The sequence below is a fragment of the Melopsittacus undulatus genome, chromosome 15 (assembly GCF_012275295.1).
Source record: "Melopsittacus undulatus isolate bMelUnd1 chromosome 15, bMelUnd1.mat.Z, whole genome shotgun sequence".
Taxonomy (NCBI): domain Eukaryota; kingdom Metazoa; phylum Chordata; class Aves; order Psittaciformes; family Psittaculidae; genus Melopsittacus; species Melopsittacus undulatus.
Window position 1 is genome coordinate 5,215,843 of NC_047541.1, and position 70,709 is coordinate 5,286,551.

Below are 70,709 nucleotides of genomic sequence, written 5' to 3' on the forward strand. Positions count from 1 at the left end.
GGGGCTGTGCTTTCTTCCCATAGACAAGCTGCCCGTGCACATTCCCAAACAAAGCATTACACTATGTGAAAAGAAGGCCCAAGCCCTGCAAAGCCCATCCCACTGGCTAAGGCAGGAAATATCTCCCATCATCTCAGCTAATCCTCCACCAATACAATGAGAAATGATGTCCACCGGCCGCCAAGAAGATTATGAAGTGAAGAACACAAATCCTGCACCGCCCATTGCAACGGAGCCAAAGGCAATAAAAGGGGAAATGCAAACTGCAGCCAATGGTTGGGAGGAGGAGAAGCAGCAAACAGCCTCACTGGTGGAATGCAGGTGGTTGGTGATGGAGCAGCCTCAGCCCAGCTCTTCAAGAGGCACCAGCATCCTTTTTGTTGCACCATTGAGGCTGGTTTGGGGGAAACAGGTTTGTGATATGCTGGCAAATAGGAGAGGGCAAGACAAGTCTCTGATGGTAAAGTAAAGCAGATTTGAGCACGTAAAGCTGTCATACATAACTCAGGACCATGTTTTACCACCTTCACATGGGATGCCCTGTGTGCTCAATAGCTTCTCCCTTTAGGTTTGGCTGCAGGATCCACAGGCTTGAGTGGATGGTATAAACCTAATACAGGGCTAACAGAGGGCTGCAGGAGACATCACCAGCAGGGTCCTAGCTGTGCATCCCATCCCAGAAACCCTGATTTCCCCCCTTTTCTCAGCACTTTCAACTAACAGATTGGGTTGAAGCACAAAAATGCAATGAGCAGAACCATTTGCAACTGCTTTGCTAACTCCATTCAGCACGCTGGTGATGCTTAGGAGTCTCAGTACCGAGATATGAAGAGTTACCTGGGATAACAGGTAGCACATCAGCTACTTTATGGACTATGGCATTTGGATGCTGGGGACAAAGTTGACGCAGTATCTCCCTCCTCCTCCTCTCTCCAGTGGTCAGGAAGGGCTGTGAAACTAAACAAGGCACTTGGACAGACAACACTGAAGGAAACTTGGCATCTGGTTCCATACCAGCCTCCAAGAAGCATTTCCCAGGTCGAAAGGCTTGTTTTGGGCAGCAGTTTTCCTTGAGATTGCTTTGGTTTGGTTCCCAACAAGCATGTTCAAGGCAAACAGATTTAACCCTTCCATAAAAATAAACCCCTTTATCTTTATGCCTGGATTCAGTTAAATCCAAGGGTCTGAAGCTTCGTGGGCAACATGGTTTAATGTGAGGTGTCCCTGCCCATGGCACGGGGTTGGAACTGGGTGAGCTTAAGGTCCCTTCCCAACCCAAACCAGGCTGGGATTCCATGTTTTAACACTGTCAAACCCACCCTTACCATTCACATCTTCCATCTGAGCTCCTCGACACGGGTCTCATCCTGACCCCTGTGCCATAGGGAATCCTTAACAGTGCCAAGTGATGCCAAACCATGAAGTGCTTCATCTTCCATCATCTGCGTAGCTTTTAGTGACAAAGAATAGAAGAGAACCCAGTTTTTCCTCCGCTTCCAGCTTGCTGACACCCAATATTACATCAGCAATTCCCTATCTATGCTGGTTTATCCTGACAGCTTAAGCCAGGCTTAATCCCCTGCACAAACACAGGCCTGGGAAACCAGCACGGGGTGGTTTAGTTTGTTGTTTGCTCACAGTTTTGATACCAAAGCAGAGATGCTGGTACCCTGCAGAGCACAACCTCTCCTTAGTGACCTTTGCATTGCTGTCTCTCCTTTCCATGCTGGGATGTTAAGTGATCCCCTCTCTTCAGGGCAACATTCCGACTCACATCCTGCTTCCCAATGCCACCAGGCACTCATGTTCCTCCCAGATATTTGGGAACACCTCATTCTGGGCTAAGAGATGGAGGGAAGAATGGGGTTTGCAGTCAGAAGCCATTGGGGGGACCAAGGCACTGGTGTCTTGGAGCACAGTCAATGCCTGGCTCTCATTTCCAGTCAGCTCCCATTGATTCTGCTTAGAAGATGGGGCCATTTCATTACAGTGCAGCAATAGATGGGAAGATGTGGCAAAGTGTGGGACTGGGTCCCCCTCCACAGCATCACTATTAGGGTAATGATGAGAATAGAGAGAGGATGTTCCCTCCCAGAGCCTGAAGAGAGCCTAGAACAAGGGATCGGCACCAGCAGGAGCTGAGCATCCCAGTTCCCATCCCTCCCATGTGCTGGGATTCAGCACCTCTTCTCCCTATGCCTTCCCCACTAGCAGGGCCATGCAGGTTTGGAGACTGAAGGCATCTCATAGAGGGAAAGGCTCTGCTGCTACTCATGTTATCATCAAATCCTCCAGTTTCATTAGTATCTGACATGGAGCCCTGGTTTATAACAGCTCCCAGCTCAAACATCTTCCTTTCTGCACACTGGACACTGCACATTGTTCTGTAACACATCATTCAAATCCTACAGGAACACTCAAGTGATTCCAGCAGCACTGAAACAACCCAGCACCTTCCAGGAAACCTTGAAGGTGTTTTCCTTAAGCAGAATGAACAAATCCTTTGCAACAGAGTGACCTATCCCAGTGTTTGGGGACTGTATTCCCATTGTGGCCCTATTGCCAAGCTCTCCACATGAGTTATAGGGAGGAGGTGGCACAGATGGAGCTCACATCCTTGCTCGAGATCAGCCACAGGCTCCAAGCTGGTAGAGTGAGGCAGGAGAGGCCCAATTCCTACCTCTGCTGTGAAGCAGAACCATTTTCCCCTGGAAGACATAGGAAAAGGCTGGTTTCCAAGGGGAAGGTGCCACCAGGCTCATTCTCCATCACTCCCTATGCGCGCTTAAGTCTTATGTAGAGCTTAAGATGCCCATATGGCTGAGTTGGCCACCTAAGTGTGGATGTGCATGTAGAGCACAAAGATAACCCCCTTCATCCCAGCCTACACTGGCAGCTCCAACAACTGCTCCACGTCTGCTTTCCCCTGCTTACATCTCCCTGTTAGCAGCAGCACTCAGGCTGTGATTCCCAAGCTGGAGAAAGGCCCATGGCATAGCATCAACCACCTTCAAGGTGAAGACCTCTTCCCTGTCCTTAGATCTGGTTATCCAGTAGGAAAGGCAACTGAGTTACCTGCTTCAGAGTAAATCACCAGTAAGAGCCATTACTCCTTGGAATTCCTTGGTCTCTTCTATATCACAGCAAGTACTTGAGTAAATACCAAGCAAAACCCCACATCATTCAAACACCATCAATCCCCTTTTGGAGTCATCACAAGCAACACAGTTTCTCTGCCCATGGTTATGGGCAAGATGCTCAGCGAGCAGGTTGGTGTGAATTGGCCTCTATTTATGGGGAACTTGCCCCACATTTCTATCTCTGGATCTATTACAATAGGTTAAACCCTGGGACAGCACATAGGAGATGATCCCATCCAAGCCATCAACAGGAAAAGCCATCAGAAGCATGCAGGGAAGCTGTGGGCATGCTTTTATTCCCAAGCAGCTTACCTGCTGCACTATAAAGCTTTTCATCCCCACATAGGTGTCCAGAACACACCATTTACACCCAAGCTACTGTTAAACTGTCTCAAGCAGAGAGAAAAGCATCCTTATGGGAAGCTGGAAGCCACCTCTGCTTCCTATTGACACCGAGCTCCCGTTCTGCACACAGTTGCTTTTCACCTATAGAGTGCCAGAAGCAGCTCTCCTATATCCACCGCAGTGCTCTCTCTTTTACAAGGCTCCCACACCTCCTGTGATGAAGCCCAAGCAGCAGGAGTGATGCAGCAGATGTTTCCCTAGGACACCCTGCCAACACGATGCTCATCCCTAAACCACCACTTACACAGCACTCCCCCTTGCTCACCGGTTTGGCCAAGCCACCCCCCAGTTTCATATCCTCCTTCCCATTCCATGTAGGACTCATTGAGTTTTCCATGACTAGAGACCTCCACACCCACATTGCACCACTGTGCCCACTTGCTCCCACTCCCAGTCTGTGGCCGCTGATTTTCCGCATCCCACTTCCATTAGCTTTCCCAGAACACAAGCTCACTGGGATGTGCAGTGCCAGTCCCTCCACTGGTGAGCCAAGCTCTGCACAGCCATGTGGCAGTAATTAAAGGATGATTTCCATTCTGCCTCTGTTTTGCTGCTGCTTCCCTTAAATCACTGCTCCTTTGTCTGCTTCCTGTCCTACTATTTCTGTGTCAGCATCCATAGGATTCCCTCTGGGTTAAACTCTACCAGCATAAAGAGGCTGCCTGAGCCTGGCGAGGAAGGCACCCTCCATCCTCCCACCAAGACATACTCTTCACTGCACAAAAGCTTTTTGCCCCTCCTGCCTTTTCTCTCTGTCCCAAGGCTATGTCCAACCTCGGAACAGCTCCAGTGCCTAAAGGGGATACAGGAAACCTGGAGAGGGGCTTTGGACAAGGGATGTAGGGACAGGACAATGGGAATGGCTTTAACCGGCCAGAGGGGAGACTGAGATGAGCTCTTAGGTAGAAGCTCTTCCCTGTGAGGGTGCTGAGGCTTGGAGCATCCTGCTCCAGTGGAAGGTGTCCCTGCCCATGGCAGGGGTTGGGGCTGGATGAGCTTTAAGGTCCCTTCCAACCCAAACCAGTCTGGGATTGTAATTTCCACATCATTCCATCTCCTTGGGTCTCATTCCACCTCTCTGGGACAGATTCCTCATGTAACTCTAAAGGAATACCCCCCTCCCAACCTCCTTAACAACAGGACTGGCTCGATGCCATGAGTACCACCACAATTAGCCAAGCAAATAAAGGGATATATCCACAGCACCCTGCAAACAACTCTATGTTTGAGAGGAAGCCGTGGGCTTTATTTGCATCATGCCATGATGAAATCGCTCCTAATCCAACAGGAACTAAGGAGGATGCGAAGCCACAGCCAGTAAATGAGGTCTTTTGAAAGCAGCAAAGCTTTGGAGATGAGATTTAAAAGGGACCTGGCCAAAGAGTGCTCTGAATCATTAATGTGGGCTTGCAATAGGGCTTTGGAACGCTGCAAGAAAGCTCATGTGGTGCCAGAGGTTGAGGAGGATAGAAACAGGATGACCCACAGCATTCTCCACCTGCGACCCTGACTCTATCCCAGGTGGAATAATGCAACAGCTGTAAAAGAACTTCATTAAGAAAGCATTAAAGGAGGGTAATGGCAAATGCCAGCAGCTCGGGTTTACAGGAAGCAGATTGGTCACTAAGGTGGGGAATTCGGGGGGAGCTGAACGTGTTCCTGAAGCTGCATGTAAAAGGAGAACAGAGTTTACACAAGTTGAAGCCAGCTGAGGCCTTACAAAACCTCAGCCTTCCAATCCCTGCACAAGGGCTACCCAAGCGGTTACAGCATCCCTGTGCGAGCCAGGAAACCCTGGAGAAGGATGGGAGCTCCTCAGATGGCTGCGGAAAGGCACAACTGCATTGGGAACGGAGCAGCCATCTGAGGAATCTCCCCAGTGTGAAGTGCACATCATCATCATTCCCAGCCCTGGATTTCCTTGGCTCAACACCTCCACCTTGGAGGAGCCCGTTGGCTTCTAACCCCTTTTGCCTTCAGTGCAGCAGCAACAGGACATTGGGAACAGCTTCATTTAGCTGAACCCAACCCCATCAACCCAAAGGCCAAGTGTCAAGAGCAGTGATGCTTCCAGGTACGCAGCAGAGGATGTGCCTCCGATGCTCAGACATGGCAGTGAGAGAGCAGCATCCTGCTGCTAAGGGACTAGTACATCCATTCCACATCAGGCAGGTTTGGAGGCCTTGCCCAAGAGATGCTGGGGGGGGGAAAGCTGCTGTTTGGGTCATGCTGTGCTATGAAGCAATGGGGGATGAAGAGCCAAACTGCCTCATGCTGTAACACAAAGGATGAGCTCCATCTCTGCCCTCCTCCCTCATCCAGCCTGGGTGACCTTTACCAAAGAGCCACTTTTCCACCCCAGGAGCCAAACACAGCCACAACCCAGTCACCTCCCTCTTGATGCATTGATCCAGGTAGAGCAGGGGCAGGCTGGGGTGAAAAGCCATATTTCCCCTAAATTCACCAGCACACAGCACATGGGGCATCATCCCCTTCCTGCCAAACACCTGGGCATCCTTGGAGGGGCTCTGAGCAATCCCTGTATCCCCTTGGTGGTCATTGCTGAGCCCACAGGATTTCATCTCGGTTCCTGTTATGGCTTTTGGGAGTCAAGAGTAACATTCATTTTCCACATCCTGTGGTTTCTGGAGGGTGGGAATGAATTCTCTTGCTGTGAGTTGCTGAGGTATCAGTAAACCCAACCCAGCAGCGGTGAAGCCATTGAGCAATGCAGGAGACGGGGCAAAGGCTCCCCATTGTGACACATCAGGAGGTCCTAAATGTCAAGTTAGAACCACCTGGACCTGCAGATACTGCTTATGGTCATGATACATCTACACAGAGAAGTTGCCTCAGCTTGTGCAGAATGACTTCATCTCCCTTTCTACCTTTGGGTTCATACCAGGATACCAAATGCCGATGGAATTGTGCCCTTCAGGCCACCAGGAGCCAAGAAACCTCCCAAATCCTGTAGGAAACCTGCGTTTCAACAGACAAAGCCTGATTGGATGGGGGCTTGGAGCAACCTGCTCTAGTGGAAGGTGTCCCTGCTCCTGGTTGGAACTGGATGAGCTTTAAGGCCCCTTCAACTCAACTCAGTATGATCCTATGGGAAGTGATGCCCCTCCTCTGGGTCATCTCCTCCTGAAGATGCATCCCTTCCTCTGATGCAGCTCTGTTAGGCTATGTCAGAGCATCACAACACACACCTGAGCCATGAATCAAAGCTGCTTTCAGGCTCAGGTTTCATCCAGCTCATCCCCCTGGTTAGAACTCCAGCTCCATGCGTTTTCCCAACTGGGAATTCTATGGGTTGGAAGAACGAGGAAAGGCACAATAAATGGTGTGCCCGAATGCTTCCTGAAGGTGGCTCAAGCAACTTTCCTCCTTCACCTCCGAGCTTCCCTCTTGTGTTTTCAATGTGTGCTCCTCAGCTGAGCTAAACCCCCCAAACCCATAGAACCCCCCATTTTACCCTATGGCTTTCTGAATGCAGCTCCAGAGGAACACTCCCCCTCTCCCTTTGCTCCTGTAACAAGTGCAGGAAGCAGAGAAGCAGAGCCCTTGTCTCAAACCCTACAAGGGGAAATGGCAAGGAATTACCTAACCCTTTCAGAACATGTTTCTATTTGGATTTCATGTCATATTCCTTCCTGGTTTCCAGCACGTATTCCCTGGGCGTCTCCGATCCAATCTCAGGCAGGATTAAATCACTGAGCCCTCGAGCTCTCACAAAACCATCTGTACTCATTTGCTGAGCTGCTCCAGGGCTCAGCCAAGTGCTGACAGATGCACCAGAGAAGTGCAAAGCTTTTCCCTTTATTAAAGCCCAGGTTCCCTGCTCCAAGGCCTGAGCTTCTCCCATGCCAGAGGCATGGAATGACACGCGGCAGCCTTGATCCAGCGCTGGTGTGGATACAACCGCAGGGCTCTGACCTAATGCTGCTCTGCTGTTCCCAACAGCACATCCCAACTCATGCAGGCCAACAAGGTGAGGGGGCTGCAGCCCTTTGCTGCTGGGAGGATCTGACCTGGCTCCAAGGGATATGGTTATTCCAGTTCACTGACCTGGGAATGAAGCACATCTGGCTCACTTGGTGGACCTGCAATCCATTTATCCCAAGCTTTGCTGCTGGAATTCCCCATGGAGCTGCCTCGCAGTTTGGCCTTGTTGGTCCTCATAAGGAACATCACTCCAGTGCTGGAATGAACTGTGGAGACACAGAGGGATGAGTTAACACCATCTTTGGTGGCATCTCCTAAGTTTTCCACATATCCAGAGTTAAACTCAATGCCACAGGTGAAGCAAGGAGGAATTGGGTGATATGGTCTAGTGTGAGGTGTCCATAGCAGGGGGTTGGAACTGGATGATCTTAAGGTCCTTTCCAACCCAAACTATTCCATGATCCAAGATCAAGAGCAGCCTTCCCTAGAAACAGAGTCATCTTCCTAGGAAAAGCTCCTTCCATGGTCAGAAGAATCCCAAAGGAAGGCACAAGTCTCTCAAGACCTTGGTTTTCAGCTGGTGGGTTTGGAGACCTGGATGCTCCTTGTACACTCCATATGGGATGCTGAGGAGCTATTGAGGCTTCTCGTGCATTAACAGCAAGACCAACTCGCATGTGTAACCTCAGACATGGGCTTAGGCCCAGAAGACCACACCACTCATCAGCCCCATGGATCCCCACACAGCAATGACAGCCCTTTGCCAACACTGCAGTGGGCATCCCCCTTCCAGGAAACACTCCTTGGGGATGACCCAGGCAAAAAGCAGGGAAAACCCAAACTCCCAGCTCCTTCCTCCAGGATGCAGCCCAGCCAGGGGCATTGGGCAGCCCATTGACAGCCTGGGTCTGCTTTCAATCAGCTTTTATAGCCTGTCAATGTGCTGAATCCCACACAATAAAGCCTAGGTCATAAAAGAGCCTTGCAGTGCCAGTGTCTCTTGTTCTCCCCCTCTTTTTCACTTGAGGACAGCTGGGAGGGACGGATCCAGAGGCCAAGTTCGTAACAGTTGATTCCTGAGTGGTTTTTAAACCACTTGGAATTACAATGGGAATTTTCTGGGGAGAAGAGCCATTCGCAAACGTTACTTCATTCCCAGAGCTGGCTTTCCTCCCAGGAGCTGAACAAGCAAGGAAAGAACAGTTCAGAACATAAGAGAGGCTTTAAGATGGGCTTGACTGGCTTCAAGCTGAACAGGCAGGACCCAGCCTTTAAGTTCCAGGCTCATTTAAGATGCTTTAGCTTATGAAGATGCCCATAAGGGATGCTCCTGCGCCCATAAGGGATACTGCTGCACACTGCTGCCTTCAGAAGACATCTGAACCTCAAACCCCTCAGCTGCCAAACCTGCCATTTAACCCTGTGAGGCTTTGGAATGCAATCCTATAGGGGCTGAGGCCTGAAGCCTTTGGTTTGCATCCCTTCTCAGGGCTGTGCTTTAGGGCAGTCCTTCAGGACCATATTTAGCCAGCTTAAATCCCTTCCAAATCCCTGCACATAGTGAGATGGGAGCAATGGCCATTTAAGAGCAAGCCAGACACCAGTAAAGCACCAAGAGGAGACATAGGGCTGAAGGAGGCTTCAGGGCAGCTAACACTCTGTATTCCCTCCCTTCAAGATGCAGATAACACTGTTCTCTTCATGTTAGGAGGATAAATCCACTGCCAGCAGTTAACACAGCCCTCAGGATGTGCAGCCCAACTCCCAGCCCCATGGATGCTGTTTGTAATGCCTGGTTATCAGGCAGAGCTTTGATAAAGCTCCTGCAAAGAGCTCTGAGTAAGCAGGAGGCATTTCCCCTGCTCCCATTGCTTGGGCTGTCCATCAGCCCTTAGGAAAGAGCTGTAAATCCCATGTCCCAGCTATGGGAGGGAGGTTCCCGCACGTAGGGTGCGCACAGCTGGAGCTCCAGCCAGATGTTCTGCACCACGGCACAGTGAGTGATGGGGTCTCAGGCCCAGATGTCAGCTCTCACTTGTGTTTGCAGGGAGATAAGGCACTAATGGCCCCTGTTCGCATGGTTCTTGGCAGCAAGGAACACCCGGAGGTCCTATAGGAAGAGCTGCTCTATAGCTGTCAGAAAAGCAGCATCAGTTCATGTGAGTTTGGGGTTTTCATGCTCTCTGCTGTCCCTGGGGTGGGTTGAGGGGAGGAATTGGCTCCCAAGTCTTCCAGGCTTGATGTTCATGTCTAAACCATGATGGATCGCCTGCTCCAGCTCCTAACAGCACCTCTAAGTGTATCTAAGATGGGTTTTGCCAGGTCCCTTCCTAAGGAGCAGGATGGGTTCTGATGAAGGCAATGGCATACTCAACGAGGGCACTGCAATGGGGAGAGCAGGATCTGGAGGATCTGGATCTAATCCCCTCCTGTCTGACCCCAAGAAGCTCTCACATCTTCCCCTATCTGCACAGAGGTCACAGAATCCCAGATGATGGATAACCAGCCTGCCCTACACCAACTGGTGAGAATTAACTAGTGCCTGTAAAGCACGTCAAGAGCCTCAGCTGACAGGTAGTGTATAACTGCAGCCTCCATTGTATCATCCCACCATCCCCTGTGCCAAAAACCTGCCTTTGCAGAAGAGATCCAGACACCAACTACGTTCTTAAGTGAGGATGTCTGACAGTAGTTCGGCTGTGGAGGGATGTTAAATAGGAATAAGAATGAAACAATACTCATCATCTGAGGATGCTGTACATCTTCAAAGCGCTTCACTAGACCATTAACTGATTAGACCCCAAAGAAATAGCTCACAGATGTTAGAGGGCTCCAAAAGGATGGACCATCCTCCATCCTGGCTCCTACAGGGGATGCTCGCAATCAAGAGCTCAAAGGAAACAACTTGCAGGCAGTTGAGCTTTCAGTGCTCTTTGAACACCTCAAAGCAGGGTTTGGTGGTAGGAAAAGAACCAGAGGCCTCAGCTCCCTCTTCAATTACAGGGGAAAGCTGTGAGAGAGCCAAAGCCTCACTCAAAGTTCAATGTCACACTGTTAGAGCTCCAGTTTCAACTCCCCCTCAGCACAAAGAGCTGTGTGCCATCTTATGGTGTGTGCAGCCCCAACCAGGAGGACAGAGGTTGGTTCTCTTTTAGTACACACAGCGAGCTCATCCAACAGCCCCTTTGGCACTCAGCTGTCTTCATGTAAGCCTGGAGCTCACTACTGCAAGTCCATAGGATGCTGAAGAGCCAGGACCACCTTCTCCCAGTTCACATCCCTCTTTCCCACCCCTAAACCAAGCTGTTTCAGGTACATAGCAAAAGGCTTCTTGCTCTTTACTGCCTGGCCCAAAGAGCATCAGGGCACTTGCATCTAAATAAACCCACAAGTGTTATTCCCACATATTGGTTTTCCAACCCCGGAGCTGCTTCCTGGCCTGTTCCTTGTGCCTGGGAAGCCACAAATGTGGAGCTGGGATGTGCAATAACCAGCAAGGTTAAACAAACCCTTAACAAAAGGTTGCTTGTCCCAAGCTGCACACTCACTGAATGCTGCCACTGCCCCACGTTGTGGTCTGCTTTCATCCTCTTGTGGTCCCTCAGGAAGACAAGCCCAAACCCAACCACTACGTTACCACCACTTAAGGAAGCATTAGGCTTGGCTTCTTTAGTCTGTCCCATCCCAAAGCAAAGCAGTGCAGCACAAACACCTCTCCTGAGGGCACATGAGGGCAGATATACCTCAGCACAGCAGTGGAGAAGGGGTTGAGCACCCATAGAGCATCATTGGTGATAGGACCTGCAGCAACCAGCACCCAGAGGTCAAACAGAACTTCATCCCTTCGCATCATTGTGGGGGATGAAGCAAAGGAGAGCAGTGTCACTATGGGAAGAGCATCAAGAGGCAGGTCAGGAGTAACATCTGCTTTCCAGGTGAAGGTAGAGCACCCAACCCTGCATCTCCACAGGGTTCCAGCCCCTTGGAAGTCAAGGCTTGCTAGGGAAAGGGAAGAGCAGAGCTCTAGGGAAGACACATCCAGAGGGAAGCAATGCAACCCATCACCTTGCTCAGGATGAAAGCTCCCAGCATGCAGTGTCTCCCAGGAGTCTGGGTTTCAGCCTTCCCTACCATATGCATGCAGTGTCCTGGAGAGCAACCTACCACACATCATTGACATGCCCAAAGAACCCCGAGGTGACTGTGGTGAACGTGAAGCCTCCCCTACCCTCAGCTTTACAGAGGGGTAGCACTATGGGGAGCTCTTTATGCTCTGCAAGGCAGGATTCACACCTTACGCTGTGCTAGGACTTACCTGGGTCTATACAGCTGTTTAAACACACACCCTGCACACCACTTCAGCTTCATGTAGCATCTACCACAAGATCTATCAGATCTATCTATGGGCTGAAAACTCACCCCTGCCTTGTGCATGGTACCAAAAGAGCCTCATCACGTCACACCAGCTTGAGATATTAGATCTGTGCTGGGATGAAGGATGCTGCAAGAAGCACTGTGGATGTTGGTGACAAGAAATGCAGCCCTCCTTTAGGGTTCTGTCAGCAGGTCTGAAAGACAGCTCACAAACAACCCTGTGTGGGGTGTGAGAGTGGCAAGAGCCAAGACCTGCTGCAGATCAGCCCTGGAGTGCATAGGCAGAGCTGCACATGAGCTGCAGGGCAGGTATGAGCCGTGGGGCACACACAGAGGCTGATGTGAGCTGCTTGCTGCAGCCCCCCAAGTGCTGCAGAGGGGAGAGGTGGAGGGTGCAGCACACACAGCACCTGCTGAGCCCGTGCCTGGATCCTCTCAGCACTCTCAGCCTCTCCCTTGGAAGTCAAAAGCCACCACAAATGGAGCTTCTCCCATCCAAGCCTCAATCCTTCCCCCTCTGAGCTCATCCATGGCTCCGGCACAGCTGCTGGGCTGCCAAGTCCATCCCCCCCCAGCTCCCTGCAGCACAGAGCAATAGGATGGGGTTGATGCTGGGCCAGATGTTAGACATCACTGCAGGGCTCCAGCAGCCACAGAGAGAGAAAACCAACCAGCACAAAGCCCTCTGCTCCCTCTCCTCTGCCTGCACATCGTGGGCTCGTTGTTACCAGCATCCTTAATGCTCCAAAGTGAGCCCTGGCTCAATGACAGCTCATTAGAAGCACTGCAGAAATACACTGGGTGGGACTGAAGAGCCCAGGGAGCAGCAGGGGATTTATTTCACACCTAAGTGCTTGCTTTCAGTGCAGCTCAGGTCAATACAAGTGGCCTTGGGCCAGTGCCAGTGGCCTCCAGTGTGAAATCCCCCTCTCCACCAGGCTGAAGCCCTGCAGGACCTGCTGCTACAAGAGGTTCCATGTGTTTCTATATAGGCTTTGCTCTAAGACCTGCAAGCTTAACTCGAAGGCAGAACACCCTCTCCATTAAAGGAAAGCCCTTTTCTAACTACAGAGAGTCACTCCTGCAACAAAACCCATTGGAAAACACCCATGTTGATTAAATTAGAGCACACTGAAGCAGGCAACAATGCCCCTGTGTTTATGGGAAGCATGTTGTCACCCCACAGTGAGCTACCAAACGTCCTCAGTTGACACTAACCAGCAGCAGAAGGACATGGAGAGGATGGAGAGGAGCAGGGCCCAGGAACAACACAGATATCCCTCACCAACATGGGGAGGCAGAGGCGCATCCTGATGCTCAGGGTCTATCTGAGCCCATCACCAGCGTTTGTGGCATCCAAGTCCCATCCCAACCTGATGGACAGGGATAGATCCTGAGCATCAGGATGCACAGATTAGGATTTATCCCAAGATCCTGAGCATCAAGATGCTTAAGAAACATCTCCTCACCTCCTTCCTGCTCTGTAGAAAAGCAGAGCCCAGACCCATCAGCTCCATGCAGCTTGGCAGAAGCAAGGCCAGAGGTTATGCTCCCTGGCAACCAGGATGCAAGAATTAAAGCCCCATAGCAGAGTTCCAAGCTGTGCCTGCCATCAAACACCTCCTTGGCCATTCCCACCATCATCTCCCCAATGCACTGATTCTATGCAGTGGTACTTCAGTGCTGAACCTTCCCCATCTCCACTCTTTAGGGCAGAACTTAACCCTGCTGTGTGGCCATCCCCGACACCCTGCCCTGCCTGGCTTCCAGTTAAGCACTGGGAGAGGAAGGGGATTGCACCTCTGGTGTAGAAGAGGCTCTTGGCTTCTCAGGAGCAGCTATAGTTGCACATGCATCATCTCCCACATCCTCTCAGCACGTTCAGGAACAGCTGACTTACACTTAACACTTAGCAGGGTCTGGTCCAGATGAACTCCTCCCTTCCTGTCCTCTGCCTTCCAGAAAGCTGGTCTCTCCCTTTGGAGGAGTCTCTCACCTACAGCAAAGGCTTTGGCTTTGTCAGGGCTGGGGAGAACAGGAGTCACTACAAGCTCTGTGACTCCTTTTCTCCAGCAGAAGCATCCTGCCAGCTCCCAACCATCACTACAGCCCCAGCTCTGCTTCCCAAACCCCCACTGTCTCCAGGTGGACAACACAAGCCTGCATCTCAACACTGCTCCTGGGCAACGGGCTCCTTCCTCCTCCATTCCTTCCTCCTCCGAGGCTTTGCTGCATGCAGAGGACAGATGTCCATGGGACAGATGTCCAGGCTGCAGCACTGGGGGATGTAAGCGCAGGATGAGGTAAGGCAGGAGGAAACGGGTGCTCTATGCCGCAGGGAAGGACAGCTGGGGCTGTTCCCAGGCTCTGCAGTGATAAATACCAGAGCTGGACCTGAAGGCAGGCTGGGCATTCACAGCCAAGCTGCTTGGGAAGAAGCCCTGGCCCTCGTTGCACAATCTCCACTCAAGGCACTGGCTGTACTCCGAGGGAATCAGGGCTAAGGAAGTACACCCCCTCAGTGCTACAGAGCCCAGAGCAGAGCTCAGCACAGGCTCCAGCTTCCCACAACCAACACACACACTCCCAATGGAAGCCACAGCATGACTGCAGCCTCCCTCAGAGCTCACAGCAACCTCAGGGAAGAGCCACAGCAACGAGAACCTGGAGCCTTCACTCCAAACCAACATGAAACACAAACCCAAGGGCTAAAAGGGAAGTGAAAAGGGCAAAGCCTTTAGTTTGGAGCTTCACATTCACCAACACCACCTCACGCTTCCTTGGACACCAGCAATTGATGAGGCACTCAAAGAGAGTCTTATTGTTCCAACCATCCCCTAAGTGCTCCTAGTTCCTACCTTACCATGCATGCAGCAATGTGGATCCAAGCAGGGCTCTCAATGCTGCATCAAGCTGGTATGGGGGAGCTAAGGATGCTTGGAGTGGTGCAGGAAAGACCTGGATACAGAGGGAAAAGGAAGGTTTAAGTCTTCAGGGAAATCCCAGCCTCTTTGTTGCTCCTCAAGTCTCTCACCTCTAAGCTTACTGCAAGCTTGTACCACAAAGAGGATCTCAAACATACCAAGAGAGCTGCTTCTCTCATCCCGTCCCTACAGGGCTCAGCCTGCCCTGAGCCTGCTTTATAGTCCTCACCCCCTGCAGGACAGGTTAATGGGAGCCACCAGGTTCCTCCTTCACCTCTGCAGGTGGGGCAGTTTGCTTTGTCAGCTCTCTTCTGCCTCGCTGCCCAAACAGGCACAGGTGGCCCAGGGAATTGCCTCTGGAGCCACTTTAAACCCTCTATGGGTGATTGGTATCGGGGGCTTGGGAAGTGCTGGGGTCTTCCAATGTGTCTGAGAAGCTTAGAGAAAGCCCATGGGGTCCTTGTGCAAGAGATACTATGTGAGTCACACCTAAACCCCATATAACACACACACGTTAGCATCCAAGCCTGGTTTGGGTTGGAAGGGACCTTAAAGCTCACCCAGTTCCAACCCCTGCCATGGGCAGGGACACCCTCCAGTATATGCAGCATCTCTGTGGCCTCCTCTGGACACATTCCAGCAGCCCCATGTTCCTATTTTCTTTTGCCTTCCCCATGTCCCAGCCCTGGATTCATCCCAAAGCCCAACTCTATCTCCTTTTCCAGCTTCTCTTCCAGCCACTTGCTGTGTGCCTGTACTAGAAGCAAAGAGCCCATTTGCAAAGAGCCCAAAGGGAAGCATCCAGTGATGTTAAACCATAAAAGCCTCAGGAACAACCTTCACTCTTAGGATTGTTACTGTTCCTCCATGGATTTGGGAATCCCTGTGAGAAGCAAGAGGCACTGACGAGGCTGGCACAGGAGAAGGGATGGGGACAAAGCTTCTCCTCACCATGTTTCCCACCTGTGCCTATTACAACCAATCTCCTGCCATGGCTCCCATCCTTTGCCTGACACATGGAGCTCTAACATGGAGCAGCCTGGAGGTCGGGGGGCTGATGTGGAGCCCCACACAGCTGTGAATCACAGCATCCCTCCGGCTCCCAGCAGCTGTGTGCTGTTTATCTTAGCCTGGATATCTCCTGGCCCAGCCTGGGGAGAGCAGGCTGTGCAGCCAAGGCAAACACAAAGGGGAGACTGCAGTTTGCACACAAGGGTGTGCACGTGTGTGCTGGGAGGCTGTGCACGTACGTGTGTGGACATGCAGGCTCTGTTCGGAGCCCACTGCTGTGGCTGGAAGGGGGAATCAGGCTGGGATCTGGTGGATGTGTTGGCACATACAGAAGGGAAGTGTAACTGCAGGCCCACAGGGGTTCTCCCCCTTTGCTGTGCTATGTGATACCCCCCCCCCCCCCCCAACCCCCTGCAGTCCTTGTCCAGCTCTGGGGCAACAGCACAAGAGGGATGTGGAGCTGATGGAGTGAGGGCAGAGGAGCCCATGGAGATGCTGCGAGGGCTGGAGCAGCTCTGCTCTGGAGCCAGGCTGAAAGCTGGGCTGGGGCAGCCTGGACAAGAGAAGGGGAGACCTGAGGGCAGCTCCAGTGCCTAAAGGGGCTGCAGGAAACCTTTGGACAAGGACCTGTAGGGACAGGCCAAGGGGAATGGCTTTAACCTGCCAGAACAGGGGAGAGAAAGGGCTTGGAGCAGCTGCTCCAGTGGAAGGTGCCCCTGCCCATGGGGTTGGAACTGGGTGAGCTTTAAGGTCCCTTCCAACCCAAACCAGTTTGTGATGCTATGAATTATCACCCCTTCATACCAAGAGAGACCAGAACACACCATGACGGCAGCTGCTCATTCCAAAGAGCACAAGGCCATTCCCAGTCGGGAAGTGGAGCCAGGCAGGACTCCTGCCTGGAAATCCATGCCAGGCAGCAGCATTTAGGACGATGCTGTGCCATGAGCGCAGAGCTGAAGCTGTTTTGACAGAGGGAAGGGGTGAGAAGTGGGCCCCCCATCAAGAACCCAGCTCAAGTAAACCAGTGCTCTTGGCATTAAACCCCACCAGCTGCAGCTCTGGTTTCTGGTGCCACATTTAAAGGGACCATGGAGTAGAGAACACGTCCCCAGCACCATCCTTTGGAGCACTTTAAGATCCAGATGTGGATGAAAGACACTGTGAGGTGGACTCATCCCTACCTAAACCCAGAGAGCTGCAAGGGTTGGTGCAAACAGAATCCTTGACTCAATGAATGGCTTGGGTTGGAGAGGACTGTAAGGATCACCTGGTTCCAAGCTCTGTGCTCCTATGGATTCCTAGCTGGCCATCAGTGTGTGTTCTCAGTGCAGAGTGAAGTCTCATTTACATGGGGTTTGCCTTCTGGGTACATCCAAGCACAGTTTCATTTCATTCTAATGGCACATCCATCACTTTAAACCCCTTTGCAGCATCCCTGGTTACTCTCCAGGCTGCAGGCAGCACCTTGAGCCTCTGCTTCTTTCTCTCCCCATGGTCTATGTTCCCCTAGATGAGCCTGAGCATCTTCCCTTACTCCACAGTAAGGCTATGAATCACGTACCAACCTTCTGCAAGCACTGGCCAAGATCTGCTGTACTTGGGCTGATGCTGGGTAGCTGAGGTCTCTCTATTGCTTCCCTTCTTGTGCTTCCTGAAACATTAAACAGACATTCACACATAGCAATAGGAGTTTTCCTCCTCCTGGGCAATGGCTGCTCTTCTCTTTCCTAGGAGAACTTGTGCTTGGGAATGGCAAAGGAAAAGGAAGGAAAGTGGTTCTTGTGCCAGAATCCCTCCTGGCATCCCTCCCATGTCTCGTTTCTCCTCCATTAGAAAGATGGAGTAAAGGGAGCAGAATCAGCTCTCTGATCCCTTGCAGCGGCACACAAAGGGGTAGTCCCATGCAGGCAGCAGTGGTGGGAAGGAGAATAGGCTCAGAGTGTTTATGAGCAGTCATAACCTTCATCAAATAACACTCAAGGATATGTAAAGAAATCTGTTCCACTGCAGCCTCCCAAGCCAAATAAAGGACTAAATGGGACTTCTATCAAGCCATGCATGTTGGGTTCTAAAGGAAAATATCCCCTTTTCTTGGGGAAGAGCCAAAGCTCCAGAGGAGCCGCCCTAGATCAAACCAGTGGCCAAATCATGCCAAGCATTCAGCCTCCTGCTGTATGCAGCTCCAGGGCAGGGCAAAAAGGGGATGCCCTGGGATGAACCCAGCCACAGTGTCTATGTATGGGTGGGAGAAGATGCTCCCGCAAGCATCAAAGACCTCCAGGTACCCATTTCATGTTGTAGGAGCTTCATTGTCTCCCTCTGCTTTGCTTTAGTTTCTAGATGATGTAGGAAAGGCAAAAACCAGAAGAGAAACAGACTCTGTGTAACAGAGGTGCATGTAAATAATCACTGCCCTAATCCCCTTTGACAATGAAAGATATCCAACCCAAAGCGTTCCCGTCTGCAACTCAACCTTGCAGCTACAGCACAAGGAAGTGGTGTCAAAAAGGGGACTGGGGCCCCCCAGGCAAGAAACCAGAGCAAACTTCCAGACATAACACAGAGAAATGCAGGCCTCACAATGGGATGTGTTAACCTCTGCTGGGACACAGTCACCAGGAATGCAGAGGGGAGGAAGACTCAGAGTCCAGATGCAGCATCTGCCCCAGCAGGCTGGGGTACATTATCCCATGGAGGTTGAAGTCACTTGAAACCAGCCTGGACAAAGCCCTGGAGAAGCCTGGTCTGGTCTCGATCCTTATGCAGCTACATGTAAGTTGATGGCTGATGGAAGAACATTGCTTGGTGCAGGAAGAGCAGACCCTAGGCAGAGAGAGGGGATTAAAGAACATGATTGTGGTTTCAGTTCTCTTCCCTCTGTTGCTTCTATCCCTGAGGATAACCAGTGTGGGAGGTCCACAGAACTGCATGGTCACCTGGGGAGTAGAGGGAACCTCCAATGGAGCAGGGATTCATGTCCATGTGAGGGCATCTGAGATTGATGCCTCCTTTGCAGTCAATGAAGATACTTGAGAAGGAAGAGAATCATAGGATGGTTTAAGCTGGAAGGGACCTTAAAGATCATCAAGTGGTGGTCCCATGGGCAGGGACACCTTCCACTAAACCATGTTGCTCCATAAGAGAGCATCAGCAATGTCAGTGCAGCAGAAAGAGCCCCACTGCTCTGTAACACTCGCATGCTGCACCCTCTGCCTGCACAGAAAGCAGCAGCATCCCAATGGAAGGGAGATACTAAGAGGAAAGAGGGAAAAGGAGCAGCAGAGCTGCTCAACTGTGGCACTTCACAGCTTCTCCTCCTGCTATGAGTGGTGCTGGATGTGTTTCGTCCTTTATCCAGGGCCTCCAGACACAGAACTCCATTGGTATTGAATTCCCACTGCGTGAGACAGGATCCCTTCCCTTCTCCGCTGGGGAGTTTCTCTGCTGCTTGGGAATGTTCTCATCGGGAAATGCTGATACCCTGAAACCAAATCCCTCGGTGGGAATGTACCCACTGCATGGGAAAAGGTTCTTCAAACCTAGGCTGGAACCTTCTGCTCCGCATCCAGCATCCCCATCACCACGGCAAAGGAAGGGACCCTTCCCCTCTGTGTCCAACCTCACCTTGAACACTGCCAGGGATGGGGCATTTCTTCCTGCCCTTGCTGTATAATCCTGAAACAGAGAAAGGGCAGAAATGTGGGAGAAGCTCCCATGTGGGAACTGGGATCTGTCCCACACATTGGTGTGGTGGCCTGGTGGGCTTCCCAGTATCCCACCAGCAGCGCTGGCTGAGACAACAGCACCACCTTGTGCCTAAGTTTGGCCTAGGGAAAAGGCGAAGGGACAACCCTAAGGCTCCCTCTCGTGGCTCCTGCAGCTCACACCGACCAGGATGGGATCGCTCCGCACATCCTTCATGTGGACGGGAAGGCAAACCTGAGCTTGCAGCTTGCCAGATCCCCAAAGCCTTTTGGAGCAGCAGGACATGGCTCGTTCATGCCAACTCCATCCCCAACAATGTTGGTCCTCATCGTGCAACGAGTTCTGTGCTGTGGATGGACAGGTCTGGATTCGACGGCTGCTGCAGAGCATGGAGCAGTACTTCAGGAGCTACCAGGATGACAGGGGGTTGGAACTGAATGGTCTTTTCCAACCCAAACCAGCCTGGGGTTTGATTCACTAAATCCACCTCCATAAAAGCCAGCCCGAGGGTCCTTTAGGAGCTGTTCAAAGCCAAAGGAAGTGTCTCCATCCAGGACCTGTTGCAACACTTAGAGACAGGAGAAGTTAAATACCCCCTTGTTGGGCAGCTGAGGGTTATTCCAGCAGGATGCTCACTGCAAACATGCTGATGGTAGCTCCAAGGCTTTCACCAGCTGCAGTTTCACAGCTGGCCCCACATTCAGTGCAGGCCTGGGGGGGATTTGCTTACATGAAGCAGTCCCTACTCTTTCCCAAGTGATTTCTTCCCCTACTCCAACCACTTCTGACTTCCACATCGTGGGCAAGTTGGGGCCGGAATGATGCAAAGGGCTCCCAGACTGCACAGCTCCTCAAGTGCTGCCTTATCTGCCAGTGCAGGGGCAGCACTCCAGGCCAAACACAGCTGCTGCCAAGCTGAAACCATGAACCTTTGCTTAAGGACAATATGAGCAACAGGACCAAGAGCTTTTCAAAGGGAACAGGTAGCTTTAGATGGAGCTTAGGTCCAGCTTTGCAACACAAGTAATGCCAGCTTCTCATGTTAATCTGCTCCTCGGATGTTTCAGGTACCTGAGGTCCATTCCTTGCCTCTCCCACATCACTTTCCCCTCAAGCCACATTAAAGTGCAGTTTTCAATCCTATTCCACTCCATCCCTCCATGCAATCCCACTCCTTCATTCCTAACCACTGCGCATCCATCCTCACCCCTTCTGCATCCTCTGCCTCCTGCAAACACTTGTTGTTCACTATGGATGAGATAATGTCTCTTCAATCTGCATCCCAGGAGAAACAGGAGAGGTTAGTGTCATTCTTGGCTTGGAAATGGGAAGCCTGGCGTGGAAAGGAATGCGATCAAGAAGAGCCATCACTGGTGTTGATTTCCAAGCCCTTGGGGTGTGATGCACTTGAACATGAGCTGTTCTAACCCAGCTTTAGGGCTTCAGGTGAACCCTACTGAAGGGGATGGAACAGGTTATTTGTATTGGGTGAAGAGCAGCCCTTCAAAAGCATCACAGCCCATCATGCCCACTTATACCCCTATTTATTCCTCAGGACAGGAAAGGAAAGCGATGGACAAGCCCTGCATCCTGCTTTTCCATACCAGTGACGACAGGAGCGGTGCCTCAAAGGATGGGGGGGGTTCAGGTGGTCCATAGGGGCTGCTTTGGAGATGTACATAAATATGGGATAAATATGAATGAATCCGAGATAAATAAAGCTCTTGAACCACACCAGGATGCGTTTGTGCTGCAGGGTGTTGAAAGGGAGTCCATGAACCAGTTTATTACAACTCACTTACATGAACAAAAGCAAGAGATAATAGAGCTTGATGGAGTGTAGGGAGTGTTCAGTAACAGCACATTGCCTCTTCAGATAGCAATGTAGAGCATTGTGAAGGCTCTTTACCAGTCAGTCCTCACCTCATCTCCACTGCTTTGTCACAGAAGGAGCAATCTCCATCCTCTCCATTGTAACACCAGTCATTTCCCTTGGGGAGCGTCTTCCTCTCCCAAGGCCACATCCAAGGCACAAGAGGTGAGGAATCAAGCACACTGGTGCTTGCTGCATATGCATCCTGCAGACAAGGGGGGAAACCCAAGGATTTATGTTGTCCTACCCACACAATAACGTTGAGCAGCACAAGAACATGTTCCTATCACACATGTTCCTCCAGTGGCCACCACTGACAGCATCAGAGCATGTGGAGAGGAGGTCACCGAGTGCTAATGCTCCAGAAGGCCTCAGAGATGAGCAAACTGCAGAATGTGATGCAGAGAGCCCATCCAGCAGTGGGGTTTGTGCAACGAACAAGTCCTGATGGCTACCAGCCATCAGATGGAGGGCACGAGCTGTCGCCTTGGTTAGCGGCAGGAGCAGAGCATCCTGCATCAACCAGACACGAAAGGATGAACAAGCAACCTGACAACCTGATCTTAAGTGATAGAAGCCTGGTTTCAACTCCTCTTTCTCATCACCCTGTCTCCTGATGGCTCTGAAGGCACCCAGGAATGGGATCACTGCAAGTCTTCACTATAAAACACTGGCACAGGGTGCACAGAGCTGTGGCTGCCCCAGTGCTCAAGGATGTGGCTTGGAGCAACCTGCTCAGTGGAAGGTGTCCCTGCCTGTGGCAAGGGGTTAGAGCTGGATGAGGCCCCTTCCAAACCATTCTATGGGGGCCATGGCTCCGAGCTGCTCTTATGGCATCATGCACATCACTGCAGCCGAGTGAAGCTATTAAATGCCAAGTACTTCCCACGAAGCTGACAGCTTTAATCCCTGTGTTGCCTTCCCTTTTCACACACTGGTGGCTGGGGCCTCTCCCCACTGCGAGGGGCTTATTGCCCCCCACCATTCCCCCAGCCTTATTGCTCCTTCCCACTCAGCTGGGAATGAAAGGACCTAATAAAGAGACCTTAAAGCAGAGGGGGGAGCGTCTGGGGAGGGAAAGCAGGCTCCTTGTTCGAGCCTGGGATTCATCTGCCTCTCCCTGTGGCGATAAAGAGGCCCTTTCACCCCAGCAACCAGAAGGTTGAAGCTGGATATGTGCTTCCCAGCCCGGCCATGGCTGGGAGCTGCCAGCCTGGGGGGCTGCCAACGGTGACATTGCTACCTCAGATTAGACACTGGGGCTCACAAACCGCATTAAGAGTTGCTGGGGAGACTGGTCCTTCATCAGGCTGCACGCTTGGGAGCGAGCTGCTGTAGCTATGAAACCAAGGCTCCAGCCCCATTCTGCAGATTAAGGTTAATAAGAGGCTCCCCAGCCCACCGTGCTGCCCCATATGGCACAACCAGGAGCCCAGCATCTCTCATATCCCCACCGGTGAGCGCGCTGTGCCGGGCTTTTTGTTCCCTGCTCCTGCCCTGTGAGTTTCATTATAGAGATCCTCTTATAATGCACATACACACACACATGGGGGGTGTTAAGCAGGCCCACACAAAGAGAAAGAAAAGGCTGCCTGCTTGAAACCCAGTAATTACAGAGCTGGGGGCTTCCCTGCTGGAGGAGGCAATGGATTCGACATGGCAACGCTTCACATGTACGGAGGGCAGCTCCCCCCTGCCCAGGTCCATTTCATTGGGCCTGGCAGGGGAACTTCAGCCCCAAAATGAGTTCCCAGAAGGGGATAGTTGCACTTTTCTGGCTTGCTTTGAAAGCGTTTCACTGCTGCCCTCGGATGGGGAGGACAAGTGCTGGAAGCTGCCTCACCATTGCCTCCCTATTACGGCCACTAAGGATGGGAACTCTTCTATGGGGTCAGCACCTATCTTAGCTGAATTTGGAGATGCTGAATGAGCCCTTCAAGCCAGGCTGTGCTCTCAAGGTGCTTGTGAAGACAAGCACAATCTTTGTCTGTCCTTTCACAAGGGAGGTACAAACATAATCCACAGATAAACGGATGCGAGTGAAGACCGAAGCACAACTCACTTGCCATGCTATTCTTCAGCTCAGACTGAAGGGGTTAGCACAGCATCCAAAGCTTTGCAGCAATGGGATGTATGCACAGCTCTGGAGCAGGGTACCAACCTGACACGATGGCCAAAATCAGATCCTGGAGAAGAGGAACCCAAACTGCCTCATCCCTGCTCAAAAAGCATATTGGCATCACCCACCTCTCCTGCTCCCTAATGCATCCTTGTATGGTGCACACCAACCTGAAAAGGGACCTGTTTGAGGCAGTCCTACACCATTTCCCTAGGGAATGCACCTTAGAGCCAGTTTTTCACCTTCTTTGGTGCTTTGCCAACAACTGAGGGACATGTGCAGCACATTCTGCAGGGGCAGGACTGATGGTAAGAGCCAGAAGACCCTGTGATGAAGATGCTTCTGCCGTCAGCACAGTTACTTTTAGCCAGCTACCCTCATCCTTTGTGCTTTTATGATGTGTACAAGACAAGGAGCATCATGTTCATCCCTTCTGCAGTCTCAGGGGGTGATGTACAATCATTTGATGTCCTATATAGTAACAAACATGCTGTCAAGGCCCCATCGTACTAAAAGTCATCCCTGAACCCAAAAGCTCACAAACTCCACATCTACCAGGGCATGTATAGGTACATGGATCCATTATTCTTGGCCCAAATGCAGAGCAGGACTGGATTTGGGGTTTCAGGTACTAAAAATGAGTCCCAAGTTTATTGTTGGCCCCTCACGAAGACAGGAGCATCCCCAATACACAGCCCCAAGCCTGGCACTTAGCTCTTGGTTTGCTTCTCCTTTTCATTCCCATCATCTTTCCTTCCATCCTCTCCTTATTTACTTGCTCATTTCCATGCTCTTCATTTCCTGCAGCCCAAGCCCTGCTGCGACCAGTCACTGCCTACATGGGATTGCCCATTACAGCAAAGGGAAAGGTCAGGGAGGGAGGTTTCGTGTGCTGAGAAGAAAGGCAGCAGCAGACAGAGAGAGAACACTCATAAAGACCTGGCTGTGAGTCCCTCTGAGAACCTGTCAGCCTGGGGAGGCTCTAATGGCTTTAATCTGCAGGACAAGGGGATTAAAAGCCTCCTTCTCCCAGGACAAAAGAGAAAGGAGCGGAAGGGGACAATGAAGCCTGCAAAGGGAGGAAGGGACCAAGAAGTTAAAGAGCATCTGGGTTTCAAGAGCTCCATCTTCCAAGGGGGGAGAATAAATGTGAAGAGGCCTGCATGGAAAAGGGGCTTTGCTTTTGCTTTGCCACACTTGAGCCTTCAGCCAGCAAGGGAAGCTTCTGTTTGCCCTGGTTGATGTGGAGGGGTAAAGGAGCAAGAGGGTTAATGAGGCTCTGCCAATGTAACTCTATGGTTTAAGCAGTGGTTTATGGTCTTTGATCCTCACCACCCCCCCCCAGCACATCCCTCAAACCCTCCTTGTCCTCAAGGGCCATGGAAGAGGGAAGGGGCCTGGGAACAGGAAGGAAATACATGGAATTACAGGATGCTGTCCTCAAGTACCGCTTGAGCAACCTTTTCAAGTGCTCAGTGAGGTTGGGACATGAAGAGGGTTGCATTGAAAAGGAAAGAAGGAGGCTTGAAATACTTGTCCAAAGGGAAGAACAGTGGGAGATAAAGGCCAGTGAGCCACCAATGCAGACAAGCTGCACTCCAAAAGGGAAACCAGGCATTCAAGTTTCAGCATCTCTTATGCATTACAGGAAATGGGGTTTCTTTAGGCTGGCTGCTAACCTCAAATCCAGGCAGGATTGAGCTGCTACATCAGCAGAGAGGTCTGGGCACAGTTACAGTGTTCTCAAATCATGAGGACTCTTCTCCCATCTGGAAGTAAGGACATAATTGAGCAGGAAGCAATGGCAACCCAGGTAAGACAAGCACCCAGGAGTCCCCAGTTTCCTCTTAACACACTCCCCAGCCTAAAGCACACTGAGAAGTGGCTCTCTAGCAGTCCACTGTGTTCAATGGGAGGGCAACACTTGAGTCCTGCACTGAGCTCTGGCATCCAGAGGCCATGGGGATGCTGTGAGGGCTGGAGCAGCTCTGCTCTGGAGCCAGGCTGAGAGAGCTGGGCTGGGGCAGCCTGGACAAGAGAAGGGGAGACCTGAGAGCAGCTCCAGTGCCTAAAGGGGCTGCAGGAAACCTGGAGAGGGGCTTGGGACAAGGGATGTAGGGACAGGACAATGGGAATGGCTTTAACCTGCCAGAGAGGAGATGGGGATGAGCTCTTAGGCAGGGGGTTGGAGTTGGATGAGCTTTAGGCTCCTTCTGATCCAACCCATTCCATGATTCTCCAATCTCGTCCATTATCCATCTTCCCAGCTCAGGAGAGATGCTCCCCAGGCCCAGTGAAATGCCTAACCCAGGTTCTCTCAAGTATTTTAGCAGCTCGGGAGTGCTGGGGCTGGCTCCTGCTCTGTGCACAGCTTGTACCCAGAGGAGGGGAATACAGGCTTTGTAACATAATAGGCAAGTTCCAGACAGGAATTAGGGGATAGAATATCCAGTGGAGACAGGGGCTGGAGTGGCATTAAGGTAGGAAGAATACAATTACCTGAACTGGCCTGTGGCCAGCAGCACAGTATGACTGCAAGACACCAGAAGGGCCAAACCCTGTGTTTTCCATTTAAATCCAGAACGATGGCAAACAGCAGCATCCCAATTCCATTCTTCCACCTTTGGGCTGGAAGGAAAGCTCTCCTGATAGGTTTTCACCCCTAACAGCTATCCCCAGGGCCACAAAGACAGAGCTCACCCCCAGCTTCCTTTGGGAAGCCCTCCCATCGCATCCCTGTATCTCAAGGCAATGCCTCCTCCTTGCAGTGCAGAGAGCAGAGCATCCCACTCCCCATCACTGAGCACTAAAGCCCTGCTCAGGCCCAAATATAGGCAGGAACAGGTTCTTTCTCTGGAGCATAGCTCCTAAATGGATCTGGTATTCATTACCCACTGCTCTGCAGAGATAAATGCTTCATCCTCTGGCTGTTGACACTGGAAATGGCCCAGTCTCCCCTGGGGTGGATATTATAAAGGGGAATTTGGCTTCAACCACGCTCCCCACATCATGTGCTGTTCAAATACTCCCTGGCTTGGAGGTAATGGGTTTCATAGGGTGGATGGGATCTTTCCATGGCAGAACTAATCCACAATAATACATGCCCCAAGTACTCGTTGTATCAGGTTTTGCTTCTTCCCCTCTATTTCTTTTCCTTCAATGTAATATTTCACTTTTCACATGGAATTGTTCATTTTCAGGCATTCTTCATTTCCTTTTCACTTCCCAGTTTTCCTCCTCCAGCCCCAATAGCAAGGGGAGCTTCCTAAGCAGCAGGGCCCAAGGGATGTGGAGATGGGGCTGCACCACACTGGGTGGCTTCCACTTCCCTGCAGGAGAAAGGCCAAACATCTCTGCTCTCACACTCACTGGAGAGCCTTAATCCAGGAGTTTGCTTGGCAAGGAGGAAAAAGCAATCCTGATGCTACCAGAAAGGGGAAAACCATCCCAATTCCTTACCTAGCTCCTAAGGAATTGGGTCTTTGCCATGTATGTGCCACTGAGTTCCAGGAGCATCCCAGCCCCATTGCCACCCACACTCCCACTCTCCCCCTCCTTACTCTTCTCTTCCCAAGGGCTTACAAGCAGTTTAGTAGCCAAGGCCCATTTTAAACCCCAACACAGAAACAAGTTTGAAAGGTGGTATTATTGTACACAGAGACATAAGTTACAAGTACTCGGGAGCATCACTTTGCTCCCCATTTCCTAATAAAACAGGCTTTCCAGACAGGGCAATTCCACAGACTTGGAAGCATTGCACCACAAATACCTGCTATAAGGGTTTGAACACAGGAAATACAACAGGGAGTCAGTGCATGGTGGCTCTTTACCCCCAAAACACCAAGCTCTGGCTCAACACAACTCCTATGTAACTTACAGTGGGGTCCTGAAGCTCTATGCACTGCAATGAGTGTTGTGCACACAGATGAGCATCCAACTGAAGTGCTTACTGCTCTATAGGTAACGTAACAGCAGCCTGCAGCCCTTCGTTGGGATCAAACCTTGTTCACTGTCACAGCATCCCAGTGAAGCACTGGCTCTGGAGCTGCACTCCTCAGAGCCTGAGAGCAGAAACCACCCCTTACATCCATCAGGGGGGGTGAACATTGGGTTATGGGCATTGTATCAGGGATGAGGGTGCACAGCAGGGATGCTGAGTGGAGGAGAAGTGCAAGCTCATCCTTCCAAAGCCACATCCACTGCCATGCTGTGAAGTCCATCTCTGAATGATGGTTTTTAACCTCCTGGTGACATCCCAAAACCCATGACTGCCATCTTGGAGCTCCAAATGCATTAAATCCATATGGAAACAATAGGCAAGCATCTAGGAAGGCACCAAGCTCAACAGGGCCACAAAGGGGCTCCTTCTCCCACTCCTCAAGAGCTGATGGAGTAAATGGAAGTAGTAAGAGCAAGAAGGGAAATAAGCCTGGCAGTGAAAGACACACTGTGCTTAAAGATATATGGGAGTCCTGCTTCCCATCCTGCTACTTGGTCATTTGGGACCTTCTCCAATGCTTTGCCTAATCTGCTCCTAAGCTACTTAACCCATACTCCCTCCTTTTCCAAGCAGGTAGCAAGTTACCATCTCACAAGCATCACTGCTGAATGATGCCAAATCCCTTTGCTTCTTTACCTTGGATCCTGCCTAGTCTTGGGATGGCCTTAGAGCTCCCTAAAAACATACATGCTGGCAGCAAGCTCATCCTTCCTTGTACTTTCACACACCAGAAGCATGAAGCAGCACACACTATGGGTGTCCATCATTAAGCAGTTGTCTCTGGGAAGCAGAATGTAGTAAGCATTGTAGTAATTCTAGCAGTAAGCACTTTGGAGTTCCATGTTGCTCTCCAAAAATGCCACTGAGTATCCGGGTCTGAGGAGCTGTGCTGATGGAATGCACTGTTTGGCATGGGAACATGGGAACTAGCTGAGATCCTGCATGCTTCCCTCTTGAAGTGTCTCTTCTGATGTGCAGAGACCACCAAGAGCAGTGCCCTATCCATGAGGAAGCTTTAGCACTGCTCAGTTCATCTTTCACCCAGGAACAAGTCCCCACACTGCTCTGTTGGTGCCTATTGTGTCCATGTGCCCTGTCCCAGACCTGCCAGGCAGGCAGCATAAGCTTGCAGAGCCACTGAGGCCTTGGATGAGCTGGGAAAGCAGCTAGCAGGCTGCCATGCCATTCATCCTGTGCTGGCTGGCACTGGGCATCATGACCTGAGCAGATTCCCCTGCACACTGCAGCAAGGCATGGGGACACAGCAATGAACAGAGCTGAGGTGATGCTCTCAAGCCCATCACTGTGCTCTGTGCCATGCCTCTGGTATTCCTATTGGGCTCAGAGGTGCTCTCTCCTCTTCCACAGCTTGCTGTGACAAGCACTTGTGTGCAGGAGGCTGCTTTACTTGAAGTGTCACACATGGGGCAGCTCCTTCTCTCCTGTGCATTCCAAGTGACAGCTTCTGGGACCCAAAACATGACTCAGCAGGCAAAACACAAGGTGACCCCTCTGGAGCCTGGGGACAGCTCTCTCCATCAGGACCACAGCCTATCTTACTTGTACCCTGCTATTCAGGCAGCAAGAGATGCCAGAGCACAACCATGGAGGAGCAGTGGCAGTGGGAAGGAGCATATCTTGGTCCCTAAAGCAGAAGAGCAGCTTGGATGTCTGCACTGCTTCCCACCTCCCAGTTCTCTGGAGAGTGGGGATAGGTCCCTAGCATTCACTTCAAGGCTGTCACCGCATTCCCAAGCTCCACATGCTTCCTTCTGATAGGAGATAATGTGGCAGAGGCAGAGGGCAGGCTGCTTAGAGAGCATGTGGTCCTCCTGGAGAAACATCCTCCACATCCCATCCCATCAAGTCTTGATGGCATGCCAGACACAAACCCTACCTGCCATCTGCCTTTACATGTTAGAAACACAGAGTGAGACAACAGGCTTTGAGAGCAGCCTGAGGACCCTCCTCAGTGTCCAGCTCAGTACAGGTCAGGCATCTTCACTGCAGGCTCTCCAACAATGGGACAGATGCTACACAGCCCCTGACACTGGGTTGAATCCCTTACCCAGCCACAAGAAGCCTGGAAGCAGCCTCATTTCGCACTGTCTGCACCATTTCAGCTCCCAGCTGTGTTCAGTGACCACTGAAAATGAAACCATCCCATGCCAGTGGCTGCTTCTCTCCTCCACTGCTGGCTACAACAGCCCTGCTCAATGGGCTTTGTCCAGGCCACTGGAGGCTGATGGTGGCACAGGTGAGGTCCCAAGCTCCTCGCTGGAGCCCTTCAGAACCAAGAACTCGAGCAGGATGTCCAAGAGGCAGAAAACCAGGTGCCTGAAAGGGAGAGAAGACAAAGCTGAGGCTGGTGAGGGCAGAGCAGCTCCACACACGCAGAAGCCAAAGCTCATGCAAGGAAGAAGTATCCTGAGTGCCAAGGATGTGGTACCCTAGAAGCAGGGTTTGAAGGGATGGGTCAGGTTCTGTCCACCCCACAAAGCAGTGGGTGTTGGGCCACAAAGGCACTTCCTGGAGTGAGGTGGCACAGATTTCATCACCCTGCTTTGCACAGTGTTGGGTATACAGCAAACACAAATACAGCTCGCTAAGCTCAGCTGAAACCAAACTAAACCAGGAGCATCCTAACTCTGACAGTCCCTTGATACCCACAAACTCATGAACAACACTGGCTCCGTGTTCTTCAGCCAGACCTAGGTCCTAAACATGCATCTTCATACTAAGCCAGCCACATGCCCTCTGACAGTCCAAATCTACCCTCATGAGCCAGATGTGTTCTGTGCCAAGCAGCATTCATGTCACAGTGAAGGCCTCAGGGGAGCTTACAACCCCTATCACAAAGACTATCAGGGTAAAGAGATCATAATCCACGTACTTATTGATGACAGGCTGGCTCAGGGACTCCAGGACCACATTCCAGCTCCTCCGACATTTACTGGTTCCAAGGATTTCCTGGACCACATCTGTCAATGACACAGGAAGTTTTAGGAATGGCACATTTCCACACAAGTAAAACTGGGTCAGTCTGAAGCTGATGGATACTAAATCAAAGCTTATGATGGTGCTTCAAGCCTGAGGCATCTCCCATCCAGCATTACCATGACAAAAACCAGCCAAGGACAGCACTGAATGCCAGGAAAGCATTCCAGGCTGGAAGGGCATCTACTGGTAGTGCTTTTTCATCCCTAAAGGATAGTAAAAGCCTCTTATGCTGGAGGAAAGAGCTCAAAGTTCAGAGCACACTCACATGGATTAGGCAGCAGCTGCTTTAAGGCCAAAGGTCCCTGTGTCAAGCTTCAAGGGAAGGGAATCCACTGCAGCAGGACTGCAACCCAATTGGAAAAGCCGCTCTTTAGAGTGAAGCCAAAGGCTTTTCCTTCTGATTCCTCTCAGCAATGGAACCCTTTGGCAGCAGATGGGAGCACAATGTGGTACTGTCATTCCTGAGCCCACCCTCAGCATGAAACTGCCCCATCAGCATTCAGCTGGGAACCACCAGGACACACGTGGGGTCTCTTTATGTTGTGTTGCTCCCTAAATGCAACTGGAAAAGTGGCTTTTGCCTGCAGGAAACCATTGCAACTCTAAGGCCATGAGCATTCCTCAGGGTTTAACCAATGCACTGGAGGGTTCCCCAGCCTGGCAAACAGCTCCTTCCTCAAGGGTAGATGACATCCCTGGGACACACTTACTAGGCAAGATGCCCATGAGGCTCTGCAGGGCCTGCTCTGCTGCTGCTTTCTTCTGTTCCTCTGTCCTGGCTGGTTTGGGCACTGCTGGTAACAGCCCTCCAGGCCAGATGGATTCCTGTAGCAACTGCAGGTACTGGACCCAGCGCTGGGTGCAGGTCAGGTTCACTACCTGCACTTCCAGCCACCTGTGGGCAGAGGGGAAGAGAAGGGTAGGGAATAGTCAGGCTTGGTACCATTGTACCTAGAGGGTCCTAGAGGGGTACAGCAGCTCACTGGGGAAGCCCCCATGCAGTTTGCAAGCCTATACACCCATATCACAAGGGCTGAGTCTCCCCATGCACCAGAAGTAGACACATGGCCCTTATCTACAGACAAGCATCTGTAAAGTTACAGGGGAAAAGCAAAAGCCACAGGGAGCTCCTTCTGTCCACAGGCAACCAAATAACAGGTCCCCAAAGGGAGCATGGCTGAAGGGTATGACTGGCCTTAACCTCCTAAGTTCTATCCATTCAGAGAGCTGCAGGCAGTAGTGTTTTAACTCTGAAACAAGCCCTATAACTGCCTGGAAGGATGTGAACATGTTCTGACAAGCACTGATTCTTTCACCAGTCCCCCCCCACTGTTATCCTGCTTCTCACATCCAGCCCTGCCCCATCCACCAGTGGCAGGCAATGGGTTCACCCCTGCTCCCACCCCAATCCTCGTGGTGCATGTCTATTAAAAGGAAAGCTCAGGACCTGCCTATGAAAGTGCTGGGTCAAGACTGGACCCTTTGAACAGGAACAATCTGCACATCCTGAGGCTGCAGGATAAGGGCTGGGAGGCATCTGCAGCCTGCAGAGGGGAGATGTGTCCACACCCCCAATCCCAAGTGCTGGCAAGGGATTGATTCTACACCCTTGGTTTAAGCTTAACCAGGGCAAGCTGAGGTTAGGTTGAAGAAGCTCTTCCCTGTGAGGGTGCTGAGGCGCTGGCACAGGGTGCCCAGAGAAGCTGTGGCTGCCCCATCCCTGGCAGTGCTCAAGGCCAGGTTGGACATAGGGGCTTGGAGCAGCTGCTCCAGTGGAAGGTGTCCCTGCCTGTGGCAGGGGACTGGAATTGGATGGGCTTTAAGATCTCTTCCAACCCAAACCAGTCTGTGACTAAATCAGTGGTGCAGACCCCCTTGCCCAGACATGAAATCACTTCCCCATGTCACAGCAAAAGCTACAGCCTTCAGTCCAACACCTGCCACTGCCTAAAATCCTTCCCCCTACAATAAGGATTTGACTCCCTGATGCCACAGAGCCCACCAGGAGGGTCCCCATCCATTTAGCAAGACCAGGACTCCGTGGTGCAGCACCGCTGGCAGCATCCTCATCATCAGCAGGAGGCTCCAGAGCAAAGAGGGAACATCAGCAAGGGGTTGGGATAGGCATACAGATAAGGCTTGTGATGTGGCCAGTACTTCAAGAGTCCCATGGGAGAGCAGTCGGGAAGCAGGGCCAGGAGCCCCGTTCCTCTTGGCAGCCTGTGTTCGTGCTTGCAATTCCCTCACCACTCCGCCCCGGCAGCTCATAGTACATCCAAGAGCATGGGCCCTGCCAAGGCAAACTTTATTTAACCTGCCCTCTGCCAGACTGTCTGCATTCTTCTGAGGCGAGGCAGCCAGGCCAAGGGCTTCCTTCCCCACACAACTGGGACACCACGAGTGGAAGAGCTGGAATAGCAGCACCTAAAGGGGCAAAGGAAGAGCAGGTAGTGATCGTTGGGACCGAGGCTGCAGGAAGATGCTCCCTTCTTCAGCATAATTGCAAGGCTTGAAGGATGCAGACCTAGGAAATGGGGTGGGAGAAACAGAGAGCATCAAAGAACCTGACAGTGAGCCTTGATGCAGCAGTTAGAGCTGTTATATCTCAAAGCAAGGTCTTACTGGTGCAAGGGTAATGCTCCCGGTCATCCCAGTAACAGCACTGGAAATGGGGTGATACATTAGTGCCCAGCTCTATGTAACCAGCAGACAGTGTCAGAGACCCAAAGCATAGTTTCTACCTGTTTTAAAGGACAAAATGTTCCATCAGTGTTGCCTGTTTAAAATCCAGTTGCTTAAAGGGTTTTTATCTCCAGCCAGCACTCGAGTTTAACACCCTGGAGCATGTGAAATCCCCAACCAAATTCAAATGTTAAAGTGAGCCTCCTCCAGGGGCAAGAGCTTTCATTATCAGGCTTTTTCATTAACATGATTTCTTATACAACCTGCTCTTCCTAATTGAGAAACCATCTGATGAGCAACACAAGTTCAGAGACTTGGGGACAGAACTGCAAACAGCGCAACCAGGCATCGAGGGACATCACACTGCACATTGGCTCGCACTCCATCTCAGCAAGTCACTTACCATGCTCTACAAGAGTGCAGGAAGCAAGTCATCCTGCTTTGTCTTAGCAGTGCTCCTAAACCAGCAAGAAACCAAGGCAACAGTGAGCTCAAACTGAACTTGGAGAAGACAGCAGGTCTGAGGTTGTCAGCTTCAGTGGGCTGAGCTGACAGCTGCTGGAAGGGCCTGCACAACCAACCTATCATTATAGCTCCATGAAAGCCACCCAAACACCCCTGATGGATTCCTGACTCAATCTGGCAGCTCTCTGTGCTTTGGGAAGCACAGAGCAAGAACTGAGAAGGGCTCTGTTGGTTTTATCCCGTGTTGTGTGGATGCTCCTGAGGCTGATGTGGTCCACCACATGATGCTCAAGCTGCAGGATGCTCACTGCTAGGAAGAGGGGAAAACACCATCAAAAACATACAAAGAAGAAACCAGACAGGGAAGGGGACAAGAAAAAGATAAGGAAATCAAAAGTGGGCACAAGTGGAAGGAGTAACTGAGCTCTAGGTTCCCTGTTTCCTGTCTATCAGGGCCTGGATCCATTCCAAATGCACTGGAAAAAGAACTGTCAGGACTGGTCCATCTGGCTCAGCATCCATGGGAGAGCAGCTGATGCTCTCAGATCCTCCAAAAGGAAACAGTAACCTGCCACCAAGAGCCTTCCTCTCTGTCCTATGACTTTCCATCTGAGAGACCCAGGACCAGGAGTAACAGCTCACACTTCTCACCCAGGAACTCCAGCTATGTGCTGGTCCACAGCTGACCTTTGCCAGCAGATCACAGATGATGCTTAGTACTATTAAAGGACTAAGCATTTGAGATCCATGTGCCACATAGAAGCACACACCCCCCCCGCTTCCAGGTAGAAATAAATCCAGCAAGAAACACAAATAGAGTCATTTGGATGGCTGAGGAGTTACTATTTCCACTCTGCTATTTCATGAAGAACCAGCCTTAATAAGAAAGCAAGCAAAATAAACCCATCACCAAACCATCTCCTTACACTCCACTTGAGACCACAAATAGACCAAGTGACCTCCTGGGCTCAGACATGCAAATGCTTTGATAATGCCCAAGGCAAAGAGACAGACTGCAAAGGCTACAAAGTCCTGGGGGTGCATAACTTGCCCATGCTGTAAGGGTCCTCTTTGGAATAGCTGCTGCTGGAGGAACGAAATGACTCCTAAAAAAGAGCTGATTTAATGCCACGGCTTAGGCTTGAACTCCAAAACCAGATGAAGTGGTTCATTAAGATAGAAAAGGCAGAAATGCCCCAGCAATGAGAAAAAAGGCCTGGGGGAGATGTATCTTGGATGACTTCTGGCACCCAGCAGCAATGCAGGCTGCTAAGATGGAGCAGGCCAGGGTAAAGGCAGACTTTAAGAGTCAGGAAGAAGCAGAATACAATGTATGGATGTGCTTTTACCTGCCTCCTGTGAGCTGGGTGCACTTTCTCAAGTGGAAGCCCCATATGGTTCACCTTGCAGATAGAGCAAGCTCAACTCAGCAAGTAAAGGCTGGATTTGGTTAGGCTGGAAAAGAACAATGGACCTGCAGTTGTGAATCCCCCATAACTGGGAATCCCAATGATTTAGACAAACACAAACTGGAGACCACAATCAGACAGGGACAAGAAAACCTCTCCTCATCTGCTCTAGATGTATAACTAACTAACTAGGCACAAGCTGTGCAAAACAGTAGCAATTCCAGCTCAATATCTACACCCTGCCATCCCAGAAGGCTTCCATTTCCCTCAGGGCAGTTACCATGGCTAAGCAGGAGCTCAAAGGCCCCTAAGACCTAAAAGGATTTAAGGAAAAGGCAGCATCTGGAAATGCAAAAGGCATCCAAGCCTGTGCCTCTTAGGAAATGGAGAGGGGCTGGTACTTAAATCACCATCCTTCCCTTTACAGTGCTTGTCCCCCCAAATTCCTCCCCAAATTGTGCCTCAAACCACAAGAATATCCTTCACTCAAGGGCTCAGCAACACTGCAGGGCTTGGATGTAAAAGATGGGAGTTAAACCTTGGAAACCCAAAGAACAAGCTGCAGAAAACACAGGGAGAAGAATGGAAACACACAACCGGAGAGCTTCCCCCCCTCCTGCATGAGCCCACATCTGCCTTCCCTGCAGAGCCCCCCACTCAGCTCCACCACCTTCAAAAGCAAAGCCACACTTGTCCATGGTAAACCCTTCACTGAGGAAGGAAACAGCAAGGACAAAAAGCTCTCCATAAATCAAAGCATACAAAGCACCCCGAGTCCTTTTCAACTCCTGGCCAAAAAGAAAGAGGCAAAGAGTAAACTAAACTCTCCTCCTCTCCTTACTGGAAATGGGGCTCTATAAACCATCTCTAGTTGTATACGCTGTGAACACCACGTCCTGTATCCCTGCCTGAGCACACTGATGGAGTATTTGACCAGTGAGGCAGCAGTGACCCAGTGCTTGCCCCTCACACACTGCATCCCACCAGCCTCCCAAGCACAGCTCTGCTGAAGGAAGCGAGGAATTAGGCTGCAAGGAGTTGACTGAGGTGGAATAAAGGGATTCTCCCCCTCTGCTGTGCTCTGTGAGAGCCCCCTTCAGTCCTGATCCAGCTCTGGGGCAACAACATAAGAGGGACATGGAGCTGTTGGAGCAAGGAAAGAGGAGGCCATGGGGATGCTGCAAGGGCTGGAGCAGCTCTGCTCTGGAGCCAGGCTGAGAGCTGGGCTGATTCAGCTGGAGAAGGCTGCATAAACCCACCCTTAACCCTCCACAAAGTCCACAGAACTCAACACAAAAGGAGACATGAGCTCCTCTCAATCCTTTTGTTTGTTCTCTTTGAAACAGGAGGCTTTGGGGTTTGGTGGGGTTACTTTAAACCTCAGAAGAAAGCTGGCATGGATCTAATGGCTGAAATGGAATCAAAAGAGGGATGCAGTTAAAAGTGTTGCAACTGTTAGCAAAGCAGAGTTAGATTCTTCATTCTAGTGGAAGAATACTGCTTCTAGAAGAGGAAAACACACTGTTTGGGATAGAGATTCCAAGGCAGATCCAAAATCTCCAGGTGTTTGGAGACAAGTGAATTGAGGCCCATTTCCAAGCTGGGTTTTATTTACTTGACATCCACACACAGTCCCACAGCTTGCTTTTGCCATTCCTCCTGCTCCTTGCAGCTACAATACACCCAACTAAAGCCAGAGATGAAGAGGAAGATGCCAGAAGGCTGGCTCCCCTTCATACCAGCCCTATTGCTGGCTTTCTGGCTGGGGTTCCCACTTGCACTGCTGCACCTTAGTGCCAGCCCCTCAATGCATGATTGTAAAGGGCCTTACTCCATGTGCCCAAACCACCTCCTCCAGGTAGCAAGCCAGAAGGAGATGGATTTCCTCATTCCACCTGCAGGTTGGCTCTGCCATGTGCTGCCCAAGCTCTGAGTATCATAGCATGGTTTGGGTTGGAAAAGGCCTTCACATCATCCCATTACAACCCCTTGCCACACAGACTAGTAAGCTATGTGTAAGCTATGTGCAAGCTCTGAAGCAGGAGTGGGAGCAGCCACACTGAGGGGAGGTGTGGCTCAGCATTTGGCTGTTGGATTGCCCCTGCAGGGCTCCAGATGACCAGTGCTGGCCTGAATCCATTGCCCATTCCCAGTACATTCCCAGCACGCCTGGAGCTGCAGGTGCTTGGCTGCTTGAAGGAGCAGGTTTACTCAAGGACATTGAAGAGGCTCAGGCAACACTCCATCCTGGTGGCACTTTCATGTCAAGAGCACCAAGGAGGCTGCCAAGGGTCTTAGTTTTGGCCAGTGCTGTTGGCACAGAGATCAAGGAAGAAGGAAAAGAACAACCCCACCACCTGGAAAGCAGCTTCCCAAAGGTCTGAGCTCATTCACTCCCACCAGCAATTGCACAAGTGCCATTATCCCTGACCCTGAAGCCAAAGTGACAGCAAAAGGTTGAAGGCAAAGGCAGCCTGGGGCGTACCCAGGGTTGAGCCCCAGTACCAGCCCATCAGAACCCATCTTGTGCACTGGGCTGCATCCCTGATGGAAGGATGGGACATGTACCATGAGAACAAGCTGCAGCATCTTTTGGAGCTGAACTACCAAAGGAACCCCAGCCTTAGCTGCAAGGACCCTTTGCTACCCTCTTAAATTGACAACCCAGGACCTTTGTCCATCACAGGCCATGGGTATCAGTCCAAGAGCTTCTCACTTGGTGGGGCTGGAAGCCAAGTGAGACCCCAAAGTGATGGGACTCCCCCAGCCTTGCACTCCCCATTGAAGGTGCACTGAATGTGCAGGAAAGAGCCAAATCTGGATAACCCAGAGCCCTGCAGGCTCCAGCAGGGTTCACATCAACTGCATCCTGCCTGTACTTACCCCAAAGCATGGCACTGGCTTCTTCCATATGCTTTGGTTATCCCTTGCCCACATAATTCCCTTGTCTGTGTCAAAGTGTTTGCTCTTTAGACCAGGACTTAACCTGTTGATCCAAACCCCAACACAATCCCCTCAAAACCTAAGTTGCAACAACAGCTCAGATACCCCAGCCCTACTAACAGGCTGCAGATGATCATTTCTCTGTGCCCTTACCCAGCTCCAGCACCTGAAACCAAAGCCAACCCCTTGTTGCTACAGCCCTCATAGGACCACTCAGCCCAGTTTTCCTGTCCATATTCCAAACCTTAGGAAAAGCAGGTCAAGAGAGGAAGCCCTGCAAGGAAAACATGCCAAAGACAGCCACACTCACAAAGGGAACCAGAACTAAAAGAACCTGAAAGAAACCACTTAGAAGCTGACAGTCATCTGTAGGCACCCTCAATGCAGATCCATGTGCTCCCAACACAGACAGCTGGGACTCCCCTCCAGAAGGAAAAGCAGATGGAGAGCTGGGAGAAGCCCAGCAGCAGTTGAAGGGCACAGTGGTGGCCATCACCAGCTTGGCATGACACTGACCTGGTGCCCACTGTGCTGCTGGGGACAGAGCAAGGGCAGGGCACAGGGTCAGAGCCATGGGTCACATGCGTGTATTTTAACAGCCCTTTGACTCACAAGGCTCTAAACAGCTCACAGATACTCCAAATGCTTTGTAGCTGCTCCACCAAACACCCTCAGAGCCCAGAATAGCCCCAGCTCCTCCCCTGGGCCAAACCAGGTTCCTGTTGCAGCCTCCTGCTCCAAGAGCCCTGCATTTCCAGCCTGTGGGAGGGCAGAGAGCTGGAGCAGGGCAGCGGTTTCATAGGCATGGACCCAACCTCTCCGTCTGGCTCCAGGAAAGGATCATTCCCAGTTACATAATGGGATGAGCTCCACATGGATGTAGGCTCACACATAGGGCCTCCCTTTTACTGAACAATCCCAGTTTCAGGCATACAACAACCTTCCTCTGTGCCAGCCAGAGGAGACGGATGGCTTCCAACTCCAGTGATTTTGGCTACAGACAAGAGGGGGAAAAGAGGATGTGGTAGGATGCTCCATGCAGGGAACAGTGGATAGAACAGGGTAGGGAGGTCCCATCATCACTCCATGCCACAGCAGTGGGCACTGCAAGTCCCAAAAGGGGAGGAGGACTCACTCTCCAGAGAAGCTGGACCTTGTTCTTGCTGCTTTGGTGTTGGTTCTCCTGCTCTGGCTCAAGGCACACTTGGTGTAGAGGGGTAGTGATGCTACAGGAGGGCTGCAGGAGCAGCATGCTACTCATACAAGCTGGCCAATAGTATATCCAGCAGCAAACCCTTTCCTAACACCCAAACTGAGGGTGTCTCAGCCACCCTCTGCATGGCTCAGGGATAGGGTGCAACAGCAAACCAGCACAGAGGCTGGATTTCCAGGTGACACATCCCATCCCAGGGACGGGGGGTTAGTTCTAGAGGTCACATCTGTACCCTCCTCACAGCACTAAGGGGTCACAGGGCATCCCAACATCACCTCCAGCCAAGGGTTTGCCTATAGCACATGTGACTTCATCCAGAGCCATTGAAGTGGGGCAGCTACAAACGCATTCCCTGCTCCACCAGCACTTGAGCTCCTCCACTCTCCATGTGCTGTGTGTGACAGGTCTCTAGTGGAAAATACCAATGCCACGTGTCAGTGCTGCAGACTCCCTGTGTGACAGGGACAGAGCATATTAGGAGGTGATGATGTCCCTATTCAAGCTCTCCATGCTTACACACAGGGATTGGATTCCAGCTCATTCCTCAAGAGACCAGAGCCCATTTGGGAGCAATGGGAGCAACACCCACCCAAGAAACAGATTCAGGAGTGATGGCCAAGCAGCCTCAAAGCCCTTTGGCAACCTCTGCTGAGAGGAGCTTAAGTTACCAGCTCAGTTCTAATGTGCTGCCCTGCACAGTCTGACCCTGCTTGGAATGCCTGTGAGGGAATATAGGGGGCACAGGGGTGGGAAAAGCACTGCTCTGAGACTCCCCCAGCCCCAGTCCTGCCAGGAAGGGTGTCCTTGTACTCTAAAGGACCATTCCCTCAGCTAGTGATAGTCCCCAACCTACACAAGAACACACAAATGCTCTGTTTGTGTGTTTTGGCCTTGTGCCTTACCACACAGAGGCACTGGCCCCAGAAGAGCTTGGCAAGCCCAGCCCAGCTGGAAAGGAAGTCTTTCCTTACTACATCTGTGGGTCATTGCCCAAGGCACAGCACAACTGGCCCACCATGGATCAGAGCAGGCTGTATCAGTGACAAAGGCCCTGGGAGGCCACACTCTGAGGTGTTACATGACATGTTACTGTTCCCTGTGCCTGTTTACTCTCCTTTTGTCCAAGGAACAAGCTCAGCCCCTGTGCACTGTGAGACCAAGAGGCCAGCTTCTCCCTGGAGCTTCCCATTCCCAGGGCTGGATCCTTCCTTTCCACTCATCAGGACAGGAGGCTACCTGCTAGTTACATTGCTGCTCGTGGGGGAAACAGCTTCTGGTCCAAAGCTCCAAGACATTTACTCTACATCCATTGGCATCTTAACAGAGCCTTGTTTGAAGTGACAGAAAGCATCTATGTGCACACGACTGCCACTGAAGACTGCAGCCCTCAAACGTCACCTCCCAGAGCTGTGAGGTTAGTTGTTGAGGCCTTACCTTTGAATGAGGGTCCCAAAGAGCAGGTGAAAGACCTTCTGGATGTTCTCCGTGCACAGCCAACTCCAGTGATCCATCAGCAGCAGGCGAAGCACATCCAGGGCCAGGTCAGCCAAAGCTGTCTCTGAGTCTGCTAGGAGGGAAGAGGAAGGGCAGATGAAGCAAACCTGGTGCAAAACCTCATCCAAAACGTACTCTTCTCCCCAGCCTTGCACCCTGTGCCACACAGGTGACCTGCCCTGGTCACTCTTCCATTTCCAGGTCATCCAAACAGCCCCAACCTCCCTACCAAGGGGTGCACCACAGCAGCATTTGGCTGCTCCATATTCCTTCTCAGTTAAGACAAGGGATTGTCAAGCCCCAAACCACACACAGGGATGGCAACAGGCCCAAAGCAGGTGAGAAACAAGGCCAGGTTTGCTGAGGGCTCTCTTTCCCCCCCACTCCCCTTTGAACATGCTCTTTTCCAAGCTCAAGGCTGCGGTTGGTGTCCTCACGCTGCCATCGTGTGGCTGATCCAAGCCTCAGCAGGAAGATGGATGAACCCCATCTGGATAAACCAGATACACCAGGTAAAACCAAACCCACACATAGCCCTGGTGACACAGACCTGGGACAGCAAAAGCTCTTTGTGAATCCTCCCTTCAGGAGGGTGGCAGAGCCCACTGTGTAAGCACATCTGACACCCCAGAGAATGACTTTAATGTTGCTTGGTCCCAAAGCATCACAGGTGTTAACCTCAACATGTACCATAAACCTGCCTGAGACAAGCATCTCAATCTGAGGCTACTGCTTTGGCTCTGCCAGCTCCTGTGTAGCAGCTTCCTATACTCTAACCCTCCACTCTGCCTATAAAGCACCAATGAGACTGTTATCTACTGCTGCTAAAGGGAAGAAGGGATTCTAGACCCCAGCACCTCTGCTTCCCTCCTCTTCCTCTCCCTGCTGGGCTAACTCCAGGCCATTCCACTTGGAAAAGGCAGGGTGTGAGTACATTTAGCACCTCTTTGGGCCATGCCTTTACTCCTCGCTTGTTTCATCCTTGGAGACTTCACTGAGCAAGACCTGGAGCAGGCTGTTGAGCTCCACCAGAACCTCCAAGAGGATCAGCATGCTCTGTTTATTCCCACAGCATCCAAGTCCCCTCCTCAGATTGCTGCTGGCCAAGCTCTTCCCAGAAGTGCCCTAGGGAGCAGCTCCTCACGCTGGCTGTAGGCAGCTGCTCTGCAGACATCCATTCCCCCTCTCCCTGCCAGAGCAGCCTGCCCTGGCTCAGCTGGGAAGCATCTCAGACCTTCAGAGCTCAGCTAACTTGGCCTCCCTGGATCACTGTGGCACTCATCTCCCATTCCAGTCCTGCTCCCCAGCAGCCCCACAACAACCATGGGGTTGTGTTCGAAGACAAGCTGGTCTTTGAATACCAGACCCATCCTGTCACAAGCACATGTTTGCAGCTTGAGCTTGCCAAGCTTGAAGTTTTTGGGAAGTTCCAGCTGATACAGCTCAGCTATTCCAAGAAAGAGATTAGAGAACATTGTTTTGCTCATGGTCAGGATGATCTTATAACTACTCTGAGGGGCCGTAACACCTTTGTGCTTCAGGGAAGGGATCTATAAGCACAAAGGGAGCATCATGCCTTATACTGGGATTATGTACCAAACCTAGCCACACTGAACAGCATCTCAAAAGGCCTTTTTATACTTTATACATATCAAGGTTAACTTGGGACTAAGAAACCCTAATTTGGCCATTTTGCAGTTTCCAAGAGCTTGATTTAACATTGGCACTTTAAACAGCGTGTCCTTAAGTAACTTAGTTCTGCACTGCCTGTTCTGAGTACTCCTGAAGTGAAGCTCTACAGTGACACAACTGAGCCAACCGAATAACAAAGACCAGAGCAAGCATCACAGGGGATATGTAAAGCACTAACAGAGGGGCTGAGCTCACCAGAGCCTGGGTCAGGATGTTGCCCCTGTTCCAATGTGCCCATCCCATCCTTATCATCCTGCATGGATCTCTCCTTTGCTTTCCTGCCTCCCTCGCCTTCAGGGCCTTTCCTGGGGAGTGCTTCCAGAAGCTTCTCCTGTTTCTGGATGAAGGACTCCATAGCAGTCATTGACAAGGTGCCAGAGACCTGAAAAACACCAGTGTATGAATGCCACAGCCAGAGCTGAACAGATACACATGGTCTCCACTGCTCAAACAGCCTCCCACCACTTGGTTTACACCTTGTTGTAGCCAACAGCACACCCATGGCTGCTTAGTGCCTTTCTGCAACAGCCACAACCCCCCCACACATGGGTTATTCCAAGCCAGCACCCAACAAGGGCAATGATTATGATCATGGAAGGAGTTTAAGAGGGATCCCAACTTACAGAGCTGCTCTCCCTGATGGAGTACACGATCCTGTCCTGTGCTTCACTCACACCCAGCACTGGAGTAATTTTACTGGATGAGAACCTCAGCCTGGACCTGAAGAGGAGAAACACAGCACAGTTTGTCTCCACAAGCTGCAAGTGATGAGTTCCCCACCAAGACCTGGGATCAGCTCTCTTTGTCCCATGTCACATCCAAGCTTAACACATCCCATTAGATCCAAAACAGCATCTTCCCCCAGGATAACTTAAGAGCTGGCTATAAAACCATGAAACAAAAGCATTAAAATCCTTTTCCTCAGTTACACATGGGCCTGGCGAGGCTTTATAACATCCACCCTGTGTTATGTGTAAGTTTTCATGTTGTATTCCCCTTCAGCAAGGTGTGAGCACTGCAGCATCCACAGGACGGTGCTCACAAAAGCCTCGGAGATGAAACACCCTCAGCAGGGTTGTGCAATCCGGTGATAAACACACACATGAAGGATATGAAAGGGCATTTGGGATTGTAGTTTTAATTGGAAAACAGCCTCTTTTATCATTCAGGAATGCCTTTGTCAGCCAAGATGCTTCAAAACTTGTACTTTTTTGGTGTGTCTTTTTGCCCAAAGCAGCTTTTCCTAGTAAAACATCTATTTACCAGAACAAAGCCATGCTCATGGAGCAACCTTCCCTCCTTGTGCAAGGGAACAATGACTGATGAGCACAAGGGGGCTTGTCACTGCCAGCACCACCAAACACACCCTTTGTGAGCAGCACTGATGCTTAACCTTCAACTGAAGAAATACTCCAGTGGGCTGAGCAAGGCAGCAGGGCACTGCGTGAAGCACATGGGCAAGGCAGGAGTGAACCTTCAGTACCTTGTGCAGTGCCTCGACACATTCTACAGGATTCAGGTTAAAAAGCAATTCCCCACGCAGAAACCCACCTTGTGTGAAAGCCTCAGTGCTCCTGGAAACTCCTTTAGTCAAAGCAAGAGCTCAACTACCCTTATTCAACACATGAAAGCTGGGGTACAACAGCAGCATACTACCCACAACACATGAAGCACCAAGGCAGTGCTTCCCACAATGTATGTATGTATGTATGTATGTATGAAGTCCCTGCTCTGCACAAAAGCACACAGAAGCTGATGGAGCTCTTACTTATTGCCCTTCTTCCCATCTGCCTGAGGTTTTCCATCCACTTCAGACTCACTGAGATCCTCTGTGGGGCTCTGGGGCTCTGACCTGGGGAATGCTGTCTTCAAGGTGTCCACAATGGCATTGACAACAATCTGCAAGAGCCACAAGTGCTATCAGTTATTGCCTGTATTCTTATTTCTTGAGGAAGAAATAGGAGTTTTCAGGCTTGAGCTCTATTTTCTATTAAAACCCCCAGTTTCTTTGTAGCTTTATGGCTTTCCAGAAAAGCTGAGCCCAACTACACAGAGCATTCAAGCCTTTTTGGCTGCTCCTGCAACACCCACATATAGACACTGCAGGCTAAAAGATACATCTAGGTGCAGTTTTAAGTGGTCCAGTTCCCACTTGTCTACCTTGTCTATCCTGGAGACAACAAAAGGCTTCTTCACAAAGGCAATCCTCGCATCAGTGTTCAGGGCCAGGAACTCCTGCACCTCCTCACTGTTTGCAATCTCAGGCACTGCACACAATTGCTGCAAGGAAAGATGGAGCTTTAGGTCTTTTTGGAGTCAACTTCCACTCACGCTATACACAAGCAAGCTGGGAAGAGACCTGATGTGCTCCACTCATTCTAGAGCTGTCCCAGGCTCTGGCTTTCTAGTTCACAAAGGCCCACAACAAATATCTCACCTTCAAGAAAGATTCCAGCAGACTTTTCCTGGCTTCCACTTTATCACTGTCCATGTTTCCAAATGGGAGATCAGGGAACAATTTCTTTGGTCCTTTGATATCTACAAAGGGAACAAACCCAACAGCAACAGGTGTATTAAAACCTTAATGCCCTCATGGCTGAGGCTGTCACTACACACTGCTTGGCATGGGTGTATGGCCTGAGATGATCTCCATGCCCCTCAAATCAAGGTAGGCAAATGAGACCTCAGAGAACTCGTGTTCTGCTGGATTCTGCATCATTCACCTTTCAAATGGAAGGCAGCAAGAACACCACTTTAGCACAAGGACTCTATAGCACTCAGAGCCCAAAAAGTCCTCAGCAAAGCAATTTCCCAGCCAAACCCTCAGAGCTATCAGAAGCAGAGGGTTAGGTAGGAACCTGCTGAGCTCAGTGAAGCTTTATACGTAAGTAGCACAAGACAACATACTGTCCTTTGTTAAAAAGCTCATATTACTCTACTTTCTTGGACACAAAGAAGATCCCAGAGTTCCCACCCCCGTAGGTACCACAGAGCCCAGCATCCAGAGCTGCAAAGGACACGCTCAGAGCAGGGGCTGGGCTGAGAGGCAGGAGGAGCTGATGCAGACACTGACTTTTGAGGAGCTTGCGGAGCTCTGGCTTCTCCTCCAGCCTGGTCTGGAGGTTGAGGAACTCGCGGTAGCGCCGGTTCACTGTGTGGTAAGCCACTTGCTGCAGGCTGCCTGCGCTGCTCTCGCTCTCCAGGGCTGTCTCATACTGAGGAGAAAGCAACAGTGATCCTTACAGAGCCCTGCACAGCCCTCCCGTGGTCCCTGTAAGCCCCAGACCCCGCAGAGCTCCTCAGCAATGCTGCAGATTGAGCCCTCTGGGAAGCCCTCAGGATGGGCATCAAGGACCCAACCAGCCCCATGCAACTGGTGCCAGGAGCAGGACCCCATCCCACATCCAGACAACCACAAGCTACTGAAGCCAGTATTTCCCCACTGCCAATGTCTGTTGTAGAGCTACACACAAGGCAAATCCTCTTTCCCAAACATCAATCATCCCATGCTCCCCTGCCAGAATAGGGATCCTGGATAAAGGGTGAGTTCTGGGAGAGCCTTTACCTTAACAGTATAGAGAGTGTAGGGGTGGAAACCAGTCCCACTGTGCTCTCTGGCAGTGATGGTCCCAGTTATCCGCAGGTTCTGGATGACCACTGGTCCATCAGGGCTGCTGAGGGGCTCAAAGCTGAAAGTGCTGATGGAGGCCATTGGGGAAGAAGAGAGCAGGGACAGAGGCTGCGCAGGGTCTGGAGAGCTTTGTGATGGGCCTTCTGCTGCCCCCAGGTCTTTCCCCAAGCTGGAGGGCCTCTGTGAGGAGGACTTCTTAGGGACAACTGATGCTGCTTCTTCTTCCTTCTCAACAGCAGGGTCGATCTGGATGTCTGGGCAGGAGCTGAATGCAACAGCAGAGGTGGTGGCAATGCTCTCCTCCAGCTCCCCTACACCATCCCCTGAAACATCCAGGCCTTCAAGAACAGTGGAGGCAACTTGGAGGGGTTCCTCAAGGAACTCCCCTGCAGGGGATGGCACCAGCATGTCCACGTCCTGGCCTGCCTCAGGAGCAGGAGACTCCAGCTCCAAACCCTCGCAGGGAAAGAGGGAGCCCAGCGCTCGCGGACGGAGGAAGGTCTCCTCTGTGTGGCACAGCCTGCTCCCCCCATCCTCTGCCTCATCACCAGCAGCCCCTACCTCTCTCTTGGGCACCTCTGTGGCCCTTGGGGAGGGGGGCACCCCAACAGGGGTTGGGTCCGTGTGCTCCATGACAGGCAGGACCTCAGGCACTGTGGGTGCAGGAGGTGCCTGCTCACCCCGTGGCTTCTTCGAGAAGGCCCCGATGAGCAGCAGGTTGATCCAGTCGGGATCTGCCATCTTCCTGATGGCCGGCAGCAGCACATTGCAGGCCACCAGCTCCACCACCACGAAGCGTCCCGTCCGCGTCTCCAAGTGGGGCCGGGGCACCAGCGCCTGCAGCAAGGTCTCCACAGCAGCTCTGGCATAGGCCACCTCAGCCGCAGGGCTCTGCAGGGCAGGATGAGGCCCCGCCAGCCGGCTGTACTCCTGCCACAGAGCCTGGCCACCCTTTGGATCACAGCTCAAAGCCTCCCGAGCCTGCAGGTAGCTCTGCAAGTGGTGCCCACAGAGGAGAAGCAAGCGCCGGGCCAAAGCTTGCCGGTCTACCTGCGCCATGCGGCTCCGCAGCTCGGCCGTGAGCCCCAGCATGGCCTTCTCCACCTCAGCCTCAAAGGCAGGCTCGGTGCTGACAGTGCGGTACCAGGAGGAGACGAAGTCCCGCAGCACTTTGTGCACGGTGCTGGCAATCTCCCCTTCCAGCCTCCCCACGGCCGCCGGGCTCCGGGGCTGCGGCTGCAGGGAGCTCACAAAGCGCTCCAGCCGCAAGCGCCGGCCCGAAGGACTGAGGGCCTGGGGGCCCAGCCACCCCCCCAGTGCTGCCAGGAGCCCGCAGAGCAGCCCCAGGGCACGCAGGTCCAGCAGGAGCCCCAGGGCCAGCAGCCAGCACAGGGCAGCGCCCAGGGCCAGCAGCAGGTGACGATGGAGGCCTGATGGCCCCTGGCTTGGCATGGCTGGACAAGGGGACCACAGTGAGACTCACCTAAGGGATGCTTCAAGCTGTCAAGGTTCAAGCTTCCAGGCTCTTCATGGAGCCCTGGGGCTTCTCAATTGCCCTAAGGTGCCATAAGCCTCTATGGGCCCACTGACTGTGCACACTGGAGCTCAACACAACCACCTCTACCGAGCACAGGGCCCAAACAAGCAGGGCTCACAGGAGCCCCCCCCCCCCCCCACACCAGGCTCCTTTAACGAGCACTGGGGCTCAATGGGGCCCCATAGACCCGACCCCTCACCGGGCACTGGGGCTCCATAGACCCCAACAGAAAAGGCTCCTTTAGGAGGCCCAAGAGAGCCCCACAAACCCGGCTCCTTCTATAGAATAAGACCCTTAAAGAACCCAAACAACCGCGGCCATGCTCCGGGTCTCACTAAAGCGCAATCAAACACAGCTCTTTACCACACACCAAGCCCCTTATGGGAGCTTAACCAACCAAGCTCCAGCCCCGAACCCCGGGACCCAACCGCCCCAATACCTCATCAGATAAGCTCTAAAAGCACCGGAGACCACACTGCTATAAAACACGAGTCCATAGACGCCCATAGGACCCACAACAAGACACACCAAACCCCCTTCACCGCCCCTATAGCCGCCATTACCGCCTCCACTTCCGGTACCTCCCCCCTCCACCTGAGCGCCTCCCTCCCTTCTGCACAGCGCCCCCTGGCGGGCGGGAGGACTCGCGTTTTCCTTTGGGATTCGGGAAGAACCGGCTCTAAGTTTGGAGAAAAGGAGGGAAAACCCCTCCCCCATCCCTTGAGTTTGGGTGGGAAGTGGAAAATAGTCCCTTTTTTTCTTTATTTTATCCCTATTTTTATATGCATTTAAAAAACTCTTTTAAAATCCTTTTTATCCATAAAAAAGGAAAAAATTCCATCTTTTTGCTCTTCAAAACGATATAAAAGCCTCTAACAGATATAAGCTTATGTAACGCGGCCCTCAACAAGCAGCCGCAGTGCCCAGTGCCTCACCTTTGGCGCATTAGCATCACTAAAGGTCCCAATCACAGCAATCAAAACCACCCCAAAACAGGTGTTTTTGGCTCAAACAAGGCTCAGGTTGTGGCCGGGGGTTAATCAGGGGCAGAGCGGGTGGAGGCTGAGTACAAAAGAGCCTGCGGGAGGAATGGGCTCCCTTTGGTGTTCCAGGATTGGGGATGCGGATGGAGATGCGGATGGTCCATGTGGTTTCCCTCCTGCTGCGGCCGCGGATGGGTGAGCGCTCTGAAGACCCTCGTCTTATCCGGCAAGGAGATTCCCTATGGAGCTGCTAAGGATAAGGTAGGAAAGAAGGATTCTTTATGGCTGCTCCCATGTTCTGGAGTTTGAGGTGTCCTGGGAAGTTGTTGCTGGAATGGTTCTTTGTCCATGATGTTAAATGCTGATGGGGTGAGAAGCGTTTCTATGGCCGGAGCGTTTTAGGGTTTTTGGTTTTCCTTTGTGTCTAGTTCCCGTTCTTGAGCTCTTATGGGGAGTAAATGAAGTAAGAAACCCACCAAGTGGGAATTTAAGGATGTTCCTGTCTGTGGGAGCTGCTGTTGGGTGGGATTTGAGAGCAGAGCACCAGGAAAACTTGCTTTCATCAAAACCTTTGCTTAACAAAGCATCTTATTGGGGTAGACTCATAAAAGGGCTCTATGCAGCCAAATCCTATGGGAAGCAGAGGTGCAATCCTGCTCTCTGTAGTGGATTGGTGTATCCCTGGCACCAGTGCAGATCCAGGGCTGTTGGAGCTGCTTGTGCGCAGGGCTCTGGTCTTAGCCTTGTTGCCATCTCTGCTATGGTGTGAATAGATGGGTTAGGCCAGCATCAGTGCTATAGGGTTGAATGGGTGTTAATAAATGATGCAAGATGTGATTTTGAGGGCAAGCAAGCAAAACGCATGTTCTTCATCAAAGATACTTGGGGGAGAGGAGCTTCTTTCTGCAAACTGCTACCTTTAGGCTGCTCCTAAGCTATCTCAATACCTCTTACTCCTGGAGTTGGAAGATTCTGAGTTGTCTGAGTGATGCCAAGATGTTGGAAGCATGATGCTGATGGTGGCAAACATCCCTGCTCCCCCTTATAGCTGTTTTATTGGGTGGAAGGGGCTGCGAGGTCCTTGGGCAGGTACTGACTCTTCATTGCTATATAATACGTGGCATAAAGGACCCGTTGGGAGCTGGTATTCTGGAGTTTTCCGGGGAAGTGTGGTCAGTTAAAAGAGATTCATTCACAATGGGTACCATTCAGGAATCTGATAGTTCAATGTTAATGGAGAGATGCAGACCAGAGCAAGAAGCAAAGAGGTTTGTGCTCATGAGAGGTGAGATGCTGTGTGCAAACCGGCTCTGCTTGTCCTTGGAGAGCATGGTCCTTCCAAATGGCGTATGCTGGGGATTAAATCACCGGCCTGAGCTGCTGTTCTCAAGCACCTGATTTCATTTGGATCATGGATTTCCCTACTTGAAGCAAAGGGAGAGTTTCTAAGGTCCTTTAATGCTTACACCCCTATTACACAGTGCAATTGCACCCATTTACATAGTGCTTTGCTTAGCTAGATTGCTCTTGGGAAGGGCCATACCTCTGTGAAGATGCTCTAAGTTATAGTTATGGCTGTGTGGATGCTTTAAAGGGGGTGGATGTAAATGGTGCAAGAAACAATGACCTGGCTCGTGTGTGCTAGAACCTGCAATTCCCTGTTTTAACAAGGGAAATCACTTCAGGGGCAATTCCTCCTCTTGGAATGCAGATAGAAAAGAGGTGATGGTGTGGCAAGGCACTGCCAGAGCAGGCAGCTTCACCCTAGGGTTGTTATCCATCCTCTTCCCCCCCCAAGTAAAGCAGGAATGACTTGATTAAATGATTGGGGAAAGTGGGGGACACAAATCCCATGTGAATTTTCCATAATGAAGTGTTGCTGTGCTGTTTGGGGTGAGGATCCTGAGTGCAGCTGAGCATCAGCAGCCAGAACAGGTGCAAATGAATGGGCTTGGTGGTCAAATGAGGAATGTGGAAGCCTGAAACACTTGACTTACCTGCTGTGGGCTTGAAAGAAGGGAGGTGAAGTGATTTGTATGTCTTGAGGCCCAAAGCTTCTCCAGCACAGGCTTAAGAGGCTGGTTATAAGGTGTCTATGCCGAGTGCAGGTGTTCTGCCTACCCCTTGCTGCATCCCTCCTTGTCTTGGTATGAGATGCACCTTACATTGTGGGTGTTTTTCCTGCCTCCTTGGGAAGCAGGGTTATTAATATGGAGACAGCCTGTGCAGTGTCTGGAACCAAAAGACCACAGTGGGACCCCAGTTGCTATAGAAATGTTGTCATTTGGAAGGTTCTCTGCCTCCTACGTGAGCCTTGAAGTGAACAAACAAGTGCATTGTTGCTTTGCCACGATGCTCTGCCAGCTCTGAGCTTGGCTTTGTGCTTGCTGTCCTGTGATGTCTGTTTTGAAGGGGCTCTGGAAGCCATTCCTAGCATCAATATCCTGAAGCTGGGAGTCTTCCTGCTAGGGATGATGGCTCTGATCTACCTGGCTGATGTAGCAGTGCAGAGCTCTGCCTGTCAAGGAGCAGAAGGTGATAAAAGAGATGCTGTCATGTTGAGATGCTGGAGGCTTGGCCAGCACTTCCCAGTGCTGCTGCTGGGCTGGACAGGCACTGGAACAGGCTGCCAGGGAAGTGGTGGAGGCAGCATCTCTGGAGACATGTAACAGATGGTGGATGTGGTGCTTGAGGGCATGGTTTAGTGATGGACTTGATCTTAAGGTCTTTTCCAACCTAAATGGTACTGTGATGCTAGGAGTTTGCTATGGAAACCCATGGGGGCAATTGGGAAAGAGCCTCTTTGCAGGCAGTGCTGACTTGTATTGTCTGGGTTTGAGATGAATCCTGTGCTGGAGAGCTGGGAAGGGGCAGGATGAACAGTCCTAATGCTATCCTAAGGTATATGCTTTAACAAGCATGGATCACCATTGCATCCAAGCAATCTTGGAGACCTTGTAGAGATGGACCACACTTTATCATACCTTATATCCCTTAAACCTCCCACCTGCCATGCCAGCTGCATCCTGCCCTTGTCTTGATTAACATACTCCAAGCTCATAAATCTAAGGAAGTGGATTTGGGAAGAACTTTCCTGCCTCCAGTAAAACTTGCCTTTCAATTATTTAACAAGCTTCTTAAGCAACTCAGCTATTTTGCATGGAATTTGTCAAGGCTCCATCAGCTCTCCACAGGGCAACGTGACAAGCCATACTTTTCTTTGGAGCAGCGTATTAATCTTGGAATAGCGCTATTTGTTTTCCTCTCTTGCTTTTATGGGGCTTAAAAGCATGTATCTTCTGCTGAAAATCAATAACTAAAGCTATGAATAATAAAAACCACTGCAGTGAATGGCTCGTAGAGATCCTATGGATGTAAGCTGCAGCAGTAATGAGTCTGTTTGCTATCCATTAAGTACGTGAACTCCGAAGAATTATGCAGATTATAATAGCTGTATCAACAGAAGTATGTTTTGCTGATAGACTTCCCTGATTGGATCCATGGGATATAAGCCTGATAATCCCCTGTGCACAGGACCTGATTATATTAGAGAAAGTTAAGGAATAATTGCCCCAAATTGGCTGGCGTTGGGGGGGGTTTCTCCATAGGGATCGTGTTGCTGCTGTGTTTGGTGGGATTCCTTGGAGCAAACTGGCTTTGGTGGAAGCACAGATGATAAGTAAAGGTTTATGGACAAGAAGGCAAATTTGCCCCTTACTGGGCTTTAAATGTCACAGCAGCTTGGAGCTGCAGCCTGAGGCTTAAGCAGTGATTTGGTGCTGGGAGGGGACTGCAATCAGTGCACGCATGGCCGAGCCTTGGGAATTGCTCATCTAAGTGGTCAGCTCACCCATGTGCATGCTGCTGGTGGGCAGGACCACTAGTGTGGATGCTATCTGTGTCCCTAGGCACCCCTGCAGCCTTGCAGTGATTTGCTATTGAAGCAACTAAAGGAGCTGCAATGGGGACAAAACCCAGCCAAAACCATCCCCATGCAATTAAAGTCGTCAGCTTGGCCCAGGTTAAATGTCATGGGATGCTGTGTGTAGAGTGTTGCATGTGAGATAGGATCCATGGAATAGGTTGGGTTGAAGGGACCTTAAAACTCATCCAGTTCCAACCCCTGCCATGGGCAGGGACACATTCCAATGGACCAGCTTGCTCCAAGCCCCTGTGTCCAACCTGGCCAGGGATGGGGCAGCCGCAGCTTCCTTGGGTACCCTGTGCAACGAGTCCAAATCCACATCCCTGTGTCCCCTGCATCTCCTTAGTCCTGGAATTTCTTGTGCAGTCTGTGGGCTATTTGGTCCCAAGCTCCTGGTACTTACTGAGCACTTAGGCTCCTTTCTGCCCTTTGCATTGATGTTTGGAGACTGGCAGCTGCTGAAATGAGTGGAAAGGAGGTCGCTGCATATCAGGACTCAGCAGAATAACATGCCCCCAGTCAGCAGCGATGCATACCAAATGTGAAATGGGTTTTAAGGCAGAAGATGAAAGCAACTTGCCATCCGAATATCTTCCAGCATCTCTGCTCCATGCTGAGTGGTTGCCTATGAGCTCTGCAGAGCTCAGGGTATCACAGTGGGGACTCATTGAAGGAGTCAGGGGCAGCATTGCAGCAAAACTCCTTTGGTTGTCGGGAGAAATAAGAGCTGGGATGGATGTGTCAGTGTGAGTGAGGCTTGCAGCCAGCAGAGAGAGTAACAGGAGTCAGGATTTTGTCCTGCCATCTGTTTCCTGGCCAGCAATTGGCTTGAACCTTGATAAAGTAAGGCCAAAAAATCATGGAATGCTTTGGATTGGAAGGGACCTTAAAGCCCATCCAGTTCTATGGCAGGGACCCCTTCCACTGGAGCAGCTGCTCCAAGCCCCTGTGTCCAACCTGGCCTTGAGCACTGCCAGGGATGGGGCAGCCAGAGCTTCTTCATTCAACTCATCCCAGGGTCCCATCACCCTCACAGGGAACAGCTTCTGCCTAAGAGCTCATCTCAGTCTCCCCTCGGGCAGGTTCAAGCCATTCCCCTTGTCCTGTCCCTACAGGCCCTTGTCCCAAGCCCCTCTCCAGCTTTCCTGCAGCCCATTTAGGTACTGGAGCTGTTCTCAGGTCTCCCCTTCAGGAGCCTTCTCTTCTCCAGCCCAGTTCTCTCAGTCTGCTACAGCTTGATGGTGCCTCAGGATCCTTAGGGTAAACGTTTATAGCTTGAATCCCATCTGGGATGCGAACACAATTTTGATGTTTCCAGCCTCTTAGGGAAACTATAATGTAGGATGCTGCATCTATGTAATATAGCAGCCTTCCAGTGTCTGAAGGGGGCTACAGGGATGCTGGAGAGGGACTCTTCATCAGGGACTGCAGTGATAGGACAAGGGGTGATGGGCTCAAACTGAAACAGGGAAGTTCAGGTTGGATCTAAGGCACAAGTTCTTCCCTGTGAGGGTGCTGAGGTGCTGGCACAGGGTGCCCAGAGAAGCTGTGGCTGCCCCATCCCTGGCAGTGCTCAAGGCCAGGTTGGACACAGGGGCTTGGAGCATCCTGCTCTAGTGTGAGGCATCCCTGCCTGTGGCAGGAACTGGATGATGTTAAGGTTCTTTCAAACCCAAACCATTCTATATTATAACATCACAGATGAGTGTTGGCCTTGGCTTCCCCATGCAGAGAAACTGGAAAAGCAATGGCAAGATTTGGGTAAAACAGGAGAGATTTACTACCAAAAGTAGTTATTTTGTGTTTTGGGGAGCTCATTCTACTTGACGCCATCCAGCCCAGGAAGCTGTTGCCTCCCGCAGCAGCAACAGCTTTACCCTATAGCAGCTAAGACCTCATTAGCAAATAACATTGTCATTTTGGGGCTAATGCTGGTAGTGAATGCGACGTGAGCATCCCGAATGCGACGCGAGCATCCCGAAAGCCCAAGCGTGCCGCGTGCAGGATGGGGCGAGCAGCAGTGATGGATGTCGTGCGCAGCTCGGAGCCTCTAATTGAGTGTGGTTTCAATGGAATATTGAATTAATGCTCTCTGCGTTGCAGACGGGCTGGAAAAGGAACAGTTTCCTCCCGAGGATCTGTGTTCCTGGGCACAAACAGATGAAAATGAAGCGTTTTATGGCCGCCTAATTGAAAGTCGATGCAGTGGTTTCATTAACGTTCTCATGGAGGGAGGGGGATCGGGATGCCTCAAAGGCCCAGTAATGGGATGAGTCAACTCCCTCATCCCTGCTGCCTCACATCCAGCCCCGGGTGGAAATGACTGACAATAAATCCCGGAGGTATCCCCAGTGGAATGTGTTCTTGCGCTCTCAGCTCTGGTTTATCCGCATCCGTTGTGCTTTCGGTGCATCCTTGAGAGGAGTGAGGATTCCTGGGAAGAATCATTGGGATGGGTTAAAGTAGGGGTGAGGAGAGGGGAAATGCTTTTTCCCCATCCTTTGTGGATAGAGGAGTAAGTTTCTTCTGGCTTGGAGTCTGTTATCCTTTTCCTAGGTACCATGCAGTTGGGAACTGGAGCTTCTTAGTAAGAGGATGGAGCTCAAGGAGCTTCTTATTGGGGTGATATATATATCACCCCAATATATATATATAATGGGGTGATATATATATCACCCCAATATATATATATAATGGGGTGATATATATATCACCCCAATATATATATATAATGGGGTGATATATATATCACCCCATTATATATATATATTGGGGTGATATAAAGCATATATTGCTTTATATATGAAGCAAGATGTCCACACCAATGTGGTTTTGTGCTTTCTGGTGCTGCTGAGTGTTAGGAAGATGCTCTCCGTGCAGCTTCCCCACATCAATGCCTTTGCTCACTGATGGATGGAAGCTGTTAGCAGAGGCCTTGCGTGGTGTTGCATATGGCTCCTAATTTATGTGCTTGCATCCAGTGATGATTTAGCTATTTGGAAGCATTATTTACGACGAGTTCTCTCCCCATTTTGCCATGGTGCTGGTGTTGTGACAGTGGGAATTTACAGTTCTTCCCTACGAGAGGCTGTAAACCAAGCAGCTGGATATTTTTTTGTATTCCTACAGGCCTCATTTGTAACATAAAACACTTAATAATTGTTATTAATGAACCTGCTGTGGTTGGTCTATAGACCCAGCTGGAAATCACATCTGCTATCAGCTTTGCAGCGAGCTGAGGGAGGAGCAAGCAGCTGATGGGGCTGGGAGGAGGTGGCTTCAGCTGGCCAAAAGAAGGGCCTGAGCATCAATGGGAGCTGTGCTTATGTAGGCCAAGTTTGGGGGAAGATCATGGAAATCTTCAAGTTGGAAGATGTAGGAGCATCATAATAAAGAGAGGAAAAAAAAGCCCAATGGATGGTTTTTTAGGAATAGGGTTTTTTTTGGGACATTAAATGTGTGTTGATAATCAATTTCCCAGGACTTGACTTAACATCCATAGGGAGTTTCGTACCCATTCCTCACTTCAATAGACAGCCGAGATTTTTCCAGCCAGCTAGTGATTTCTGACAGGTCCAGTCTGGGATACCCAGCCTGGGATGGAAAGATGATGGATGCTGCTTGTTTCACCATCACCTCTCCCACTGGGCAGTGTGTGACCTTGAGAATGCAGTTTCATCTTCATGTGCCTTGGTTCCTGGCTGACATAAGGCTGTGTTGCAGCCAAAATGGTCTAAAGATGCAGGCAGCACAAGCTTTATTGGCAATATCATTTATTAAACCTTGCAGACCCCTTGTTGTCCTCCTGTTGGTTCAGATTTAGGGACAATCACTGACTTGGGATAATGGGCTTGGATCTGGATGGAGGCTTCTTGCTTCCTGGAATGGGAAGGATGACTTGGAGTATTTTTTGGAGGGTGTACAGATGCTTTTAAGTGATGATGCTGATGATGAGATGACTTCAGAGGATTGAAGCATCAAAGCATCCCCCTGTTAGGCCTTCATCCCCTGATTCACAACCTCATGTCTTGTCTGCTGTGGTGGATATGAGGTAATGCTTTCAAATGGCACAAGCACATCTTTACAAGGAGGATCCTCTGCATAACTGGCTTCTGACAAAGCCTAAACCACTATTGAGAGCTCCATGGTGGGGATGTTAATTTATGCCTATACTCCCGAGTGTAACTTTGTTACATGGGAATGTTATTTATGATGCAAGCCCAGATCTATTGTGTGGCGGTGATGGTACCGTGCTAACGGAGATGTATAGCTCATTGTGGCAAGAAGCTATAAAAGAAATGGGTAGATGTTTCTCTGCAGTTATGGTCTTCATTTGTTAATGTGAGAGATGGTGGTGATTGAGAGCGATGGGAGCTGATAGGCAATGGGAAACAGGGTGGCAGGTTTCAGTCTTGATTTTGGTTTAGTTTTGAGGTGGAATAAGGTTCTTTAGGGAGATGCTTGTTTAGCTCGTGCTGGGTCTGGTGGCTCCTACCAGCATTAAGGGACTTGGAATCAAATAGTGCGTGTTGACTTGTTGGTTCTTCCTCTCTTAAATACAATTGTCCCCTTTAAGGCTTAAATCATAAGAATTAAGATTTACTATGAGGCACAAAGTGGGGAAACAAACTGTGTTTCCCTGTCATCCTCTTGATGCTTCTTGGCTATTTCAAGCCCTTCCACTGGGTGGGAAGGGTGACTCCTCTATCCTGATCCATGCACTGGTGTTTTTATGCCCTTCCACCAGCAAATTCCTGGCTTTGGCTGGGAGCACTGGTGATGGCTGGGAGCGAAACCCTGCGTTTCCAGCCTCCTTCCAAGCATCACAGGCAGGAGCATCTCTTGGTTTCTGCATTAGCTTATTTGTGTTTGACTTGACAGAGGAAAACAGGGAAACAATTGAGGGGCAAACAAGTCTGAGGTTCAAGTTGCTGTGAAACAAAGGACACGGATACGGGATTTGGAAGCAAATCAAAGCAGGATGATTCAAAGCAATCGGATGTGATTTCTTCCCCCTTCTTTCTGCAGAGATTTCATTTCACACAGAAAACCCTGACTCTGCAAAGCAGCAAATCTCATTTCTCAGCCGGGAAGCGGCTCCATCCAGGCTTTTTCCACTCAGGCCTGCGACTTCCCCTTTGCTGGGCCAGATTTATTCCTTCGCTCAACATGTTTCCTTGTCATCGAGACAGCCCTGAAGCTCTGGGCAAGGCATCAAAACAGCTCTGGGTACATCAAAGGGTGGAAGTCACTCTAGCGCGTTGTTAGATGTCCTGTGACAACTAATCCAGCGTGTGATGTGACCCCTTTCCAGGTGTCCCTGCCTCTCTCAAAGACCTTGAAAAGAGCCCTGATAGACTGAACTCAACTTGGGCTTAAATCACCTGCCTATGATACTTTGCCTGTGAAAATGCAGGGGACCAGGGAATATGAAAGGCACGCGATGGATGAAATGAGAAACAAGGGGAAAGCAGCAACACGCACGGGCAGGCAAGGTGTGAGTGAGCTGGAAGGACTCAAGGCTTTACTGCTAACACTAAAAGCCAATATGAAGCTATCACGCTGGACATAAAGAGAACAATTTACCCGCAGCCCTGCGGCAGTAAATCGTGGTTGAGCTCTATCTGAATATAAGGAACACTGATGGGCAGCTTGGCAGGGTGTTTGCATGAGCAAGGAGGTCCATGTGCTGTTAGAGGAGGGTGTATAGGCTGAATAAGTGCTACATTGGGGCCAAGTCAGACCATTGGCTTCATGGGACAGCCTGGAGAAGGCAGTGAAACTGCTCGTTCCTTCCTTCCCCACAGGCTTTCCATATATTCCTAGCTTCCTGGAGGCTACTCGTGGGAGCCAAACTCCACCTGTGCTTTAGCACGTTGAGGATTAGAGGAATGCCTGTAAGAAGTTGAGGATATCTGTTGTTTAGTCTCCATCTCCTGCCTAAGTGATGCAGAGGATGCTTGTTAATATTCTCTCTGAAGGCTGTTGGTGATGCTTCTTCGCTTCTCACATTGCACTGAGGGTTCTCCTTTAAACAGCTATCACTTCAGAATCTGCCTGGCAATTATGGTGGGTGAAAAAAGAAACAACCCCAACTTAAAATCCCCAAGGTCAGAGCAGCCTCATCTTCATATGGATTGAAATAAATTACTCCAAGTCTATTCATAGCAGAGGGAAGACCTTTTTATGTAGAAAGGATCATTATAGAGTTGCCAGGTCGTTAATTACATTGGGTTCTTCTACTTGCGATGTGAGTTATTTCCATGAAGCAGCCAAGATCATGGGGAGAGATAATGCAGTAAAAAGTGCATTAAAATGCTTCAACTGTCCTTTTGCTCATCTCTGTGCATCGCTCCGAGTGAGAACTGATTCCAAAAGGGCACTGCCAATTTAAATCAATCAGGTTTGTACTGGGGGGGCTGTGACCCGTGTAGATAGCGCGAGGTGAGGCAGGGGGCCGGTGCCATCCTCACCGGTGATGCTCAGGATTCAGGTTCTAATAGGCTCTCCAGTGCTGGTTGTTGGTGCAGATCCATAGTGGGCAAGGGAAAGGCTGCAGGTGCGAGGGCAGGATGTGGCCCTCTGTGCCTTATTTACCAGCACAACCACCTGCTTTAGGAGATAAAGCAGCTGCTATCTTTGGAGCTTTGAATGTGACATTCAGGCAGCTCCGTACCCGGTCCCCTCCTCGCTTGCCGACACTTGTTGATGCCTTCTGAAATGTCACAAGAGTTTTTAGAGCTCGATTGCAATGTGGCTGCCAAGCTTCGGTGCTGCCACCTCCCCTGTGGCTCTCACCAGGGCTGGATGCCAGGTGCAGGAGTGCTGGTGTCTATTCGAACACTGAAGTGGGGGGCAAATTAGGCTCTGGTTTACCTACAGGGAGTGGTTGTGCTGTGCTTTCGCTCACTGAATGGTATCTCTTTAAGCTTGTTGGCTGCAGATGGGATTGTGGAGATGGTGAGGGTGGGATTTACCCCATCTTCCAGCCCGGGTGGGACCAGGACTGAGTGCAGCTTGGCTTTTCCGAAGGTGCTTGCTCTTAAAATGGTTGCCAAAGTAAATGCTGTGGAAGGGAAAATCCTGTCATTCTCATTAAGCTCCATCAGGCGAAAGCAGTGCCTTCAAGCTGAGGCATGGTTCTCCATGCAGCGTGGGGATGGATGGCATCAGGAAGTCAAGGAGGCTGTTGGGAGCAGCCTAGGCAATCCTGGTTGCTATGAGAAGCAAAGAGCTCGCCCATCAGACCCAACAGGCAGTGTCAGAGCATGGGTGAATCCATTCTGGATTCGGCTCCCATGGGGAGGGAGGGATGTGCAAAGTGGCTCTGGATGAACCCAGGCTGATTTCCCTCTGCTTCCATCAGCCCTGAGCAAGGTGGGATGGATGGGAAGGTGATCCATCCTAAACCATGCTTTTCCCAGGTCTTTAGGCCCCATTGGCTTTCCAAACCTTCATTAGTGGGTCTATGAGCCTAGAGAAGCTTCCTCTGCATACAAAGGACCATTATCATCATCATCATCAAAGTAGATATGTTGAACAGTTGACAAGACAGAGGTCTTCAAGCCATGGAGCTGCTTGAAATCAACATTGCTTTGTAATCCTAAAGCTTTCTATCAGCTGGAGATCATCTCAAAGCTTGGGAATGGTGGGGTTTCTAAAGCTGGCGATGCAGACATGTGGGTTGTAAGGGGAGGAAGTGTACCAGGCACTGCTCTTATGTAGGTTGAGCAGCACCAAAGTGCTTACCATGAGCATTGCTCCCCACTCTTGAAAGGGACAGGGTGGCCATGGGGCAGGCAGAGATGTGCCGTGTCTAATGGTGAGCTCAAAGCCTTCGCTCGCAAACCTTCAGCTCTTTGCAGCCTAATTACAACTTGCCTGGTGCATTGGTTACGATGAGCAATGAAGATGTAATCACTGCTGTTATTTGTCCTTCCCGGCTCCAGCTGTTAAAACAATTCCTCCTTCATAGCCCAGCCAATTTCATGGCTCTAATGCGTCCCCACCGCTGCCGCATCCCGCGCGCGAGCAGCGCAGCACCACAATCTCCATGAAAGCAGCCTATTTCCTGCATGAAGCCCGTGAAATTGGGAAGATAATCTTCCCGGAGCTGCTGGGCCCCTGATTGCATGTTTGTTTGAGATGACAGTTGATGTTGTCTCTCTCTTTCATTAGGGAGGTTCAGCGATCGCGATGTTATTAACTAACAACAGCACTCACTGCATATAAACATGATTCCGCAGAGGCACTCCAAGGAGCACTTGAAGGCAGAGGGGAGGGAGGTGGGGAAGGCAGAGAGATGTGATGTTTCTTGCCTCCTTTTCCAGAGGCTTGGATGTGATTTCTCACTAGATGAGAAGCTTGGAAGGGGTTCGTTTTGTACCGCATCCCTTGATGGTGCAGTGGAAGCATAGCGCTAACTCTCCAATGGAAGCTGTCTGGCAGGTTCTGGCTCTGCCAGGCCTTGAGGGCTTCCAGTGTGCTGGAAAGCTGCTTTGTGTGTGGACTGATGCCTTAAAGACGGGGCTCAAACAAAGCCTGACATCGCCAGATGTTGGCTGCTGGCAGGGCGCAGGCTCAACTAACCCCTGAAGGTGGGGAGATGGGGCTCTCCTGTTCCCTTAGTGCATCCTTGCCAGCCTATAGCATCCCACATCCAGTGCCAAGTGGGATGCAGTGTACCTTGCTGTGGCTGTATCCACCTTCCAGTGTCTGTAGCATCCCCTGATGCAGGTTCTTCTGCAAAATACCCCTCACAGCTCTAGCTCTGCACCAAGCAATTGCTGTCACTGAGGTACCAGACCCTGACTCCATCCCAGAGAGCTATGAGCTGAAGCTTTGTCACCAGCCTGTGATATCCCTTGGGATAGGGCTTTAGGTGGTGTTAATAGAGAGGTGCAGTCCTAATAGGGATGGCAGAGATTTAGGAGCTGTGGCTGCTGCTGAGAGCAGGGAGGGGATGGTTTATATGGCCAGGCTTGGTTGTTGGAGGGTTTTGCCTTTGTATCTCTCCTGTGTGATGGACGAGATGAATTGGTTTGGTGTGTGCATCAGCACCCAGCCTGCACTGTGGATGTGCTGCTGATTTCCCATGCTGCTGCTGCTGCTGCTGCCTCTTATTAAGCATAAATAGCTGGGAAAATGACCCGGGGAGGGGGGAATATCCAACATCCATCCTGAGGTATGGAACTTGCTTTAAAGGGAGCCAGCAATGTTGCTTCTAGCCAAGCCTGCCCATTATAAGATGCTGTTTGCAGCAGAGTTAACTCTGCCAAGTGATAATTGTTCAGGCTAAAAAATTCCATGCTCGAAGTGTGCCTCGGGCTATTGGAAACGGGGGGAAAGAGAGGATGGGTTTGTGTCTGCAGCTTCCAACGTGGCAATGGAACAGAGCTGAAGCGATCCAGTCTCTCCATGAGATGGAGGCAGAGACTTGGAGTTGGGCAGAGGGAAAGGGGGGATGAAAGCTGAGCTTGGAGAAATGGGAAGGAGCAGGGAGAGGAGTGATGGGTCTAGTGGGAGATAACTGTCTGTTTTCATTACGACTGCCTCGTAAACAGGAGGCTCTGCTGTGGCTCTAATAGCTGCTGTCTTGTTCCTCCCTGTATGGGCTGGTTGGTTAATGTGGTTCTCCTGGCTAGCTGGAGCAAAGGCTGGTGAGAGATTGTTAAAGGAGCCTGATGAAAGGTATAACCATTTGGGGAATAGCAGAAGGTTGCTCATTCAGCCCTAATTTGCCCATTTGCATGCGTTTGTTGGCTCTGATTGTTTTGAATGATGTAATTGGGTGTTATTTTCTCGATGGGAGCGCTTCATCTATGGCAATGAAGTGCAAACATCCCTCCCTGCGTTCTGGTTTGTCTCTGTCCTGCCTGCAGGAATAAGCATTGCCAATAGGAAGACAAAGGAGAAGGCTGGTCAAGTGCTGGTCTCCAGCAAGCTGTGGGTTAGGGACTGTGGGAGTTCAATGTCTGAGATGCTGCTCTTGTTCTGAACCCCTTTTCTTCCTGAATTGAATCTCTTACTGACCTTGCCCATGCTTCTGCCCTTCACATTGCCCTGTTACAACAAGTTGGAGCTGCACTTTGTGAGCACACAGGAAACACTGTACCTGCAAAACCCAATGTCTGAACCTCAGAGCTGCTTCATCCCTCTGAACTGGAGAGCAGCTTGGACCTCATGCTCTTGAAGGCCTTTGCCAACCTGGTTGATTCTATCCCCCATAGCACTGGTGAGCAGCATCCTTTGCCCCTGGGAGGGATGCAGTGGTACCCAAGGCCCCGTTCCCAAAGGGAAGCTGGAGGCTGGAGCCGCTGCTGGAGCGGGATGGCATGCATTGCCTCCCTGCATGTGCCAGCTGATTAGGAAGCAGAAGAATGGCAAGAGAAAATGAAAATGGGAAGGAGCTTGACAGCCCATGGAGAGGTATTTCAGCTGCAACACAAAACATTTGGTGGTAATTATAGAATAACCTTCATTTAAATGCAAATAAGCCTGTAATTAAGATAAGGGCTCTGTCATTTGCCAGTATTCCTCCTTCTCTCCCTTGCCAGCTATGGCTTTTGAGATGCTCCCCAGCTCGCTGTGGCTCTGCCTGTTTGTCTCAGGGCTCCTATGGTGCGGGACGTGAGATGGGCAATAAAGAAACAACTTCTGCTGCACTTTGAGTCCATCCCAAACAAGTGGAGGAGTCTGAGATGCACTTGGATGTCTGTCTTGGACCCTGGAAAACCCTGAATCCAAATGCTTCTCGGCATTCCAAGGCTCGAGAGCTGGGTTTGGGCTGGGCTGAGATGCAGAGCTCCATGAGTCTGTGTTGGGGATGCAGTGCTTGGCAGGCTAGGATGGTCTCATAGAATGGGTTGGGTTAGAAGGGACCTTCAAGAGCATCCAGTCCCATTAGCCATAAAGAATCCAGTAAAGACAAGTTTGTAGGTTGAGTTGGCTTGATTCATGCATGGGTGTAATGATGTATTTAGGCACTCCATCCTGGAAGCATCAGTGTCACAGCACTCAAACCTGCAGATGGCAACTTGGAATGCTTGGAAATAGGAGTGTGCAGGGAGGCAGCATCCCACTATGGCTCGGTGGGAGCACTCACACAGGGTTTACACCACGTCTCTTAGCTTGGGAGGGAGGAAACAGCCATTGCTGGAAAGGTTAGCCAGCAACCTTTGCTTAAACTGTCTCAATCGGTATGAAATGTTATCTCCCTGCCTGGCTAAAGATACGGGAGCCGAGGGAATGGAGATGCTCCCAGATTGCATTTATCTACCCCTTTGAAAGGGCGTTTGAGGAATTAACTCAGCTTAAGGAGAACTTTAATGCGTCGATAAGTGGCTGGTGCTGCGTGACACCAGCAATGGAGCATCCTCAGGGCACACGTGGACCATCCTTAACTCCTTATCCCAGCAGGACCAGGGCTGCCAAACCCCCCAGTACCAATGGTGCTTCCTTCCCAGGCTCTTCCCATCTTGCTGGGAGCAGGCGGTGCTGTCTGGATCCATCCTTTGGAGCTGGGGTGGGTGCTCCGGCTCAACCGGCTCCCCCAAGCCCATCTGCATTGCAGATTCCCATGGAAATGATGCCTGGTATATTCATGTATTCCCTTTTTCTTCCTTCCTTCTCTGGAGGCCTCTGTGGGTGTCAGGGGAGGAGGAAAGGCAGGCTCAGACTCCATGGAAGTGACTAAAGAGCAGGGAATGTGGTGTTCTCTTGGGATGATGATGGGATTTGGGAATCAGAGCTGAGACCTTGCAGGAGTGAGGCTTCCCTGTTCAGTGGCTCCTGGGGATGGAGGCAGAAAGGTGACTGGAGTAGTTGATGGGATAGATGTCTTCCTGTTCTCCCATAGTGTATCAACAGGAGAGCAGAAGACCCCATCATCTCAAAGACCCAATACAAGAGCTCACATTGCTCTTACATACAAGCAGCAGGATTTGCTCCCGAGATGCTGAGCTGAGAGAGGCTGGAACGCAGCTTTTCCTCGCTGGAAAGGACCAGAAACCTACAGCCCAGATGATTTCTGTTCTCCCAACTCATCTCCATCCGGAGAGAGAGCACATAGAGGAGTGTAAAGGTGCAATTAAACAGCATGACACATCAGCAGGCCCTCGGGCTGCTCGGGAAGCAGTCCAAAGGAGGCCAAAGGGAAAGAGCCATTTACTGCTCTTGAATATACAAAGAATATGTCAATATAACGCTGCTGTTAATATTTGATACCGGCCTATGAATAATTCACCCCAATGTACAACCGGCTCGGTGACCTCTGTAGCGATCCTATGGGAGCCGGGAGTGCTTGGGCTTGGGAGCGAGATAAAGGGGAGGAAGATGCTCTCCTCCTGTTGCCCACGGGGTGGCAGCCGGTGCCCATGCAGCTTGAAGCAGCCACTGACAGGGAGCTGGGTTGAGGGGGAATGAAACCTCATCATGGGCTAAGGTGCTTGATGTGCCCCAAACTTGGTGCTTTGAGCGTGCGTGAGGTTGGGAGATGCTGCTGCATCCCAAAAGGAGGGAGAAGCTGAAGGAGCTCAGTGCTTTGGTTACCTGTCGATGGGGAAGAAAGGATAAGGTTGTGGCTTGGAGGTCAGGGACCAAGGACCCTACATCCTCTTATTTTCTGTATGATGGAGGTAATGCTCATCCCCTCTTATGGCCTGGCTGATGGATGACTGTGGTCAAGGAGCCTTTAAGGTGATGAACAAAGGAGGGGAGTTCTGTTCCCTATGGATGTGGTGCCTGTGATGCTGAGGGCAGGTTTCCCATCCTTAGCTGCCTGATTGCACTCCCAGGCTGAGCAGAGGTCTCAGTATCAGGCTCCTGATGCTTTATTGATCACTACCACTTGCAACACTGGATTTTCTCCATTGCCTCCAATCCAAGCAGCTGATGGGTTTTCTCCCTCCTCCTGGCCCTACTGATAACACTTGTAAGGTTTATTTGTCATTTCCTATGCTTAAATCTGTACTGAAATCAAAGACAAGCTGTTGAAGGACTCCAATTGGTACCTGCTGCAGAGGGGATGCAGGCAATGGCACAACCCCATGCCCACCTTTTCCACCCCAAACTTACCAAGGAGGCCACTGTGCCCATGGTATCAGAGCACTGCAGAGCACAGCAAGCCCTGCTAAGCCTATCCCGGTCCTCCCCTGCTTCCATTGCTCCTATTGCTCCCATAGTTCATGTGCTACAAACAGGCCCTGTTACAGTATTGATGTCCCACAGGTCCCTCCCCAGCTGCCTTGGTAAAGAGCCCTCCATCAGCAGGCACTTTGTGAATGTCACACAGCAACTTGGTCCTCATCCTCCTCCCGAGGCTGTGGCAATATAGGAAGGAAAAGGAGAACCTTGTTTTGGGGAATAGGGGGCAATGGGGTCACACTTTTGCCAGCCTCAAGGCGTTTTCTATGGTTTAGTGTAGACCACACTCAATGCTTTCCTTATCTGAGCCAGAATAACCCAGGAATTGCCAAGGCCTGGCTGCAGGGCAGCTCCTTGAGGGATGGAGCACTTGGATATCCTTCAATATCCTTGGATATTCCTATCCACTGCATCAAGAGCAGTGCAGACACAACCAAACACATGTGATGGGACATATGCGGATGAGACCTGTGGTCTGGGGGGGTTTCTGGCTGGCAATGCAATGTTCTTGCATGGAAGGTCTTTGCTATGCAGACCACAGCACATAGGGTGCATGAATTTGCTAAGCCTCTAAGGGCAAAGGCCCCCCCTGCTCTGTCCCTATGTAAGAGACATTGTACAGAGTGAATGAAGGCTTCAGAGACAGTGTCCAGGCTGTAGTGGAGCTTGTTGCATGGCATAGATGAGACATCATAGCCACAAAAGCCATGAAGGCATGGAGTTCAGAGCATTGTTTTCATTGATTCTAATGAAATGTATAGTGGAAGGGCCCAGGAGCATCCTTGTCTCCTTGGGGTGAGATGCTTGAGGACCAACTGTGCTGCTGCCATGCCTTGGTGGTGCAGGATGACTTGGTAGAAGCAGGTTTTGTGTCCCTGAGCTCTTGATACCCATTGTCTGAGTGCTTGCACTGGAGGTGAGGAGTCAAAAGGGGAGGAAAGACCTTGGCTTTGGCTTCTAGGTGTGTTCTTGTATAGGCTTCTTTAAGTGGTCCCAAGCCCTGCTTGAGCATCCTCATGTGGAATGGGCTGAGCTGTCCTCAGCTTGACTCCTGTGCTGTGCCTGGCTTAACTTAGTCCTGAGCAGCACAGTGAGTGCGAGATGAAGTGGGTGACATGATGTATTTATATCTGCTTGGTGATGAAGTCCTGTTGAGCTCCTGTGTGCTGGCTTCACTTAAAGCAGATATCTTCCCCCCTACCGCAGGATGCTGGAGCCTCTGCCCTGCCTTGGGTAACAGGAATCAGAGCAAGCCAATGGGACAGCTCTCTTTGCAGGGGGATTTAGCAAGGCTGGGAAGCAAGGAGGATTTCCAACCCCATTTGTATTCAGCTGGTGTTGCAGTTTACAGCCAAAGCAGGAGCGTTGGATGCCCACAGAGACCCAGAGTTGCCATAACAACCCCAAACCAGAAGTAGTCCAGGACTTGAGGAGAGGGGTCCAAAGAACAAATAGGAAACAGAGCTGTTCTTTGAGGGATGCTGATAGAGATCACAAAGCGTGTTAAGGGAGAACTAATCTCTCCAGAAGCTGCTCAGTGTTTAGGCCCCTTGCAGAGCTGTTTGGAGCTGGGTAAACTCTGGGTTTGCTCTTGTTTTCCATTCTAGAGGATTTAGAAACACCCCATGGGTTGAGGCTGCTGCTTGTAAGGTGGGATGGGGCTGTGCTGGTGGGGCAGGGAAGGCTGATAAAGGGCTGATAAACACCATAGAGAGGTGGATGTGAGGAAGACCAGAGCTTTAGGCGCTGGGATGAGCTGTGGAAAGGACTCCTTTAGCTTGGCAGACAGATGGAGAGTGAAGGTTTGATGCTGCTGAGCAGCTAAAATGCCCATTCCTGCATTGCGAAGCAGCCAAAACTCACTGTAGCACAAGCAGGAGAAACTTTGTCCATGGTATTTCTGGCTAAATCTATATTGGAATGGTTGGAATGAAGCATGTGTGGACAGGGGAGGAAGCATGGCGCATCATCTGCCCGTTGCGTGCATCCCTTCTCCTTACACAGGGCTCATCCTGCCCTTGGCTTCCCTAAAATAAGCTTCTTGTTGTTTTTCCTCATTTGGGCCTTTTGCTAAGACTGGAAATGATTACAAGAAGCAGCCATAAGCTTGCTTTAAGCAGCAGAAAGATGTGATTTAGGTCAATTTAGGTGACAATTTAGGTCAGGAAGAGAAGAGAAGCCCTTTGACAAGCCCTGGGATGGAAATCCCTGCTTGCTTTGCTTGGTTTCAGTGTGATTTGCATTGTGACCTGGCCTGGGCCATTCTGCTATTGGGTGTCCTAGTTCTGCAAAGGGGATGCTGGCAATAAAACCCCATGGAAGGTGGGGAAAGAGGATTAGCTCCATCACGACCCCAAACAGCGCTGCCCCAGCTTCCCCTCCCATTGCTTGAGGCTTTTCTTATGCACACAAGGGCAGGAGCAAGGCAAGCAGCATCCACGTGGAAAAAGTCACGTTAGCATGGAAAAAAATACCAATGGGATGCCTCACAGACAGGAGAGAGCAAAGGAAAAGGGGATAAATTATAATATGCCTGGAATACAATAGGAGCAAAATCTCCTGGCAGCAAACATTCCTGCACTTGACTGCCAAGAAGAAAGGGCCTTACAGAAGATGAGACATGAAAGGGATCCCTGCACAAAAACCTAAAAGTCAGAACACAATAGTATATGTTTCAGGCATATGAAAAGGAAGTGCGGCAGTAATACTAAGGAGACAAGATACTCGAACAGAGCCCAGAGCTGAGCAGAGGAGGAACTCAATCAGCAGTGACACAGGAGGCTGGGGGAAGGCAGCTCTTTCAATGGATAGGAGTCCTTAAAAAGCAGCCATCCTGCTTATTTTATCCTCTTTTTCTTTCCCTTGGAATTAATCTTTCCCGGCTTTCCTCAGCTTGTGCAGGAACAAGGGAGAGTGTGAATGAGAGCTAAAATAGAGAAGGTTCTGTATACTTGTGGCATAGGTCAGTGTTGGGCCATGGTTTTCACCTATGGAACACATAGAATCAGCCTGGTTTGTGTTGGAAGGATTTGGGATGGATGTGGGGCTCACAGGGATGCCTGCAGGAGCCTTTCCAACACGAAGGCACTGGTGTGACTTGTGCTGGGTACCGCTGATGGGGATGCGAGGGAGGGATGCGAAGAGAGAAATCCCCAAGCTGCTTCCTCGCTGTCATCCTGGTGACAAGCAGGGAATTCCCAGCTGGGTGTCTTGCACATCTCTCCCCTGTCAGAGCCTAGCAGGGCTTTGTGCCTTGCCTTGGAACAGGGGTTTTCTGGTGTGTATGTGTTCAATGAAAGGGGTTCTTTGTGTCCCACTGGTGACCCAGAGCTAAAGGTGTGGGTGCTGTCAGTGCCTTGACTCCCCTGCTTCTAATAGGAATGAAATGCTCTAATATGGTTGAAGGGCTTAAACCTGGGCTTTTCCTGCCCTTGAAAGGTACAAGGACCTGGAGGCAGAGACCAGGGTTTGATGGCTCTATAGGAGACGCTCAGCTCCCTTTTAATAGGTTGTTCTCTATCCAAGATCAGAGCCCTTGCCTTTCCCCTCTCTCATCCCTGGCATTGCCTTGCTGCCTGCAATTGAAGCACATACATTATGTTTAATGATATCTGATAACAAAAAGCCTCCTGCAATGATCCTGTTTAGATCTGGAGCCTCTAAAGGATGGCTCAGAGGAATGGGATGTGCTGAAGCACCTTGGGAAGAGGCCGAAACCTCTGCCAGGCATTGCCATGCTATGGCAGTGCTGGTCCCAAAGCTGGGACACTGCAGCCCTGATGCCACAGCTGAAGGGGCATGGATTTGATTAGCTGTGATTTACCCTGTCAAGCAGTGCTTTGGAGGGAGGCAAGGGGAGACTCGAGGTCTGATGCATTGATGCTCCTTGCCCCAAAGCAAGCATTAACTGCAGCCTTCAGACATCAAATACTCACTTTAGGGTTGCTTTTATTCCTATGTTTCGCTTGTTTTGCAAGCAATAAAAGGTCAGAAAGAAAAACCTGGTCCCATTTACAGCTGAATTTCCCCCTGGTGCGAGAGGGGGACAAGTAAGGATCAAAGAATCCCATTCCAGGCCAGGAATTCCCGATATCTAGAGCTAAATTCAGCTTGTCACTACTACGAAGGAGTCTAATCTTACACAGCTCAGGCTGCAGATGAGGCTGCAGAGACGTGAGAGACTGAAGGCAGTATGAGCATCCCATCCGCAGGGATGTGTGTGAAGGTCCCTGTCTGCCAGCTGGTGTTCCAAAGGGAAGCAGGAAGGATGAGGGGCTACGGGAGGTCAGGACCTTGTTGATTTGCTTGGCTGTTACTTTGTGTACCTGTCCTAATGCCTTTTTCTCTTTTATGGGGCTGCCATAAAAAACACTCATTAGTGTTGATTTTCATTAATGTTGATTCACCAAAAGCTGAATCAATCTTCTGTGACCAACGACCCCGTTCTCAAGGGACCAGAAAGCTGTTGAACAAATTAGGCTTACAGATTGGAGGCAGAGCTTTGCAGATGCTGCAGCCTGGGTACCAAAGCAGGCAGCATGTGGATTGCTGTAACAGTGCCATTCAGATGCCTTTTTCCCTTCTTTTTCCGTGTTTTCCCATGTATTTTGACTGAAGGATGCTGGTGAAGCCCTCGGCCCTCCTTTTGCCTCTCCTATCCCTTGAGATAGAGCAAAGAGAGCTCTTAATGAGGATGCTCTCCCTTTGCTACCTGGCGCTGTCACCAAGTCCTGCAGTGGCCGTCAAGCCCCTTGTCTCTCTGTGCTGTGGTGCCTTGTCCTTAATGATGAGTGTGGTGCTCTTCCACCTCCCTGAGGGGCTGTGAGGGTATAAATGCACCCATTGAAGAGGACTTTGCAGTGAAAGGCTGTTAAAACGAGCCAGCATCCACATGTACTGCGTCTCTGCTAAACCCAGCTGCCTGTGCTATGGGGAAGGTGGGAAGGGGAAATGCTCTGAGTACATGGAAGGGGATGAGATGCTGCTGAACACATGCAGCAGGACTCACCCAGACCCTGTGTGCTGGGAGCAGGCTCTGCAGCATCCCTCCTGGTACCCAGTGATGGGGTTTGGTTGCAGGGAGCCGGGAGGAT

General features: G+C 50.9%; 1 protein-coding gene across 2 annotated transcripts; it reads right to left on the bottom strand.

The window, feature by feature from the left end:
• Positions 1-28,311: 28,311 nt before the first annotated feature.
• On the bottom strand, positions 28,312-47,687 carry SNX19 (sorting nexin 19). 2 transcript variants are annotated; one of them, XM_034069554.1, is made up of 11 exons: positions 45,963-47,687; positions 45,471-45,612; positions 44,835-44,935; positions 44,558-44,677; positions 44,166-44,296; positions 43,021-43,117; positions 42,593-42,779; positions 40,646-40,775; positions 31,210-31,394; positions 30,393-30,480; positions 28,312-29,836 (listed from the first exon to the last, which is right to left on the bottom strand). In XM_034069554.1, exons 1-11 carry the CDS (start codon positions 47,478-47,480, stop codon positions 29,713-29,715), a joined length of 2,823 nt encoding a protein of 940 aa, XP_033925445.1. In that variant the 5' UTR covers positions 47,481-47,687; the 3' UTR covers positions 28,312-29,712. The 2 variants fall into 2 exon arrangements, with proteins under 2 accessions (XP_033925445.1, XP_005142861.3); XM_005142804.3 differs by lacking the exons at positions 28,312-29,836; positions 30,393-30,480; positions 31,210-31,394 and adding an exon at positions 34,989-35,101.
• Between the last annotated feature and the right edge of the window lie 23,022 nt (positions 47,688-70,709).

Bases quoted from the DNA above. Each gene is read 5' to 3' on its own strand.
- SNX19 (XM_034069554.1), bottom strand. From the start codon at position 47,480: ATGCCAAGCCAGGGGCCATCAGGCCTCCATCGTCACCTGCTGCTGGCC. The intron at 44,678-44,834 runs GTGAGATATTTG...CTTTCCTTGCAG, and splicing joins TGCTGGAATCTTTCTTGAAG to CAATTGTGTGCAGTGCCTGA. The intron at 42,780-43,020 runs GTAAGTTGGGAT...GGTGTTTTTCAG, and splicing joins CCATCAGGGAGAGCAGCTCT to GTCTCTGGCACCTTGTCAAT.